This window comes from Scyliorhinus torazame, chromosome 12 (genome assembly GCF_047496885.1).
Source record: "Scyliorhinus torazame isolate Kashiwa2021f chromosome 12, sScyTor2.1, whole genome shotgun sequence".
Lineage (NCBI taxonomy): Eukaryota > Metazoa > Chordata > Chondrichthyes > Carcharhiniformes > Scyliorhinidae > Scyliorhinus > Scyliorhinus torazame.
In genome coordinates, this window is record NC_092718.1 from 207,126,189 (window position 1) to 207,191,706 (window position 65,518).

At 50.8% G+C, this 65,518-nt stretch overlaps 1 protein-coding gene across 1 annotated transcript; it reads left to right on the plus strand.

Moving 5' to 3' along the window:
• Window positions 1–33,398: 33,398 nt before the first annotated feature.
• nos2b (nitric oxide synthase 2b, inducible) lies at window positions 33,399–54,461 on the plus strand. Its single transcript, XM_072469786.1, has 26 exons — window positions 33,399–33,704; window positions 34,283–34,334; window positions 35,095–35,208; window positions 35,915–36,063; window positions 36,949–37,111; window positions 37,214–37,305; window positions 38,046–38,187; window positions 39,207–39,346; window positions 39,523–39,697; window positions 40,774–40,875; window positions 42,023–42,217; window positions 43,158–43,240; window positions 43,641–43,785; window positions 44,370–44,474; window positions 45,044–45,096; window positions 46,299–46,473; window positions 47,472–47,604; window positions 47,728–47,806; window positions 47,915–48,105; window positions 48,485–48,642; window positions 49,499–49,709; window positions 50,413–50,500; window positions 50,615–50,736; window positions 51,361–51,509; window positions 52,429–52,623; window positions 53,417–54,461. Exons 1-26 carry the CDS (start codon window positions 33,589–33,591, stop codon window positions 53,465–53,467), a joined length of 3,378 nt encoding a protein of 1,125 aa, XP_072325887.1. The 5' UTR covers window positions 33,399–33,588; the 3' UTR covers window positions 53,468–54,461.
• Window positions 54,462–65,518: the final 11,057 nt, after the last annotated feature.

The window sequence follows — 65,518 nt, forward strand, 5'->3', positions numbered from 1 at the left end:
TTTGGGGAAAATAAAAGGGGCCGTAGCCCGTATCCAAGTTGAACCAGGAGCCACGCCGCGCTATTTCCGGGCGCGCCCAGTGCCTTACGCCTTACTCGAGAAGGTAGAAGGGGAGCTCACTCGTTTGGAGAGTTTGGGTATTATCAGGCCCGTCCGTTTTGCTGACTGGGCAGCACCAATTGTACCAGTAATGAAGCCAGATGCCACAGTTCGCTTGTGTGGCGACTATAAACTTACAGTGAATACAGTTTCCCGACTTGACCGATATCCAATGCCTCGCATAGAGGATCTCTACGCGAAACTTGCAGGTGGACTCTCATTCACAAAATTAGATATGAGTCACGCCTACCTGCAGTTGGAGCTGGACCCTGCCTCCCGACCATATGTAACAATTAATACACACTGGGGCCTGTATGAATATACACGGTTGCCCTTTGGAGTATCCTCTGCCTGCGCAATTTTTCAACGTGTTATGGAGGGCATTCTGAGAGGTTTACCACGTGTGGCTGTCTACCTAGATGACATTTTGATTACAGGGACGTCGGAGCAAGAACATTGGAAAATCTGGAGGCTGTCCTTAGACGCCTTTCGGAGGCTGGAGTCCGTTTACGTCGCACAAAATGCGTATTTCAGGCAAAAGAAGTAGTCTACCTAGGTTATCGGGTGGACCGCGAAGGTCTGCACCCCGTCGCAGAGAAGGTGCGTGCAATTCAACATGCCCCCACCCCGACTGACACTTCGCATCTTCGTTCTTTTCTCGGTCTCGTAAACTATTACGGGAAGTTCCTCCCCAATCTGGCAACTACGCTGGCCCCGTTGCACCTGCTGCTAAAGAAAAATCACACCTGGGTTTGGGGTCAGCCGCAAGAAACCGCTTTCCGGCGGGTAAAGCAACAATTGTCGTCGTCTGGGTTACTAACCCGCTATGATCCTGGAAAGCCTTTGCTCATCACATGTGATGCATCCCCGTATGGTATTGGGGCCGTCCTGTCCCACAAGATGGAGAACGGGGCCGAGCGACCGATAGCGTTCGCCTCCCGCACATTGACTGCAGCGGAGAAAAAGTACGCGCAGATCGAGAAGGAGGGCCTGGCAGTGGTTTTTTGCGGTGAAACGCTTCCACCAGTACGTGTATGGCCGCCATTTCAATATCGTGACTGATCATAAGCCCCTGCTGGGACTTTTCAGAGAGGATAAGCCAATACCGCCCATTGCTTCCGCACGGATCCAGCGCTGGGCTTTGTTGCTCACTGCCTACGAGTATTCTCTGGAGCACAAACCAGGAACCCAGATAGCGAATGCCGACGCACTGAGCCGATTGCCTTTATCGACCGGCCCCATGTCGACCCCCATGACCGGTGAGGTGGTTGCAACCCTAAATTTTATGGACACCTTGCCTGTCACGGCATCACAGATCCGTGAGTGGACCCAGACGGAGCCAGTCCTGTCAAAGGTTCGGCACATAGTCCTGTATGGTGGGCAGCATAGACAGCTCCCAGGCGAGTTACGGGCATTTTCCTCCAAGCTGTCAGAGTTCAGCGTGGAAGACGGCATCCTCTTGTGGGGGACGCATGTGATTGTCCCGGAAAAAGGCCAGGAGCTGATATTATCAGACTTGCACAATGGGCATCCAGGCGTGACCAAAATGAAAATGTTGGCCCAGAGTTATGTCTGGTGGCCAGGCCTCGACACCGACATTGAGAAGGTGGCCCAAAACTGCTCCATTTGCCAGGAACATCAGAAGCTTCCGCCGGCCGCGCCCCTACATCACTGGGAATGGCCAGGGCGGCCTTGGGCACGCTTGCATGCAGATTTCGCAGGCCCTTTTCAGGGATCCATGTTCCTTCTACTAATTGACGCCCAGTCCAAATGGCTGGAGGTGCATAAGATGCAGGGGACAACGTCCTGCGCAACAATTGAAAAGATGCGTTTATCGTTTAGTACGCATGGCCTCCCCGAGGTGCTAGTCACGGATAATGGCACTCCATTCACGAGTGAGGAGTTTGCTAGGTTTACAAAGATGAATGGCATCCGCCATATCCGCACTGCCCCTTACCACCCGGCTTCAAATGGGTTGGCAGAGCGTGCAGTGCAGACATTCAAACGAGGCCTAAAGAAGCAGTCTTCCGGATCAATGGACACGAGACTGGCTCGTCTTTTGTTTACGTATAGGACCACCCCCCATGCAGTGACTGGGGTAGCTCCCGCAGAACTACTAATGGGCCGGAGACTTCGCACCCGCCTTAGTATGGTTTTCCCGGACCTTGGCGCAAAAGTACGCCGCACACAAGAACGGCAGGGACAGGGATTGTCTCGGCATCGTCCGATTCGGCAGTTTACGCCCGGTGACCCAGTATTCGTGCGGAATTTTGCTGGTGGTGCCCAATGGGTTCCTGGTGTAATCTTTCGCCAAACGGGCCCTATATCTTACCAAGTGCAAGCCCAGGGTCGTCTCCAGTGAAAACATGTAGACCACGTCCGGTCCAGAAGATCATCCCCTCAAAAGATTCCCCGCCCCCGTAGCTCATTTCAACAGCCGCAAAGACCAGAGACAAGGGAAGGTAGTCCTCAAAATCTTCCACTGGTGCCTCACTCGAAGCCTGCGCAGGTCGTTACGGGACCGAATGGAGATAGAGACGCTGACATGACGGAGGCAGCAGACTCTGACTCCGAGATGGAGACACAGGATGCATCAGAGGGGGAATCCTCGGGTCCACGGGCCGTGGATGTACAACCGCGCCGTTCATCATGGAAGCGCCGGTCTCCGTCTCGTTACACGCCGCCTGATCCAGCGCCGCGTGCAAATGGCGTCCGGCCTGCGGCCAAACGAGTCCGACGCCTTCCTTCGCCAGGATCTTCGGTGGATTCCTTGGACTTTGGGGGGGAGGGATGTTATAACCTGCCTACTTACGATTGGCTGGGGACTAATGACTATCCCACAATCCTGTGGGAGTATGAGCTTCCCCAATGAGGGGGGCGGAGAATTGCTGGATTCTTCGTGGCCCTTACAAAATCTTCCTTGTTTTAGTAAGACCTTGGACTCACACTGATTTAAAACAGAAGGTGGGGAATGCTGGAAGTCCACAGCAAACTAGCAGAGTCTCATCGAGTGGGAGCTTTCATTAAAATGTCCATGACATTCACACTTTCCCCGTGTCTGCGTGGGTCTCACCCCTGTGGTGAACCACTGTATTATGGTATGTAAGGTAGGACCTGCACTACAGGTTCGCTGGTAGCGCCTGCCGGCTGGCTCCGCTCACTAAGATCTGTATAAATATGCGTGACCTCCATTGCCCTGCCATTTCGTCAGCTGCAGCAGGAGGCCATGCATCTGACTGCAATAAAGCCACAGTTGTACCCAATCTGCGTCGTTGTGCAATTGATTGCGCATCAATGTATTGCAGTCAGATTTTTCCACAGAATGGATATCAGAATCAAACCAGATCGCACTCACCCGACGCCAGAAAAGACTTTACTCACTGGCTAGCCTGTTTTGAGGCCTACATCAACGCTGCGGACCCCGCACCAACGGAGGCTCAGAAGATAAACTTCCTGTACTCCAGACTGAGCTCCAGCGTGTTCCCGTTGATCCAAGACACCTCGAATTATGCGAAAGCAATGGCACTACTTAAAGAACACTATGCTCAAAAGACGAACACGCTCTTCGCCAGGCATGTACTCGCCACTCGCTCGCAACTACCCGGTGAGTCCATCGAAGACTTCTGGCAGCCCTAATACCACTCGTCCGGGACTGTGACTGTCAGGCCGTTACGGCCGCTGAACACGCGAATCTCCTCATGCGCGATGCTTTCGTGACGGGGATTGCGTCAGACCGCATCCGAGAACGATTGCTGGAAGGGGCCACGCTCGAACTAGCGGAGACGAAAATCTTGGCGCTCTCCATGACGGTCGCATCCCATAATGTACAGTCTTACCCCTCCCGCCGCGCTCCCCACCCTTCTATCCCTTCCTACCCCTCCTGGACCCCATCGATGACCTCCTCAGCTGGGGCCCTGCCTTCCTAATACGCCTGTGCTGCACGCCGATCCGCGCACCCAGGGGGTCCCCGCTGCTACTTCTGCGGTCAGCAGAAGCACCCCCGCCAACACTGCCCGACCCACACTGCCGTTTGTAAATCCTGCAGTAAGAAGGGCCACTTCGCGGCTGTGTGCCAGGCCCGCGCAGTCGCTGCGATCGCACCCGCTATCGCCCCCTCCCCCACGCCAAACGCACAATGGGACCCGCCATCTTCTCCTTCCGGGGCCATGTGCGACCAATGGGCGCCGCCATCTTGTCCCCCTTCGGCCACGTTCGCCCCAAGGGTGCCACCATCTTGTCTCAACCCCGGAATGTGCGCACCATGGGCGCCGCCATTTTTTTCCCCACAGGGCCTCCGTACATCCCGAGATCGGAACCGCACACGCTCGCCATCCGAAGCATTCGACGACTACCCACAGCTCACTTCGACGACGCTGGACCTGTCTCGCTCGCACAACCTGGTCACTGCGTCGATGACGGTGAAAATCAACGGCCAGGTGACCTCGTGCCTGTTGGACTCCGGGAGCAGCGAAAGCTTCGTACACCCAGACTTGGCTTGCAGCTCTAGGACCGGTCCTTCTCCGTAGTCACGTCCGACTCCATAAGGCGGACCCCTTGGTGGACAGGGTTCACCTGCTCCACGCCAACCCTCAATATGCCTACGTGGAGTTCCCCGACGACCGCCAAGATACTGTCTCTCTCAGGGACCTGGCACCGTCAGGTTCCACCCCAACACACTCCCCCACCCATGCACCCCCCCCACCCCACCGCGCCGCCAACATTGACCCACCAGACCAACCCCTCCCCCACTTCCCGCACAAGAGGACGAAGAGGATTTTGGCACGCTCCCGGAGTTCCCCGATGACTGGCCAGCATCAGCACCGTCACCACCGCCATCGGTGCCACCACCAGCACCGACTTCGCCGCCACCGTGACACCGCTCCCAACGAAGCACCAAAGCACCGGATCGGCTGAACCTTTGACGGACTCCGGACTCTCAACATGGATCTTTTCTTTTTTTTTCTTCCTTGTTTTCCCCATTCTTAACACTGTACATAATTGCACTATGTGTATATAGTTTCACATCACCCCCGCCGGACTCATTTTTAACAAGGGGTGAATGTGGTGAACCACTGTATTATGGGATGTAAGGTAGGACCTGCACTTCAGGTTCGCCGGTAGCCCCTGCTGGTTGGCTCCGCCCTCTAAGACCTGTATAAATATGCGTGACCTCCATTGCCCTGCCATTTCGCCAGCTGCAGCAGGAGGCCACGCATCTGACTGCAATAAAGCCACAGTTGTACCCAATCTGCGGCTTTGTGCAATTGATTGCGCATCAACCCCCACAACCCAAAGATGTGCAGGGTAGGTGGATTGGCCACGCTAAATTTCCCCTTGATTGTAAAACAAATTGGGCACTTTAAATTATTTTTTAAATGACCGCAACATTGGAATTACCAGAAAGGAAAAAAGACCCCTTCCATCTTGTGTTAATCACATGATCCAACAGCATTGTATTCAATTGTTGACAAATCATTTTTTTATCAATTAGTCAAGAACAGACCACACTGGGCTAAATCGCTGGCTTTTAAAGCAATCCAAGGCAGGCCAGCAGCATGGTTCAATTCCTGTACCAGCCTCCCCGAACAGGTGCCGGAATGTGGTGACTAGGCGCTTCTCACAGTAACTTCCTTGAAGCCTACTTGTGACAATAAGCGATTTTCATTTCATTTCATGACATGAGGGAAGCTCCAGCTCTTCGGGCGCCCAAAGTCTCCCTTTTTTTCCTCTCATACATACTTACCTACACTTGTAGTAATTGTTACAATGAGTCATATACAATACCCCAGAACATGGTAAGAAAGGTGCAGCACGGTGGCCTAGTGGTTAGCACAGCTGCCTCATGGCACTGAGGTCCCAGGTTCGATCCCGGCTCTGGGTCATTGTCTGTGTGGGGTTTGCACATTCTCCCCGTGTCTACGTGGGTTTCACCCTCTCAACCCAAAAATGTGCAGAGTAGGTGGATTGGCCACGCTAAACTGCCCCTTAATTGGAAAAAATAATTGGGTACTCTAAATCTATATTAAAAAAAACATGGTAAGAAAGATTATGGAATTTAAAATTGAATTAATCAATGCTACCATCGTCTCCCGAGGACATCTATTCCATAGATGGGGAACATGATAGGGCAGCACGGTAGCATTGTGGGTAGCACAATTGCTTCACAGCTCCAGGGTCCCAGGTTCGATTCCGGCTTGGGTCACTGTCTGTGCGGAGTCCGCGCATCCTCCCCGTGTGTGCGTGGGTTTCCTCCGGGTGCTCCGGTTTCCTCCCACAGTCCAAAGATGTGCAGGTTAGGTGGATTGGCCATGATAAATTGCCCTTAGTGTCCAAAATTGCCCTTAGTGTTGGGTGGGGTTACTGGGTTATGGGGATAGGGTGGAGGTGTTGACCTTGGGTAGGGTGCTCTTTCCAAGAGCCGGTGCAGACTCGATGGGCCGAATGGCCTCCTTCTGCACTGTAAATTCTATGAAATCTATGTGCTCGCTGGAATGTTGCCTTCTAGCCTCTCCAAGCACGGGCCATGACGTCTGGTTTTGTTGCTTTGGAGAATGTTAACTTGTTTGTCCTGGTCTGCACTGTCTGGCCCCTTTGGAGGCCTTGTCTTTTCCAGCATGTGAAGCCAAATCCAACTCATAACATCACTCTTCCTAAACCAAACCCTCCATCAGGTTGTCCGGTTGTTCTTTTCTGTGTGCTTTCAATAGCTAAAATATCCTTTTGTGTCCTGCAGCAACCTGGCCTGTACACTGTATTCTAATTGCAGTCACGCCAAGTGTTTGTAAAGTGGCAGGATTACCTCACTATTTTCACTCAGCTTTGACCCTTTAATAGATCCCAACATGTGAGGCCAAGAACTGTTGCAAAAGCTTCAATTTATTGGGCGGGATTCTCCGTCAGCGGGGCTCTCCGTCAGCGGGGCTCTCCGCCGGCGGGATTCTCGGTCAGCGGGGCTCTCCGTCAGCGGGGCTCTCCGTCAGCGGGGCTCTCCGTCAGCGGGGCTCTCCGTCAGCGGGGCTCTCCGTCAGCGGGGCTCTCCGCCGGCGGGATTCTCCGTCAGCGGGGCTCTCCGTCAGCGGGGCTCTCCGCCGGCGGGATTCTCCGTCAGCGGGGCTCTCCGTCAGCGGGGCTCTCCGCCGGCGGGATTCTCCGTCAGCGGGGCTCTCCGCCGGCAGGATTCTCCGTCAGCGGGGCTCTCCATCAGCGGGGCTCTCCGTCAGCGGGGCTCTCCGTCAGCGGGGCTCTCCGCCAGCGGGGCTCTCCGTCAGCGGGGCTCTCCGCCGGCGGGATTCTCCGTCAGCGGGGCTCTCCGCCGGCAGGATTCTCCGTCAGCGGGGCTCTCCGCCGGCAGGATTCTCCGTCAGCGGGGCTCTCCGTCAGCGGGGCTCTCCGCCGGCGGGATTCTCGGTCAGCGGGGCTCTCCGTCAGCGGGGCTCTCCGTCAGCGGGGCTCTCCGTCAGCGGGGCTCTCCGTCAGCGGGGCTCTCCGTCAGCGGGGCTCTCCGCCGGCGGGATTCTCCGTCAGCGGGGCTCTCCGTCAGCGGGGCTCTCCGCCGGCGGGATTCTCCGTCAGCGGGGCTCTCCGTCAGCGGGGCTCTCCGCCGGCGGGATTCTCCGTCAGCGGGGCTCTCCGCCGGCAGGATTCTCCGTCAGCGGGGCTCTCCATCAGCGGGGCTCTCCGTCAGCGGGGCTCTCCGTCAGCGCGGCTCTCCGCCAGCGGGGCTCTCCGTCAGCGGGGCTCTCCGCCGGCGGGATTCTCCGTCAGCGGGGCTCTCCGCCGGCAGGATTCTCCGTCAGCGGGGCTCTCCGCCGGCAGGATTCTCCGTCAGCGGGGCTCTCCATCAGCGGGGCTCTCCGTCAGCGGGGCTCTCCGTCAGCGGGGCTCTCCGCCGGCGGGATTCTCCGTCAGCGGGGCTCTCCGTCAGCGGGGCTCTCCGCCGGCGGGATTCTCCGTCAGCGGGGCTCTCCATCAGCGGGGCTCTCCGTCAGCGGGGCTCTCCGTCAGCGCGGCTCTCCGCCAGCGGGGCTCTCCGTCAACGGGGCTCTCCGCCGGCGGGATTCTCCGTCAGCGGGGCTCTCCGTCAGCGGGGCTCTCCGCCGGCAGGATTCTCCGTCAGCGGGGCTCTCCGCCGGCAGGATTCTCCGTCAGCGGGGCTCTCCGCCGGCGGGATTCTCCGTCAGCGGGGCTCTCCGTCAGCGGGGCTCTCTGTCAGCGGGGCTCTCCGCCGGCGGGATTCTCCGTCAGCGGGGCTCTCTGTCAGCGGGGCTCTCCGCCGGCGGGATTCTCCATCAGCGGGGCTCTCCGCCGGCGGGATTCTCCATCAGCGGGGCTCTCCGCCGGCGGGATTCTCTCAGCGGGGCTCTCCGCCGGCGGGATTCTCCGTCAGCGGGGCTCTCCGCCGGCGGGATTCTCCGTCAGCGGGGCTCTCCGTCAGCGGGGCTCTCCGCCGGCGGGATTCTCCGTCAGCGGGGCTCTCTGTCAGCGGGGCTCTCCGCCGTCAGGATTCTCCGTCAGCGGGGCTCTCCGTCAGCGGGGCTCTCCGCCGGCGGGATTCTCCGTCAGCGGGGCTCTCCGCCGGCGGGATTCTCCGTCAGCGGGGCTCTCTGTCAGCGGGGCTCTCCGCCGGCAGGATTCTCCGTCAGCGGGGCTCTCCGTCAGCGGGGCTCTCCGCCGGCGGGATTCTCCGTCAGCGGGGCTCTCCGCCGGCGGGATTCTCCGTCAGCGGGGCTCTCTGTCAGCGGGGCTCTCCGCCGGCGGGATTCTCCGTCAGCGGGGCTCTCCGTCAGCGGGGCTCTCCGCCGGCGGGATTCTCCGTCAGCGGGGCTCTCCGCCGGCGGGATTCTCCGTCAGCGGGGCTCTCCGCCGGCGGGATTCTCCGTCAGCGGGGCTCTCCGCCGGCGGGATTCTCCGTCAGCGGGGCTCTCCGTCAGTGGGGCTCTCCGCCGGCAGGATTCTCCGTCAGCGGGGCTCTCCGCCGGCGGGATTCTCCGTCAGCGGGGCTCTCCGTCAGCGGATTCTCCGTCAGCGGGGCTCTCCGCCGGCGGGATTCTCGGTCAGCGGGGCTCTCCGTCAGCGGGGCTCTCGGTCAGCGGGGCTCTCCGCCGGCGTGATTCTCCGTCAGCGGGGCTCTCCGCCGGCGGGATTCTCCGTCAGCGGGATTCTCCGTCAGCGGGATTCTCCGTCAGCGGGGCTCTCCGCCGGCGGGATTCTCCGTCAGCGGGATTCTCCGTCAGCGGATTCTCCGTCAGCGGGGCTCTCCGTCAGCGGATTCTCCGTCAGCGGGGCTCTCCGTCAGCGGATTCTCCGTCAGCGGGGCTCTCCGCCGGCGGGATTCTCGGTCAGCGGGGCTCTCCGTCAGCGGGGCTCTCGGTCAGCGGGGCTCTCCGCCGGCGTGATTCTCCGTCAGCGGGGCTCTCCGTCAGCGGGGCTCTCCGTCAGCGGGGCTCTCCGCCGGCAGGATTCTCCGTCAGCGGGGCTCTCCGTCAGCGGGGCTCTCCGTCAGCGGGGCTCTCCGTCAGCGGGGCTCTCCGCCGGCGGGATTCTCCGTCAGCGGGGCTCTCCGTCAGCGGGGCTCTCCGTCAGCGGGGCTCTCCGTCAGCGGGGCTCTCCGTCAGCGGGGCTCTCCGACGGCAGGATTCTCCGTCAGCGGGGCTCTCCGTCAGCGGGGCTCTCCGTCAGCGGGGCTCTCCGTCAGCGGGGCTCTCCGCCGGCGGGATTCTCGGTCAGCGGGGCTCTCCGTCAGCGGGGCTCTCCGTCAGCGCGGCTCTCCGCCAGCGGGGCTCTCCGTCAGCGGGGCTCTCCGCCGGCGGGATTCTCCGTCAGCGGGGCTCTCCGTCAGCGGGGCTCTCCGCCGGCAGGATTCTCCGTCAGCGGGGCTCTCCGCCGGCAGGATTCTCCGTCAGCGGGGCTCTCCGCCGGCGGGATTCTCCGTCAGCGGGATTCTCCGTCAGCGGGGCTCTCCGTCAGCGGGGCTCTCCGTCAGCGGGGCTCTCCGCCGGCGGGATTCTCCGTCAGCGGGGCTCTCCGTCAGCGGATTCTCCGTCAGCGGGGCTCTCCGCCGGCGGGATTCTCCGTCAGCGGGGCTCTCCGTCAGCGGGGCTCTCGGTCAGCGGGGCTCTCCGTCAGCGGGGCTCTCCGCCGGCGGGATTCTCCGTCAGCGGGGCTCTCTGTCAGCGGGGCTCTCCGTCAGCGGGGCTCTCCGTCAGCGGGGCTCTCCGTCAGCGGGGCTCTCCGCCGGCGGGATTCTCCGTCAGCGGGGCTCTCCGTCAGCGGGGCTCTCGGCCGGCAGGATTCTCCGTCAGCGGGGCTCTCCGTCAGCGGGGCTCTCCGTCAGCGGGGCTCTCCGCCGGCGGGATTCTCGGTCAGCGGGGCTCTCCGTCAGCGGGGCTCTCGGTCAGCGGGGCTCTCCGTCAGCGGGGCTCTCCGTCAGCGGGGCTCTCCATCAGCGGGGCTCTCCGTCAGCGGGGCTCTCCATCAGCGGGGCTCTCCGTCAGTGGGGCTCTCCATCAGCGGGGCTCTCCATCAGCGGGGCTCTCCGTCAGCGGGGCTCTCCATCAGCGGGGCTCTCCGTCAGCGGGGCTCTCCGTCAGCGGGGCTCTCCGTCAGCGGGGCTCTCCATCAGCGGGGCTCTCCGTCAGCGGGGCTCTCCGTCAGCGGGGCTCTCCGTCAGCGGGGCTCTCCGTCAGCGGGGCTCTCCGCCGGCGGGATTCTCCGTCAGCGGGGCTCTCCGTCAGCGGGATTCTCCGTCAGCGGGGCTCTCCGTCAGCGGGGCTCTCCGTCAGCGGGGCTCTCCATCAGCGGGGCTCTCCGTCAGCGGGGCTCTCCGTCAGCGGGGCTCTCCGCCGGCGGGATTCTCCGTCAGCGGGGCTCTCCGTCAGCGGGGCTCTCCGCCGGCGGGGCTCTCCGTCAGCGGGATTCTCCGTCAGCGGGGCTCTCCGTCAGCGGGGCTCTCCGTCATCGCGGCTCTCCGCCAGCGGGGCTCTCCATCAGCGGGGCTCTCCGCCGGCGGGATTCTCCGTCAGCGGGGCTCTCCGCCGGCGGGATTCTCCGTCAGCGGGGCTCTCCGCCGGCAGGATTCTCCGTCAGCGGGGCTCTCCGCCGGCGGGATTCTCGGTCAGCGGGGCTCTCCGTCAGCGGGGCTCTCGGTCAGCGGGGCTCTCCGTCAGCGGGATTCTCCGTCAGCGGGGCTCTCCGCCGGCGGGATTCTCCGTCAGCGGGGCTCTCCGCCGGCAGGATTCTCCGTCAGCGGGGCTCTCCGTCAGCGGGGCTCTCCGCCGGCGGGGCTCTCCGCCAGCGGGGCTCTCCATCAGCGGGGCTCTCCGCCGGCGGGATTCTCCGTCAGCGGGATTCTCCGTCAGCGGGGCTCTCCGTCAGCGGGGCTCTCCGTCAGCGGGGCTCTCCGTCAGCGGGGCTCTCCGTCAGCGGGGCTCTCCGCCGGCGGGGCTCTCCGTTAGCGGGGCTCTCCGCCGGCGGGGCTCTCCGTCAGCGGGATTCTCCGTCAGCGGGGCTCTCCGCCGGCAGGATTCTCCGTCAGCGGGGCTCTCCGCCGGCGGGATTCTCGGTCAACGGGGCTCTCCGTCAGCGGGGCTCTCGGTCAGCGGGGCTCTCCGTCAGCGGGGCTCTCCGCCGGCGGGATTCTCCGTCAGCGGGGCTCTCCGTCAGCGGGGCTCTCCGCCGGCGGGATTCTCCGTCAGCGGGGCTCTCCGTCAGCGGGGCTCTCCGCCGGCGGGATTCTCGGTCAGCGGGGCTCTCCGCCGGCGGGATTCTCGGTCAGCGGGGCTCTCCGTCAGCGGGGCTCTCCGCCGGCGGGATTCTCCGTCAGCGGGGCTCTCCATCAGCGGGGCTCTCCGTCAGCGGGGCTCTCCGTCAGCGGGATTCTCCGTCAGCGGGGCTCTCCGTCTGCGGGGCTCTCCGCCGGCGGGATTCTCCGTCAGCGGGGCTCTCCGTCAGCGGGATTCTCCGTCAGCGGGGCTCTCCGTCAGCGCGGCTCTCCGCCAGCGGGGCTCTCCGCCAGCGGGGCTCTCCGTCAGCGCGGCTCTCCGCCGGCAGGATTCTCCGTCAGCGGGGCTCTCCGTCAGCGGGGCTCTCCGACGGCAGGATTCTCCGTCAGCGGGGCTCTCCGCCAGCGGGATTCTCCGTCAGCGGGGCTCTCCGTCAGCGGGGCTCTCTGTCAGCGGGGCTCTCCGTCAGCGGGGCTCTCCGCCGGCGGGATTCTCCGTCAGCGGGGCTCTCCGTCAGCGGGGCTCTCCGTCAGCGGGGCTCTCCGCCGGCGGGATTCTCCGTCAGCGGGGCTCTCCGCCGGCGGGATTCTCGGTCAGCGGGGCTCTCCGTCAGCGGGGCTCTCTGTCAGCGGGGCTCTCCGCCGGCGGGAATCTCCGTCAGCGGGGCTCTCCGTCAGCGGGGCTCTCTGTCAGCGGGGCTCTCTGTCAGCGGGGCTCTCCGCCGGCGGGATTCTCCGTCAGCGGGGCTCTCTGTCAGCGGGGCTCTCCGTCAGCGGGGCTCTCCGCCGGCGGGATTCTCCGTCAGCGGGGCTCTCCGCCGGCGGGATTCTCCATCAGCGGGGCTCTCCGCCGGCGGGATTCGCCGTCAGCGGGGCTCTCCGCCGGCGGGATTCGCCGTCAGCGGGGCTCTCCGCCGGCGGGATTCTCTCAGCGGGGCTCTCCGCCGGCGGGATTCTCCATCAGCGGGGCTCTCCGTCAGCGGGGCTCTCCGTCAGTGGGGCTCTCCGCCGGCGGGATTCTCTCAGCGGGGCTCTCCGCCGGCGGGATTCTCTCAGCGGGGCTCTCCGCCGGCGGGATTCTCCGTCAGCGGGGCTCTCCGCCGGCGGGATTCTCTCAGCGGGGCTCTCCGCCGGCGGGATTCTCTCAGCGGGGCTCTCCGCCGGCGGGATTCTCCGTCAGCAGGGGCTCTCCGCCGGCGGGATTCTCCGTCAGCGGGGCTCTCCGCCGGCGGGATTCTCTCAGCGGGGCTCTCCGCCGGCGGGATTCTCTCAGCGGGGCTCTCCGCCGGCGGGATTCTCCGTCAGCAGGGCTCTCCGCCGGCAGGATTCTCCGTCAGCGGGGCTCTCCGCCGGCGGGATTCTCTCAGCGGGGCTCTCCGCCGGCGGGATTCTCCATCAGCGGGGCTCTCCGCCGGCGGGATTCTCCGTCAGCGGGGCTCTCCGTCAGCGGGGCTCTCCGCCGGCGGGATTCGCCGTCAGCGGGGCTCTCCGCCGGCGGGATTCTCCGTCAGCGGGGCTCTCCGCCGGCGGGATTCGCCGTCAGCGGGGCTCTCCGCCGGCGGGATTCTCCGTCAGCGGGGCTCTCCGTCAGCGGGGCTCTCCGTCAGCGGGGCTCTCGGTCAGCGGGGCTCCCCGTCAGCGGGGCTCTCCGCCGGCGGGATTCTCCGTCAGCGGGGCTCTCCGTCAGCGGGGCTCTCCGCCGGCGGGATTCTCCGTCAGCGGGGCTGTCCGTCAGCGGGGCTCTCCGCCGGCAGGATTCTCCGTCAGCGGGGCTCTCCGCCGGCGGGGCTCTCCGCCGGCGGGATTCTCCGTCAGCGGGGCTCTCCGTCAGCGGGGCTCTCCGCCGGCGGGGCTCTCCGCCGGCGGGATTCTCCGTCAGCGGGGCTGTCCGTCAGCGGGGCTCTCCGCCGGCAGGATTCTCCGTCAGCGGGGCTCTCCGCCGGCGGGGCTCTCCGCCGGCGGGATTCTCCGTCAGCGGGGCTCTCCGTCAGCGGGGCTCTCCGCCGGCGGGATTCTCCGTCAGCGGGGCTCTCCGTCAGCGGGGCTCTCCGCCGGCAGGATTCTCCGTCAGCGGGGCTCTCCATCAGCGGGGCTCTCCGTCAGCGGGGCTCTCCGTCAGCGCGGCTCTCCGCCAGCGGGGCTCTCCGTCAGCGGGGCTCTCCGCCGGCGGGATTCTCCGTCAGCGGGGCTCTCCGCCGGCGGGATTCTCCGTCAGCGGGGCTGTCCGTCAGCGGGGCTCTCCGCCGGCAGGATTCTCCGTCAGCGGGGCTCTCCGCCGGCGGGGCTCTCCGTCAGCGGGGCTCTCCGTCAGCGGGGCTCTCCGTCAGCGGGGCTCTCCGCCGGCGGGATTCTCCGTCAGCGGGGCTCTCCGCCGGCGGGATTCTCCGTCAGCGGGGCTCTCCGCCGGCGGGATTCTCCGTCAGCGGGGCTCTCCGCCGGCGGGATTCTCCGTCAGCGGGGCTCTCCGCCGGCGGGATTCTCCATCAGCGGGGCTCTCCGCCGGCGGGATTCTCCGTCAGCGGGGCTCTCCGCCGGCGGGATTCGCCGTCAGCGGGGCTCTCCGCCGGCGGGATTCGCCGTCAGCGGGGCTCTCCGCCTGCGGGATTCTCCGTCAGCGGGGCTCTCCGCCGGCGGGATTCTCTCAGCGGGGCTCTCCGCCGGCGGGATTCTCCGTCAGCGGGGCTGTCCGTCAGCGGGGCTCTCCGCCGGCAGGATTCTCCGTCAGCGGGGCTCTCCGCCGGCGGGGCTCTCCGTCAGCGGGGCTCTCCGTCAGCGGGGCTCTCCGTCAGCGGGGCTCTCCGCCGGCGGGATTCTCCGTCAGCGGGGCTCTCCGCCGGCGGGATTCTCCGTCAGCGGGGCTCTCCGCCGGCGGGATTCTCCGTCAGCGGGGCTCTCCGCCGGCGGGATTCTCCGTCAGCGGGGCTCTCCGCCGGCGGGATTCTCCATCAGCGGGGCTCTCCGCCGGCGGGATTCTCCATCAGCGGGGCTCTCCGCCGGCGGGATTCTCCGTCAGCGGGGCTCTCCGCCGGCGGGATTCGCCGTCAGCGGGGCTCTCCGCCGGCGGGATTCGCCGTCAGCGGGGCTCTCCGCCTGCGGGATTCTCCGTCAGCGGGGCTCTCCGCCGGCGGGATTCTCTCAGCGGGGCTCTCCGCCGGCGGGATTCTCCGTCAGCGGGGCTCTCCGCTGGCGGGGCTCTCCATCAGCGGGGCTCTCCGTCAGTGGGGCTCTCCGCCGGTGGGATTCTCCGTCAGCGGGGCTCTCCGCCGGCAGGATTCTCCGTCAGCGGGGCTCTCCGCCGGCGGGATTCTCTCAGCGGGGCTCTCCGCCGGCAGGATTCTCCGTCAGCAGGGCTCTCCGCCGGCAGGATTCTCCGTCAGCGGGGCTCTCCGCCGGCGGGATTCTCTCAGCGGGGCTCTCCGCCGGCGGGATTCTCCGTCAGCGGGGCTCTCCGCCGGCGGGATTCTCCGTCAGCGGGGCTCTCCGCCAGCGGGATTCTCCGTCAGCGGGGCTCTCGGCCGGCGAGATTCTCTCAGCGGGGCTCTCCGCCAGCGGGATTCTCCGTCAGCGGGGCTCACGGCCGGCGAGATTCTCTCAGCGGGGCTCTCCGTCAGTGGGGCTCTCCGCCGGCGGGATTCTCCGTCAGTGGGGCTCTCCGCCGGCGGGATTCTCCATCAGCGGGGCTCTCCGCCGGCGGGATTCTCCGTCAGCGGGGCTCTCCGTCAGCGGGGCTCTCCGCCGGCGGGATTCTTCGTTCTGCCGGTAGCGGGTTTACCGGTGGAGTGGGGTTGCGACAATGGGAAATCGCAATGGCAGGTGGCGGGAACGGATAATCCCGCTGCCGGCAAGGCCGCGCCACCCAGGAACGCACGGCTGGCGGACTGGACAATCCCGCCCATTGTATCTTATTTTGTTACAATAACTCTTCCTGGGGTTTTTGTTTCCATGGGAAGCGCTTTTGCCTTTTCTCTTTGATTCCCACCCTTCTTATGTTTCCGTCTTCATTTGCTCTTTGAGGCTCGGCTGTGTATGTCTAGCAGTTTCTGGTGTCAGGTCGGGGTTTCTAAGCTTTTCTTTATTTCCTGTGGCTTTGGGTCAAAATGAGGGGTTAAAATCAGCAAGGATCCAATCGCTGCTTAGCAGCTTTCAGCAGTAACTTTGAGTGAACACATTCTGCCCCCACAAACATGATGGGCCGAAGGGCCTCCTTTAGTGCTGTAAAACTCTATTTGTCCACATTTCTGTCTGGCCAGTCAACTAACCATCCAATGTTGGGTTGATTAAACAATTTGAATTTACCACCTTAAATTACCAGAGATGAGTCACTTGATCCCACCATCGTACTGGAGGAAATGCCGAAGGAGCTAAGTCAGTGTGGGTTCAGGGAACCCAGCTTGGCCTTTCCACATCAGAACACTTGAAACTAAAAGAAGCCAAGAAACTATTAGTCATATGTTCTTGGGGCTATCGAGTTATTACTACATAGAAGGAAGCCATTCAGCCTAAAGAGTGCATGCCTGGCTCTCTCTCGACCAATGCCTCTATTTATAAAGCCCAAGATTCCATTCGCATTGCTAACTATTCTCTCAATATCTTGCACCTTTCTGCAATGTTCTTTATCCTAGAACCAGGGAGGCAACACACTGTGAAAAAAATACCTCCCACTAGCTGATTGTACAAGGACTGGGGGGCGGGGCGGGCACAGATTTAAGAGTTTAGCCGAGAGTTGCAAAGGGAGGGTGGGGGAGAACTTCTTAAAGCAACGAGGTGATGGATCAAGGACCTCACAGGGCAGAAGTCCCACCTGCCCAGAGCTGCCAGCCAATCAGGGATCAGCAGCTGTACTGTACTCGGCACCACCATTGAGAACGTGATGCCAATCTTATCCCCTCCAAGGCCTCAGGTCGCAGAGGGACCCGAGCACAGGTGAATGATGGGGGTTGAGGAGGTGGGGGTGGGGGTGGGGGGGGGGCAGTGGTCCCACCTTCCCAATGTTGGGTCCATCAAGTGGCTTTGAACGAGGCTCCCCCACACCCCAACCCCTCCCCTGCACCCTGATCCCACAATCAAATTCATTGACGTTTGCATGTCATGCTCGCGCTTGGTGAGTCTCCCACTCGCCACTGGGCTATTAACAATGAGGGATTTGAGTCCCTTATTGGGAATTCATTTCCCACTTATAAGCTACAGGTGGTGGCAGAGTGGGGGAGCAGGCCATCCACGGGCCTGCCTACCCCCTGCCTGATTAAATGAGCCACCCCCCCCCCCCCCTCCCCCCCACCCACGACTCACCAGGGGGATGATGCACAATAATCTGCCCATGACTCATTCTTTTTTTTGGGGGGTTGTGGGGGGCGAAACCCAGGCAATCACGGGGAGAATGTGCAAACTCCACACGGACGGTGACCCAGGGCCAGGATCGAACCTGGGACCTCGGTGCCATGAGGCAGAAGTGCTAACCACTTGCGCCGCCGTGCTGCCCGGCCATGACTCATTCTTGTCCTCCTGTTCTCACCCTTGGCCTTCTTCAGCTCAGTTCCTCTCAGCAGCTTCTCGATTTTTCTCGCTTGTGACCTGGCCTCCCTTCCTTCCCTATCTTTTCTCTCTTTTCTTTTCGATCCTTGCTTTTTCTTGTGCGTTCTCTTTCTCTTTTTGTTTTCAAACGCCATCCTTGATTTTATGTTTTCAGTACAAAGTAGCGCTGGCTGCCCAATCAACACAGTCCCCTGTTCTTGACCTCGGATGGTATTACTGTTGATTTTTTCGACATTGAATCACGAGTAGGTGATGGCAACATTGGGGAGATTTTGAGGTAACATCACAGCTGAACCAACGTCTATGAGGCGACTTCCAGTCATTGCACCAGCAAACCAACATTGATTACGCCACCTGCTCCCTGTCACCCTGCTTTCTCACACCATTGGTCACATCTTCCAATGACATCAGCCCTTATTATTACAAACATTCATTAAAAAAAAGGAACAACAAAAATAGATTTTTTTTCAGTGTTTGGGTTATAGAAGTTGGCTATGCAGATAAAGTTTGCCCTGAGAGGATCGGCTCAAGGGTTCACCAGGCGGTGGCAGCCATTTCTCGACTACCTAGGGGAACGTTAGAGGGAAGACAGATGACCAGCAGCAACCCAGGGGGAAGGGGGGGGGGGTTTAGTTTAGTTTAGGTCAAAGATAAAGGGGTTTTGTTACTTGTGTATTGTTAAAAATTTCTGTATTGTTATTGTTGCGTTTGCTTTGTAAGAGGGGGAAAAATTGTTGTTTGGGAAAAAAAATTCAATAAAACATATTTTTTTTTTTAAATAAAAGTTGTCTACATGGTGATATTTGCTCGATATGTTAACTTTTATTGTTTTTTTTTCAATTGATGCTATCCAGAAACAGGAGTGGGCCATGTGGGCCTCTTCGAGCCTGCTGCATCATTCAATGCCTCTCAAAGAATCGACTATTGATTCAACTTCCCTGGGCGTCTGGTGGAGCCAGTTTCAATCCTGGATTTCAAAAGACAATTGGACCATTATCTGAAGAGAACAGAAATTGCGCGGCTCCGGGGATTGTGGGGGGGGGGGGGGGGGGGGGCGGGCGGGCGGGGGGGGGCGGGCGGGGGGGGGGGGTGGCAGACAGGGAATGAGGTGAACTGCTGTTGCAGGGAGGTAGTAATGGCCTCCTTCTGTGCTGTAACCATTCTATAGAACAGTACAGCACAGAACAGGCCCTTCGGCCCTCGATGTTGTGCCGAGCATTGTCCGAAACCAAGATCCAGCTATCCCACTCCCTGACATTCTGGTGTGCTCCATGTGCCTATCCAATAACCTCTTGGAAGTTCCTAAAGTGTCCGACTCCACTATCACAGCAGGCAGTCCATTCCACACCCTAACCACTCTCAAGAACCTACCTCGGACATCCCTTCTATATCTCCCACCCTGAACCTTATAGTTATGCCCCCTTGTAACAGCTACATCCACCCGAGGAAATAGTCTCTGAACGTCCACTCTATCTATCCCCCTCATCATCTTATAAACCTCTATTAAGTCGCCTCTCATCCTCCTCCACGCATTTATCGCCACATCAATAGGTCCGGTATAAAAACACAAATCGTCTTCTTGAACAAGAACTGGGTAATCCGACGTCAGAAACGCCTTGCGTGCTCACGTCCCCCCGCCTCACACACAGGAACATTTCCCTCTATGATTCCATGTCACTGGAAAGATCATGAAAGTATAGCCATATACCAATCCCAGCTCATCCATTCCAGATAGATTCTCTAATGCCCTGTGACAGCACCTAACAGGAAGGAAAGCTGACAGGCAATGTGTGCACAGCAAGATCCCATGAACAACAATAAGGTAAGGGCCAGGCAACTTTATTTTTTGATGTCACACTGAGGGATAAATATTAGCCCCTGCTCATCCTCGGAATTATTCCTTGGGACCTTTTACATCCACCTGAGGGCAGCACGGTGGCACGGCGGTTAGCACTGCCGCCTCACAGCGCCAGGGACACCGGGTTCAATTCCAGCCTCGGGTGACTGTCTGTGCGGAGTCTGCACGTTCTCCCCGTGTGTGCTTGGGTTTCCTCCGGGTGCTCCGGTTTCCTCCCACAGCCCAAAGATGTGCAGGTTAGGTGGATTGGCCATTCTAAAATTGCCCCTTCGTGTCCAAAGATGTGTAGGTTAGGTGGGGTAATGGGGTTACGAGGTGATGGGGATAGGGTGGGGGAGTGGGCCCAGGTAGAGTGCTCTTTCAGAGAGTCAGTGCAGACTCAATGGGCCGAATGGCCTCTTTCTGTGCTGTAAGGATACTATGGTTCTATGGCAGACAGGTAATAGTAAAAAGGTGATATGATTGGCTGAAAAGTTCGGCTCCCTCATGTAATGGGTCTCAACCTGGTTCCACACCCCGATTATTACATGAAACTACATACAATGTACAGCACAGAAACAGTCCCCTAGCATTCATGCTCCATACGAGATTCCACCCACGCTTATTTATCTAACCCTATTGGCGCAGTCTTCTATCCATTCTCATCGTTCGCTTATCTAGCTTTCTTGAAATCCATCTATGCCATTTGTCTCAAAGTTTTTTTTAAAATTTAGAGTACCCAGTTATTTTTTTCCAATGAAGGGGCAATTTAGCGTGGCCAATCCACCTAACCTGCCCAGCTTTTGGGTTGTGGGGGTGAAACCCACGCAGACAAGGGGAGAACGTGCAAACTCCACACAGACAGTGACCCAGGGCCGGGATAGGCATTTGTCTCAAAGTTGTCTAATGATAGCACATTCCACAATCTCACCATTATCTCCTGAATTCCCCTATTGGGTTTATTGGTAGCTAATTTATATTCGTGATACGGCATGGTTGTAAAGTTGCTCCCACCAAATCAAAGCCCTTCATAATTTTGGAAAGCTGTATCGGGTCATCGCTCAGTCTGCTATTTTCTAGGAAGGGGGCCCAGACTGTTCATTTTCACAAAGACAGCGAGCATAGATTATGTCATGTAAACTGACACCAAGGTGTAGAGAGACAATACACCTGTGCACTGCTTTGCAGTGTGTCTGGCCAATGTTATCAGACTGTGTGGGATTCCTTGCCAACACGCAGATCAAAGTTGAAGTTTTGTGGATCGCTGCCAAGACAGCAGACTAAAAATCTGTGGGCTGACGGTGTGGGCGAACAGATCTGTTGGCGCTAGCATCATAAGAGAAAAATGGCAAAATCTCCTGATGGCAGCCAATTCTTTCCTCCTCCCCTGCCCCCGCACTCCTTCCATTTCGATCACACTGACAGACGTGATAGTGGTCACACAGGGAGCTCTGTCAACACAGCTCGCAGCCTCTGTCAAAATAGGTCGGAGCCTGTTCACCTGCAAAATGTTTATCCTGGCAAAGTACTGGGCACCTGACGACACTACGAGCTAAAAAACATTTATCCGACTCATCCCTCTGATTCAGATCCTACTCCAGAAGATCTGAACTGAAATTCAAGGCCAGGGTTGAAGGAGTGTTGCTGCATTGTCAGGGGTTCCACCTTTTCAGGTGTTATGTTAAATCGGGGCCCCACTGCCATCTCAGTGCGATGTAAGAGACTCGAAGGACATTGCTATGTAGAAGAGTGGTAGCGGGTTTGGCGGTGGGAAGTAGAGTGGGGAGGAAAGGGAGGGCTGGAATGGTTGTCCTTCCTGGTGCCTCAGCCAACATTTCTCCCTCAACCAACATCATTTAAACAGGTTATCCGCCATAGAACCATCGAATTCCTACAGTGCAGAAGGAGGCCATTGAGTCTGCATCGACCGTCCGAAAGAGCACCCCACCTAGGCACACTCCCCCGCCCTGTCTGCATAAACTCACCTGACTGCACCTCTTTGGACACTAAGAGGCAATTTAGCACGGCCAATCGACCTAACCCACACACTTGGACTGTAGGAGGAAACTCGGAACACCCGGAGGAAACCCACGCAGACGCGGGGAGAACGTGCAAACTCCACACAGACACCCAATGCTAGAATTGAACCTGGGCCCCTGGCGCTGTGAGGCAGCAGTGCTAACTACCTGGCTACCCCTTCTGTCGATGTTTGAGGAATCGTGCCTACATTACATCAGTTACTATCCTTATTTGGTTGTAAAGTGCTTTGGGATGACCTGTGATTGTGAAATGCACTGTATAAATGCAAGTTCTCTCTTCTATTTGGTGTTGATTGCTGATGTCATCCAGTATGACCCAAATTATCACAACAAACCCTGTGAGTTTCCTGGGTATCATGTGATTTGCTGCTCGGGGATGGGGCATGCGGGGGCAGGAAGCACTGGAAAGCCAGATATCTGATTGGAGATGCGATGATAACAAATCCCTTTTCACATTGAGCAAAGAGCAATGGGACAAGCTGCCATCACGTTGCATCTTGCGCCCCCCAGTGGCCACACTGACTCCCCGTGGCCCATCAGTGAACTCCCGAGAGCTCAAGCTCAACACCCTAAAGGGTTTCAGAGTGAAATTGTGCAGCCAGAGGCAGCAATATTCCGTCAGCCTGCAAAAGTGCTTTGCCCTCTATTGTCAGTTCCAAATGACAAATGTCATGAAACAAGACAAACAGAACTACTGCAAACTCATTTCAATCTTAAAATTGGTTGGGGCTGACAAGAGTTGACCGAATTAACTCTTCTGAGTGAAACTTCCCCTGTTGGACTTTTCCTGAGTTAGAGGCTGTTGCTGAGCTGGATTGGAGTCCGATCACGTGCTCGGGTGATGATGCTATTGGAACTTGGTCTTCATGTCCAATAGTTAATTTCTTAAGAAGCTCATGAGCTTGGGACATTCTTTCAGTGTCATCTGATCCGAGGCAAATTAAACACCCTGGTCATGTTCAGAGAGCGGTAGCGAGTGGGAATCGCTGGGTGTTTTCCGCTAGCCGACATGGCCAGGTCGTCACCAGTATCTAACGTTAATTAGGGCACTTAATGATGTCGCACGGGCTTCACGCCGCAAATGACTGTCCCGCCGGCTGATTCACCGGGACCGCGCCCGGCAGCTCCCCGCTAACGAGGGGGAGCAGCACATAAACCGATCTCGCAGAGCAAACCCCACACAGCAGTCAGCTCTGGTGCTATAAGAAGCTCAATGACCTCCACTGGGCCGCAAGGGTGAGTTGGCATCGAGCCCCTGGCACCGATCCCGCCTGCTACTCCCCCCCCCCCCCACCCCCCCCCGGTGACCCTGCACCTGGCTCCGTACCCCCCCAGCACAAGACTTTGACATGCCCCAGCACACCCTTGCACCCACCAGTACACCCCACCCATGCCTAACAGTGGTGCACCCGTCTGTTCCCCGCCACGCAGTGCGGCCAACATTGTTCGGGTGGTGACCGCAGTGGAAAATCTGGAGCATGACCCAGTGCCATGAGTGGTGGTGTCCAAGGTATGGCTCAGTCAGTGACAGCCATAGCTGAGCACCTCAACAGCATGTCTGTGTCGCTGGGGGGGTCCCAGTCTCAGGTGGCCCTTTCCCAGGCGCTGCAGTCTCGGGTGGGAGTCACTATAATTCTCCCGAATCCACCACCGCTGACAACAGCGCGTCTCGGCACATGTCACCGCCAAGTCAGACGGGGTCCTCCAGCCCCAAACCCTCCAGAGGACTCCCGCCAGGGACATCAAAGGCCACGGGATGCGGTAAGCAGCAGGCTGCCTGCACCCCTGATGTTCATCCTGGGGGCACACCTAGACGTGGCGGTGGAGCATGGAGGGATAAGCAGATAAAGGATCACTGGGAGGGTATGGGGGGGGGGGGGGGGGGGGGGGGGGGGGGGTGGGCAGCACCATTGGGAGCTAGGGACAGGTGGGGAGTCACTATTGAACACCATTAAAGAATGTTACACCCGACACATGTGAAGCCTTTGTCCTGTTATTACGCACTACGGCCCGGCTGCAACACCCCTTCCGCACCCCCCACCCCCCTCCCCACTCCCCAGGTAGCCCTTTGTGAGCGCAGGTCAGAGTGAAGACATGTACAAGAACTCTATAGCCCAATAATCTGATATCCCAAACTCCACACGGATGCACAGTGGTTAGCACTGTTGCTTCAGAGCTCCAGGGTCCCAGGTTCGATTCCGGCTTGGGTCACTGTCTGTGTGGAGTCTGCACGTTCTCCCAGTGTCTGCATGGGTTTCCTCCGGGTGCTCCGGTTTCCTCCCACAAGTCTCGAAAGACGTGCTGTTAGGTAATTTGGACATTCTGAATTCTCCCTTTGTGTATCCGAACAGCCGCCGGAATGTGGTGACTAGGGGTTTTTCACAGTAACTTCATTGCAGTGTTAATGTAAGCCTACTTGTGACAATAAAGATTATTGTTACAACTGTCACTTAAAAAGAAGTCATCATTTTCCAATTCAGTCTGAATCTCATGTCGTGCCCACATTTTTATTCTCATCATGGTTTCAATTAATTTTAGTTACTCGGTAATACAAAACATCAATAATGAAGCTACAGATTTGCCTCTGCTCCTGGTCCTCAATTCTGTCTCATTTGTATTCGACAAAGGAAGAACTTGAATTTACAAAGGGCAGCTCACTTGGTCGGCACATCCCAAAGCATTTCATGTTAGTTATGTAGGCAAACACTGACGACCAATTTGCGCATAGAAAGATTCCACGGACCGCGAATGAGACAAGTAACCAGTTTACCTGTTCTACTGCAGGGAGGAATGTTTGCTAGGATCAGTGCTGGAACCTTTGCTGTTCGTAGTAGATATAAATGATTTGGAGGAAAGTGTAACTGGTCTGATTAGTAAGTTTGCAGACGACACAAAGGTTCGTGGAATTGCGGATAGCGATGAGGACTATCAGAGGATACAGCAGGATTTAGATTGTTTGGAAACTTGGGCGGAGAGATGGCAGATGGAGTTTAATCCGGACAAATGTGAGGTAATGCATTTTGGACGGTCTAATGCAGGTAGGGAATATACAGTGAATGGTAGAACCCTCAAGAGTATTGACAGTCAGAGAGATCCAGGTGTACAGGTCCACAGGTCACTGAAAGGGGCCACACAGGTGGAGAAGGTAGTCAAGAAGGCATACGGCATGCTTGCCTTCATTGGCCGGGGCATTGAGTATAAAAATTGGCAAGTCATGTTGCAGCTGTATAGAACCTTAGTTAGGCCACACTTGGAGTATAATGTTCAATTCTGGTCGCCACACTACTAGAAGGATGTGGAGGCTTTAGAGAAGATGCAGAAGAGATTTACCAGGATGTTGCCTGGTATGGAGGGCATTAGCTATGAGGAGAGGTTGAATAAACTTGGTTTGTTCTCACTGGAACGACGGATGTTGAGGGGCAACCTGATAGAGGTCTACAAAATTATGAGGAGCATAGACAGAGTGGATAGTCAGAGGCTTTTTCCCAGGGTAGAGGCGTCAATTACTAGGGGTCATAGGTTTAAGGTGCGAGGGGCAAGGTTTAGAGGAGATGTACGAGGCAAGTTTTTTATACAGAGGGTAGTGGGTGCCTGGAACTCGCTGCCGGAGGAGGTGGTGGAAGCAGGGACGATAGTGACGTTTAAGGGGCATCTTGACAAATACATGAATAGGATGGGAATAGAGGGATACGGACCCCGGAGGTGCAGAAGATTTTAGTTTAGACGGGCAGCATGGTCGGCACAGGCTTGGAGGGCCGAAGGGAGACCTCCCTGTCCTTTCTTGATGAGGGCAATCTTCAAGCTCCAGCTGAGCAAGCTGACAGGAGCTCACATCATCATCTCGCCTGAAGAATTAAACTCACAAGGGTCTTGAACAGAGCGAAATAACCCCCCCCCCCCCCCCCCCAACACCATCCCTAAATCTGAAGTGAGTGTGCAGGTCTCCAGTAAGTGATGTGAACTCTCAATTGGAGAAGGGTGCTGGAAGATGGAATGTTATTTATCAAAATATCATCCACAGGCTAATTAACCTAACAGATAACCAGGAATCCTGCAGCGTTCCTCATGCTTAACTCGACCACAGCCTATTCCTCAGTCTTTCTGATAAGTGGATGAATTGCTCTAATTCAATTTCACCCCTCCGACCTTTCCCAGGACATGACTTTTAATTAAATTCCTCCAAAGTACTGTGATTTGCTATGAATTACCCAGCGTGGGTGTGGTCGTCTAGTGGTTAAGGTACAAAATTAGCGTTGGTATAAATATTGCATATGTATGGAGATCACAAGTTCAAATCCCTCCCTGGTAAATTTGAAAGTGGATTTAATAAATCTAGAACATGGGAAAATAATTGATGCTCTGTTGTTATAAAGCCATCCTTGTTCATTAATGTCTTTCTTTATAATATTGCCTTGCCAGTGCTGCGTATGTTCCAAAAAACAATTTTAAAAATATGCGGCCCACTGGAAAGAAACTTGGAAAACAATTGCTTTGTTATATCAGCCCATAAACTGGGTAATGTTACTTTGAACATCATAACATTCTTTATTCCCCTTTTGAAACGGTGCCTACTTCCGACTGCCCGCTGCATAATACCGTTATTGATTACAACAGGGCCACTTCGTTCCAGAAATCGTTACATCCAAACATGTACAAAAGAGCTGAATTCCGGAGATGAGAGTGAATTCCCCTCACATCAATGAAGCATTTGACCAAGTGTGGCATCAAGGAGCCCCAGTAAAGCTGAAGTCACTGGAGGGTAGTGTCCAACAGGTTTATTTGGAAGCATAAGTTTCCGGAGCGTAGCTCCTTCATCAGGTGAACTCATCAGGACTTGTGGGAGGAAACCGGAGCATCCGGAGGAAACCCACGCAGACCGTGCAGACTCCGCACAGACAGTGACCCAAGCCGGGCACTGAACCTGGGACCCTGGAGCTGTGAAGCAACAGTGCTAACCACTGTGCTGTCATGCCAGCTACACCATTCCCATCACCGTTCCTTCACTGCCATGGGATCAAATTCCTTGAGGTCCTTTCCTAACAGCACTGTGGGTGTACCTACACCACACGGACTGCAGCGATACAAGGCGGCAGCTCACCGCCACCTTCTCAAAGGCAATTATGGATAGGCAACAAATGCTGGCCCAGCCAACGACACCCACATCCCGTGAACAAATGAGTTTGAAAAGTTGACTGCTTTTCATCTGAAGCTGAATTCTCCATGACGGCTGAGTATGTTGATCAGCTGTGCTGTTGTTGTGTCGCAAAAGACCAGGCAGATTCCTGGCTCAATCTACAGTCTAAGCTAACCTAAATGATCTTGAGCGGGGGCAGGGTTACAGTGTGCCCCATTCCTCCTGAATCCACAGTTGGGAACTCAGAAAGTGGGTAGGATTCTCAAAGTAGCAATCCCTAATGGAAATGGACCCTAATGTGAATGCCAATTGAGAATAGGATCAGATTCAACTGGCAGCCCGTGAGTCTGCAAAGGAAGAAGACTTGCCTTTCTCTGACACCACTCGCAGCTTCAGGGAATCCTAAAGTGACATGAAGCCCATAAAGTGTTCTTCTGGACTGCAGTAATGTAGGAAATGCAGCCACCAATTTGTACACAGCAAGCTCCCACAAACGTCGCGGAAATGACTAGAAACCCCCATTTAGTGATGTTGATTGAGGGAAAAATATTGCCAAGGGCACGAGGAATAGCTGCTCTTATTCAATAGCACAATGAGATCTTTTACATCCATCCGGGAGGCCAGATGGGCTCTGGTTTTACATCTAATCATAAAAGATAAGAACGATCAGAAAGACAAATTCCAATAGTACAACGTTTACTACAGATGTTGGGTTAAATGCTGAAGTTACTGGATTGAAACCCAAACTCACAACGTTCTGACACAAGGGAGCTCACTAACAAGCCACAACAGGCATCAATGAAAGACTAGACAGCACTTAGCGGAGGGAAGGAAATTGTAAAATCTAAAACAAGCACAGTAAGTAAAAGTTCTAGCTGATATTTTAAAGGGCGATTCAGCAACCCCTCGCACCCAGTGGGAAAGCCCGGCTTACAAAAAGCTGTGGGTCAGAACTGGAGCGCAGGTCTGATGTTTCTGAGTGGGATTCCTTAGGCATGGGACTCTGGGACATTGAAACAGAACACGAGGAGGCCATTCTGCCCCTCAAATTTGTTCTGGCATTCAATACAATCTGTGCTTAATTCCATGTACCTGTCAGGGTTCTAGATCCCTTAACATCGGTGTCTAACAAATATCTATCAATGGCAATTTTGACATTTCAATTCACCCCCCCCCCCCCTCCCAACTTTAAGGGAGAAAAAGTTCCAGATTTCTGCTCCCCTTTATGTGCAGGATAGCTTCCTGATCATCCTGCCTCCGATTTCAAGCTTGTGTCTGAACTCTCCCTCGCCAGAGGAAGGGGTTTCACTCTATCTACTCCATTGTCAACACAAAACAATGCAACCTTTTCCTATTTCTATCCATTGGGTTACTGATATGTTCCATGATTTCGGTTTATCATTGGGAAATGGGCAACACCGGCAAGATAATATCTATAGAGGTCAGAAAGGGCTCTGTGAGCATAGGTCTCTAGAATGACCTCATCACCCATTAAAATGCACATTTGGGTTGGGTCCAGCTGGCCATCACTCCCCCACTCAGTATATTTAGGAGATTTGTAAATCCCTTCATATACACAGAAGCAGATGGTTCTCATCCTTGAACTATAATGTGCTGTAAACGGGCTCCGTGTTGAGGACCAGGTGTACCAGGAGTAACGGGCGGCACGGTAACACAGTGGTTAGCACTGTTGCTTCACAGCGCCAGGGTCCCAAGTTTGATTCCCGGCTTGGGTCACTCTGTACGGAGTCTCTCCACGTGTCTGCATGGGTTTCCACCGGGAGCTCCGTTTTCCCCCTGAATTCTCCCACAGGGATGATTCGCCAGGGAGAGGATGAAGGGGCCAGTTTAAACAATCCTTTCAAAGGCCAGTTCAGTTACTATTGGGTCAATGCACACACACACACCCACCTCCCAGCAACCCCCCCCCCACACACACACACACACCCACCTCCCAGCACGCCACCCCCCCACACCTCCCCCCCACACACACACCCACCTCCCAGCAACCCCCCCCCACACACACACACACACACCCACCTCCCAGCAACCCCCCCCACACACACACACACCCACCTCCCAGCACGCCACCCCCCCCACACCTCCCCCCCCACACACACACCCACCTCCCAGCAACCCCCCCCCCACACACACACACACACACCTCCCCCACACACACACACACCCACCTCCCAGCACGCCACCCCCCCACACCTCCCCCCACACACACCCCCACCTCCCAGCAACCCCCCATGCACACACACACACCTCTCCCCCCCACACACACACACCTCCCAGAACCCTCCCCCCCACACACACACACCTCCCAGCACCCCCCCACCCCTCCCCACACACCTCCCAGCACACACACCGCCCAGAACCCCCCCCACACCTCCCAGCACCCCCCCACCCCTCCCCCCCACACACCCACACCTCCCAGCACCCCCTCCTCCACACACACCCACCACCCAGCACCACCCCCGACACACCCCCCCCCCCACACACACACACACAAACTCCCAGCACCCCCCACCCCTCCCCCCCACACACACACTCACCTCCCAGCACCCCCCGACCCCCCCCCACACACACAACCTCCCCCCCACACACACCTCCCAGTACCCCCCACCCCTCCCCCCCACACACACACTCACCTCCCAGCACCCCCCGACCCCCCCCCACACACACAACCTCCCCCCCACACACACCTCCCAGTACCCCCCACCCCTCCCCCCCACACACCTCCCCCCCACACACACACACACACCCTCTCCGCCCACACACACACACTCCCCTCCCAACACCCCCTCTCCGCCCACACACACACACTCCCCTCCCAACACCCCCTCTCCCCCCCCACACACACACTCCGCTCCCAACACCCCCCGCCCCCTCCACACACACATAATCTCCCCCCCCACACACACACACACCTCCCAGCACCCCCCCCACACACACACACCTCCCAGCACCCCCCCCCCACACACACACACACACCCTCTCGCCTCCCACGCACCTCCCAGCACCCCGCCCCACCCCCCCCACACACACACACCCTCTCGCCTCCCACACACCTCCCAGCACCCCGCCCCACACCCCCCCCCACACACCCCCCCCACACACCCCCCACACACCCCCCACACACCCCCGACACACCCCCCGCCACACACACACACACACCTCCCAGCACCCCCACCTCCCAGCACCCCCCCCCCACACACACACCTCCCAACCCTCCCCCACACACACCTCCCAGCACCCCCCCACACACACACCTCCCAACCCCCCCCCACACACACACACCTCCCACCACCCCCCCCCACACACACACACCTCCCAGCACCCCCCCCACACACACACCTCCCAACACCCCCCCCCACACACACACACTCCCACAAACACACCTCCCAGCACCCCCCCCCACACACACACCTCCCAACCCCCCCCCCACACACACACACCTCCCAGCACCCCTCCCACACACACATACACACCTCCCAACACCCCCCCCCACACACACACACACACCTCCCAACACCCCCCCCCACCACCCCACCCCCACACACACACACCTCCCAGCACCCCCCCCACACACACACCTCCCAACCCCCCCCCCACACACACCTCCCAGCACCCCCCCCACACACACACCTCCCAACCCCCCCCCCACACACACACACCTCCCAACCCCCCCCCACACACACACCTCCCAACCCCCCCCAACACACACCTCCCAGCACCCCCCCCCCCACACACACACCTCCCAACCCCCCCCCCACACACACCTCCCAACCCCCCCCCCCCACACACACCTCCCAACCCCCCCCCCACACACACACACACACCTCCCAACATCCCCCCCCCCCCCCCCGCCCCACACACACACAGTCTTTCAGGTAAGTAGCGGCCGGAGTTTCAGGAGCTCTTCCCCTGCTCCTCCGAATAGTTCATCTTTTTCCAGGCTCCCAGCTGAAGGAAGCTCTCCCCCCCCGGGAGTCAACATCGGTTTCTGTGCTCAAACCACTGGAGCTGGACTGGAACCCACAACATTGTTGCTCAATGTGATGGACAGGTCGGTGTGGGGAAGGTGTAATGGACAGGGTGGCGTGGGGAAGGTGTAATGGACAGGGCGGCGTGGGGAAGGTGTAATGGACAGGGCAGCTTGGGGAAGGTGTAATGGACAGGGCGGCGTGGGGAAGGTGTAATGGACAGGGCAGCTTGGGGAAGGTGTAATGGACAGGGCGGCTGTGAAGCAATTGTGCTATCCACAATGCTACTGTGCTGGCCCGTGTGGGAAAGGTGTAATGGACAGGGCGGCGTGGGGAAGGTGTAATGGACAGGGCGGCGTGGGGAAGGTGTAATGGACAGGGCGGCGTGGGGAAGGTGTAATGGACAGGGCAGCATGGGGAAGGTGTAATGGACAGGGCAGCGTGGGGAAAGTGTAATGGACAGGGCAGCTTGGGGAAGGTGTAATGGACAGGGCAGCTTGGGGAAGGTGTAATGGACAGGGCGGCGTGGGGAAGGTGTAATGGACAGGGCAGCGTGGGGAAAGTGTAATGGACAGGGCAGCTTGGGGAAGGTGTAATGGACAGGGCAGCTTGGGGAAGGTGTAATGGACAGGGCAGCATGGGGAAGGTGTAATGGACAGGGCGGCGTGGGGAAGGTGTAATGGACAGGGCGTTGTGTTCATATAATTTACAGTGCAGAAGGAGGCCATTCGGCCCATCGAGTATGCACCAGCTCTTGGAAAGAGCACCCTACCCAAGGTCCACACCTCCACCCTATCCCCATAACCCAGTAACCCCACCCAACACTAAGGGCAATTTTGGACACTATGGGCAATTTAGCATGGCCAATCGACCTAACCTGCACATCTTTGGACTGTGGGAGGAAACCGGAGCACCTGGAGGAAACCCACGCACACACGGGGAGGACGTGCAGACTCCGCACAGACAGTGACCCAAGCCGGGAATCGAACCTGGGACCCTGGAGCTGTGAAGCAATTGTGCTATCCACAATGCTACCGTGCTGGCCCGTGTGGGAAAGGTGTAATGGACAGGGCGGCGTGGGGAAGGTGTAATGGACAGGGTGGCGTGGGGAAGGTGTAATGGACAGGGCAGCGTGGGGAAAGTGTAATGTACAGGGTGGCTTGGGGAAGGTGTAATGGACAGGGTGGCGTGGGGAAGGTGTAATGGACAGGGTGGTGTGGGGAAAGTGTAATGGACAGGGTGGCTTGGGGAAGGTGTAATGCTCAGGGCAGCGTGGGGAAAGTGTAATGGACAGGGTGGCTTGGGGAAGGTGTAATGCTCAGGGCGGCTTGAGGAAGGTGTAATGGACAGGGCGGCTTGAGGAAGGTGTAATGGACAGGGCGGTGTGGGGAAGGTGTAATAGACAGGGCGGCTTGGGGAAGGTGTAATGGACAGGGCGGCTTGGGGAAGGTGTAATGGAGAGGGTGGCTTGGGGAAGGTGTAATGAACAGAGCGGCTTGGGGAAGGTGTAATGGAGAGGGCGGCTTGGGGAAGGTGTAATGGACAGGGCGGCTTGGGGAAGGTGTAATGGAGAGGGCGACTTGGGGAAGGTGTAATGGAGAGGGCGGCTTGGGGAAGGTGTAATGGACAGGGCGGCTTGGGGAAGGTGTAATGCTCAGGGCGGCTTGAGGAAGGTGTAATGGACAGGGCGGCTTGGGGAAGGTGTAATGGACAGGGCGGCTTGGGGAAGGTGTAATGGAGAGGGCGGCTTGGGGAAGGTGTAATGGAGAGGGCGGCTTGGGGAAGGTGTAATGGACAGGGCGGCTTGGGGAAGGTGTAATGGAGAGGGCGGCTTGGGGAAGGTGTAATGGACAGGGCGGCTTGGGGAAGGTGTAATGGACAGGGCGGCTTGGGGAAGGTGTAATGGACAGGGCGGCTTGGGGAAGGTGTAATGGACAGGGCGGCTTGGGGAAGGTGTAATGGACAGGGCGGCTTGGGGAAGGTGTAATGGACAGGGCGGCTTGGGGAAGGTGTAATGGAGAGGGCGGCTTGGGGAAGGTGTAATGGAGAGGGTGGCTTGGGGAAGGTGTAATGAACAGAGCGGCTTGGGGAAGGTGTAATGGAGAGGGCGGCTTGGGGAAGGTGTAATGGACAGGGCAGCTTGGGGAAGGTGTAATGGACAGGGCGGCTTGGAGAAGGTGTAATGGAGAGGGCGGCTTGGGGAAGGTGTAATGGAGAGGGCGGCTTGGGGAAGGTGTAATGGACAGGGCAGCATGGGGAAGGTGTAATGGACAGGGCAGCTTGGGGAAGGTGTAATGGACAGGGCGGCTTGGAGAAGGTGTAATGGAGAGGGCGGCTTGGGGAAGGTGTAATGGAGAGGGCGGCTTGGGGAAGGTGTAATGGACAGGGCAGCATGGGGAAGGTGTAATGGACAGGGCAGCTTGGGGAAGGTGTAATGGACAGGGCAGCTTGGGGAAGGTGTAATGGAGAGGGCGGCTTGGGGAAGGTGTAATGGACAGGGCGGTGTGGGGAAGGTGTAATGGACAGGGCGGCTTGGAGAAGGTGTAATGGAGAGGGCGGCTTGGGGAAGGTGTAATGGAGAGGGCGGCTTGGGGAAGGTGTAATGGACAGGGCAGCATGGGGAAGGTGTAATGGACAGGGCAGCTTGGGGAAGGTGTAATGGACAGGGCAGCTTGGGGAAGGTGTAATGGAGAGGGCGGCTTGGGGGAAGGTGTAATGGACAGGGCGGTGTGGGGAAGGGAGGGTGGTGATAAAGCTACCTGTAAACGCCCGGGTAAATGAAACTGTCTGCTTTAAATTCCAAGCCAATGATTGAAACGCAGGTTGGGCAGGGGAAGGCACCAGCGGAGTCTGACTTCAAGTCGGAATGTTTTGCTGACGGTGGTGTTACAGCCAGGACAGATGTTGCAATCGGTGACGTTCTCGCCGAGGATCCAGCAAGGAAGATGGAAATTAAAATGGGGCTTTCCTGGATTTCAATATTTAGATTTTGCGTAAAGGGTGTAATTCTGGACCGCCTGCCGCGCATAAATAAGGCGGTCCGACCGGCGATCCGGACAGTGGAGAAGTCGAGCCCAGTCGCCCAACACCTGCCTCGAACTTAAAACAAAAGTTTTATAAACTTTATAAACCGAGTCACAGCCGGTGCAGTTCTCTCTCTTGTTGTCAACTGTTGCAGATTTCGTTCGGCGATCGCTGGGAAAATAAAGACGAGGAGGAGAGATTGAAGCAGGACAACAATGTTTTGTCCTTGGAATTTCCTTCTGAAACCCCGCTACAGGGGCAAGTACGAAACCGGATCGAGCCCAGCCGCCGATCTGAACAACAATGAAAAGGACATTGGCAACGGGAAGAGGTACAGAGACATCGGGTCACTTTCAAGGAGATAGAATCGACTAAATAGGGTCAATTTCAAGGAGATAGAATCAATTAAATGGGGTCACTTTCAAGGGGATAGAATCGATTAGATGGGACCAATTTCAAGGGGATAGAATCGATTAGATGGGGTCAATTTCAAGGGAATTTTAATTCAATTGTGCGTTACTCTGCCCCCCCCCCCCCCCCCAAACACAAGTTGAAACAACCCTGAAACTGATCCGGCGTCAGTTTCTGAAACGATGTGTGCCTGGCGGGAACCGAAAATCAAACTTAAGCACTTAGAACCGGAGCCGTTAAATATTTCCGCTTGATCAATTGCAGTGGGGTTTTTTTTTTTGAATACCTTATTTAATAATTACAAAAACAAAGTTAAAACCTTCGATAAAAGGGGACATTTAACGAATTATTCTCTCTTAAAGCGTCTTAAAACACTTTGACTCTTTTTTAAGTTTCGATGGATTGTTTGCGATTTTGATGATCACCAAAGGGGTGGTCGCAATTGGGACGAAACCTAAATTCGGGATAATGATTTCCAATCTCTCTCTTTCTCTGCAGCCTCGTCAATGGGCACATTCCGAATTGTAAGACCATCAATGCTGGCTCTGAGGTGAGTGACAGACCGGTCCATTTATTTCTCCATTGGAATAGGAAATTCGTTGACAATTAGCCCCCAGTTCGGGCTAACTTCGGAAGCACTTGATTTGCAATCAAACTTTTTAAAAATCTCTCCATCGGATAATTGAGATAATGCTGAATGACGGAAATTGAAATCAGCAATGTTGGGTAGAGATAAATTTGAAAATAGAATAAATTTGCAGGTGCATTTCTGTAATACGAGATCATTGGGTAGGGGGAGATTCCTAGCAAGTGATGCCAGGAGTTAATAGGCTGGGTGGGGCGGTGCTAGTATGGAGTGTCTACAATGTTCCCACACACAACCCGCGATTCAGAATGATCATTTCGAGGGATCAATTTCAAGACCACTTTAATTCAATTGTGGGTCACATTGAGACGCCCCAGCCCCCCCCCCCCCCCCCCCCCCACCACCACCACAAGTTGAGACCACCCTGAAACTGATTCAAACCAGAGAAATCGTCCCCTTTTTAAAAGCTCTGCTATGACTTTTAAAAGTCTATTTTCATTACAAAGATGAATTGGGAACGTTGCTGCCGTAGATTTGCACATTTCTGTTGCTTCTATCAGACTAAGTTTTTTTTTTTTACACAAATGGTTTAGAAACATAGGGGGGGACCCCCCATTTGCACAACAGCGGTTCTGTTCGTTTCTATTAAAAATCAGATTTGTGTTGAACTGGTTATTTCTACAAACTGAATGTTTGTTTTTTATTTATCGTTTGCCAACAACAGCCCCTCCCCGCCAAGGGAGCTATGCGTTGTCCTTACGCCCCGAAGTTTGTCAAACTGACCAATGTGGAAAACGGGGCCATTTTGCAGGACACTCTCCATCAGAAAGCGGTCAAGGTAAGATTGTTCAACCCTTTTTTTCCCCCCTATCGTGCGCCAGGCACCGCGCACAGAACCAGGAGGCGCACTGCAACTCCCTCTGTCCAGACAAATCCTCAGCGCCTTATGACAATTCAAGGTTCAGGCGCGGTTGGAGAGGCCGGGAGCGGACATCCCCACCGCCTGGGCGGTAACCGGGCGGGGCCCGCACTCCATTTTCACTGATTTCAATTGAATAAAAATGGAGTTTTTAAAAAAAACAGATCCATTCCACCTGAAAATGAAACCTCCATCCCGTTATTCAGAAGAGCAATGTGGAACATACCGTGCAGAAGGAGGCCATTCGGCCCATTGAGTCTGCACCTACCCACTTAAGCCCTCACTCCCACCCTATCCCCGTAACCCAATAACTCCAAACCTGTTTGGTCACTAAGAGCAATTTATCATGTCCAATCCACCTAACCTGCACATCTTTGGACTGTGGGGGGAAACCGGAGCATCCGGAGGAAACCCACGCAGACACGGGGAGAACGTGCAGACTCCGCGCGGACAGTGACCCAGCGGGGAATCGAACCTGGGACCCTGGCGCTGTGAAGCCACAGTGCTATCCACTTGTGTTACCGTGCTGCCCTACGATCTAATAAGATCTCAATATTTCTAAAAGAGTTTTTGTTTTATTAACATGATGGATTGACATTAATCTCTCTCTCTTTCTCTGATTTAGAATATGCCCTGTCAGTCCGCAGCCTGCCGAGGTGCTCTCATGACCCCCAAAGCAATGACCAGAGAAACTCGGGATGAACCAATCCCGCCAGACGAAGTCCTTGTTCAGGCTATAGATTTCATCAAGCAATATTACGAATCCTTCAAAAGGTACGGCGAATGTTGTGCTGAATACCTGGGGTCACCATCTTTTGAGGCCCAAGGGATCACCCCTCCTGCTTTCGGCCCCAACTCCTGCTTGCTGGATTTACCAGGTGGAAGTCCTGAAGGGGTGGGAGTGGGAGTTCTTGTGTGGACAATGAATGACCGGCAAATTAGACTCCGTTCCCCTGCATTGTAGATCCCCTGCGCTGCGGGCTACAGCCTGACCAATTAGCCGTTGGCAACTCCCATGATATACATGGAGATTTTAAATGAGATTGACAGGAGGTGCAGGGCTAGAGGTTCACCAGACTTGTTCCCGGGAATGGTGGGACTGTCCTATGAAGGGAGATTTGGGAAACTGGGCCTGTAGTCTCCAGAGTTTGGAAGGATGAGTTAATCTCACTGAAACCTACAAAATACGGATAGGGGTAGACAGGGTAGATGTGGGTAAAATATCCTGGCTTGGGAGTTGTAGAACCAAGAGACCCAATTTCAAAATAAGGGGGAAGCCACTTAGAACCAAGATTAGGTGAAATTTCTTTACACAGAGGGTTGAGAGTCTTTTGAATTCTCTACCCCAGAGGGCAGTGGAAGATCAGTCATTGAGTGTGTTTAAAGCAGAGATTGATAGATTTCTGATTAACAATAATGAAAGGGTTATGGGGATAGTGTGGGTAAAAGGCATCAAAGTGACTGATCAGCTCTGATCGAATTGGCAGAGCAGACTCGATGGGCTGAATGGCCTATTCTTGTTCCTGTGTAGGATGTTTTTATAAGTTTGCTGTTGATCGTTAATGGGATTAAATTGTTAGCTGTAAATAAATGACCTAGGAGTTAGGATTGGAACAAGAATCTGGACTAATCATATTGATCTCCTCTTCCCAATCCCAGCCCCAGAACCCAGGAGCATCTGGCCCGAATCGAGCAGGTTACCAAAAGCATCACAGACACAGGCACGTACGATCTGACCTACGAGGAGCTGGTATTCGCAACCAAGCAAGCCTGGCGTAATGCCCCTCGCTGCATTGGCCGCATTCAGTGGTCCAACCTCCATGTAGGTACTCTTCTCACCGCCACCCCAAGGCTTTCAACTGTATTTTCTTTTCCCTTTTGGAATGATGCCCAGCTCCTTGTAACTACGTCTGTGTCTCTGTAGGTGTTTGATGCTCGGAAATGCACCACCGCAAAGGAGATGTTCGAGCACATGTGCACCCACTTGAAGTACGCAACCAACGATGGGAATTTAAGGTGGGCGTGGGCAATTTATTTACATTACATTAAAGATTGCTTAGAACACTTAATGTTGGCCATGAAATGACACGCTGTAAATATTAACAAATGATTTGAAGGGCAGAACTTTTCACACATCTGCGTGCAAGTTTTGTGCTTGCTCTCTTAATGAAGACAATAAACAAAATGTTACGAATTGGTTAATTAATTAATGCAAAAGAATTAAATGAAGTGTTCAGCACCAATAAGTGCCAAGTTTAGTTCAAGATTTTGATACATTTCTTTGCACAATAGAATGTGAAGAACGGCAAGTTAATATAATAATTTGCCGACAAGTGTAAATTGAATTTAAATATCTTTATCTATTTGCAAAGCTAGAACTTTATTGTGGTATATATTAGCACAAGGAATCGTTGCTTTCATCAATCAGTCGCCTTTTATTGTTGACTGATATGTAACATAAATAACTGTGGATTTCAAATTGGTTTTTAAAAATTATATGGTTGATCATAGTAAGATTTTGCAATGTGTAAAAAAAAAAAAAAAAAAAAAAACAATTGAAGCTAACGTTACAGGTATCACCGTTAATCACAAGAAAGACTTGCATTTTTATAGCACCTTTAACAAACACACAACATCCCAAAATGCTTGAACATAACGAAGGGTTGTTAGAATGCAAGTCGTTGTAATATAGGAAAGGTGATTTTTTTTTTAATTCTTCTTCTGTAACTTACTCGCTGGTCAATCTTGCTCTGCAGATCCACCATCACTGTCTTCCCTCAAAGGTCTGATGGGAAACATGACTTCAGAATATGGAATAGCCAGATGGTCCGCTATGCAGGGTATCAGTTGCCCGATGGTTCCATCATTGGAGATCCAGCTGGAGTTTCATTCACACAGGTAAACCTTGAAGCTCAGTGCAGTTGCTAGCAATTAGATGAAGTTTTTGTTATATCACTGCAACAGAGTGCTAAGGCAGTAAGAAAGAAGGCCATGCCGCTTAAAGTCACCTCTCAAGGGAACTTAAAGTTATCATCAACCCTTAGAAATCTGCTCCGATTAACTCCTATCTGGAACAGCAAATGTTTTTCTCACAACACTCTGGGCATAACAATCAGTAAGAGCTAACTCAATTCATAAGACTGAAAAGTCAAACCAAGCATCCACTTTGGTGGGAGAGGAACACAAATTAAAAATAAGGATTTTAGAACTAAGTAAGGCAGGGCATTTGATAGTGGAATACATTTCCAGAGAGGCCATTAGAATAGACATACAAGAGAAATGGGCGGCATAGTGGTTAGCACTGCTGCCTCGTAGTGCTGGGGACCCGGGTTCAATTCCCACCTTGTCTGTGTGGAGTTTGCACATTCTCCCTGTGTCTGCGTGGGTTTCCTCCCACAGTCCATACATGTGCAGTTTAGGTTGATTGGCCATGCTAGATTGCTCCTTAGTGTCCAAAGGTAAGGTGGGGTTATGAGGATAGGGCAGGGGAGTGGGCCTAGGTAGGGTGCACGTTGAGAGGGTTGTGCAGACTTGCTGGGCCAAAAGGCCTCCTTCTGCACTGTAGGGGTTCTATGATTGAGATACTTTTCCAGTGAGAGTTCTGAGTGCAGCAGATGTTTTGAAAGGTCGGATGTTCTAGGAAAAAAAACCGGCTTGTTTAGATTGTTTATTTCTAACATGCAAATATTGTTATGGTTCTCTCAAGGAACTAAGCACTCTCCAGATCCCCCAGACAGCTACTTTAAAGAAGGGAATCTGATAAATAACTGGAAATATTATAGGGCAAGGGGAAGCATGTGGGACTAACTGGTTCTTTCAAAGGTCTTGCACAGGCATAATGGCCCAAATGAGCTCCTTCTGTGCTGCATGAGTCTGGGAAGATGTTGCATTAAGAGTTATATTTGCCTTATTTTCAGGTGTGCGTTGACCTTGGCTGGACTCCCCGCTATGGACGCTATGATGTTCTTCCACTAGTCATTCAGGCCAATGGTCTGGATCCAGAAATATTTGAATTACCACTAGAGCTGGTTCTTGAAGTAGAAGTTGAGCATCCAAAGTAAGTTCAAACTTCAAACGCCCAATCACTGATGTGTAACATGGTCTCAAATGCAGTATTCCAACCTATGGTCGTATGTCCATCTGCCTACGGATCAGTCGACCTCTGCAAACATTGCTTCTATATGCTGCAATGCAATGATTTTGTATAACTAATAGATCTGCTTGTACCTGCAGGCTTGACTGGTTTAAAGAATTGGGTCTCAGGTGGTATGCTCTACCTGCTGTTGCCAACATGCTGCTGGAAGTTGGAGGCCTGGAGTTTCCTGGATGCCCCTTCAATGGCTGGTACATGAGCTCTGAGATTGGTGTTCGAGATTTCTGTGATGTTCAGCGATACAACGTACTAGAGGTACAGCCAATTTGCACTGATGCATTTTCTTATAAGTCAGTCTAAAGGGTTACTTTTTTTCTGGTTAAATCTCTGTAAGCTGCATTAAGAACAGTTGAGGACTCTGGGTCTGTACTCATTGGAGTTTAGAAGGATGAGGGGGGGATCTTATTGAAACTTTAAAAAAAATAAAATTTAGTGTATCCAATTAAGGGGCAATTTTAGCGTGTTCAATCCACCTAACCAGCACATCTTTGGGTTATGGGGGCGAAACCCATGCAAACACGGAAAGAATGTGCAAACTCCACCAGTGACCCAGAGCCGGGATCGAACCTGGTACCTCGGCGCCGTGAGGCCGCAGTGCTAACCACTGCGCCACCGTGCTGCCCTTCTTATTGAAACGTACAAGATACTGCGAGGCCTGGATAGAGTGGATGTGGAGAGGATGTTTCCACTTGTAGGAAAATCTAGAACCAGAGGACACCATCTCAGACCAAAGGGATGATCCTTCAAAACAGATGAGGAGGAATTTCTTCAGCCAGAGGGTGGTGATCTGTGGAACTCTTTGCCGCAGAAGGCTGTGGAGGCCAAATCACTGAGTGTCTTTAAGACAGAGACAGATAGGTTCTTGATTTAATAAGGGGATCAGGGGTTATGGGGAGAAGGCAGGAGAATGGGGATGAGAAAAATATCAGCCATGATTGAATGCCGGAACAGACGCAATGGGCCGAATGGCCTAATTCCGCTCCTATGCCTGTGGTCTTATTAATGTGTGTGATAAAGAAACCTGGAGTGAAACAGATAAGAAGCAACTTACCATTGTTGTGTACTCTTTCCCCCCCACCCCCCACCCCATGCCCCCGTTATTGGCCCCTCTAAAATCAAAGTCATACATTGTACTGAACACTACAGACTGCAAACTCAGACCCCCTAATAATTGTCCACACGTAAAGACAGAATGGAGGAGTTGTTAAAAGAAATGAACAAATGTGGGTTTTTTTTCCATCAATGCCAAAAGTAGAAAGGCTTGCGGAATGTGTCTTCAATTTCTAAGTTTGGTTGAATTTAATTCCGTGTCCATTCTTTTGACAACACAGGAAGTGGGAAAGAAAATGGGATTAGAAACAAACAATCTGGCATCTCTATGGAAAGACCAAGTGGTGGTGGAGATCAATATTGCCGTCCTCTACAGCTTCCAGGTGAGGGAAACTACGTGATGCTGAATGTCAAGACATTCTCCTTTTAAAAACAAAATACATTAGTGGGGTCACTTTGGACTTGAGCGACTGTATTAGATTCCGAAAACTCCAAAAAGAACACCTGCCTGGTCAATAAATGATTCGATACCCTATTAGAAGATTTATGAGAGGATTTTCATCACTTATTATCGAAGCCAATCGTTTGAAGAGAATCGAAGCAATTGACCAAGAACAAACTTGTAATGAAATTTCCCTTCCTGAAACTAAAGCAAAACTAACTCAATAGTAGAATTCGATCACTTCATTAGGGCACATTTCAGTATTTTCTCCTGATTGGAGGTGCAGACTCAAAGCTTTGGAATTATAAATTGGCATTCCTTGTTGGCCCTTCTGTTAGAAGATACCAGAAGAGCCCATGAAAATTGTGAAAACTGACCACATAATGTCGCTTAATAGCATCAATGTTATGAGTGGAGGAAGAGCTCATCATCCCCTTATCTTTATTAGAGTCACAAGTAGGCTTACATTAACACTGCAATGAAGTTACTGTGAAAATCCCCTAGTCCGCCACACTCCGGCGCCTGTTCGGATACAGGGAGGGAGAATTCAGAATATCCAATTCACCTAATAGCACGTCTTTCAGGACTTGTGGGAGGAAACCGGAGCACCCGGAGGAAACCCACGCAGACACTGGGAGAACGTGCAGACTCCGCAGACAGTCACCCAAGCTGAGAATTGAACCTGGGACCCTGGCGCTGTGAAGCAACAGTGCTAACCACTGTGCTACCGTGCCACCCATAAGCATCAGCTTTTCCCAGAAAAGCATCTGAATTCCCACCCTCTCCCTCAACTTGTAATCCCCCAACACACAGGACATTTAACATTTGTCCTCGGAGGTGACGTTTTATCGCACAAAAGTAGATATTTAAAGTTCAATTTCCACAAAGCACAATTGACCAATAACACAAAGTGGCTCTTCACTGTTCTGGGAATTAGTGTACAAAATAAATCATGTTGCCTTAAAGATAGATTTGGGATAATTACACCAACACGCTCTGTAGAGATGTTCACATGATTTTCCATCAATTCATATTAAGTTCCCACAGGCTGGAACTTTGAGTGACGTGATGTAATTATCTTGTTGCAGAAAAGGAATGTGACGATTATGGACCACCACACGGCTGCAGAATCCTTCATGAAGCACATGGAGAATGAGTTCCGGCTGAGAGGAGGCTGCCCTGGGGACTGGGTCTGGCTTGTTCCGCCAATCTCTGGCAGCATCACACGAGTGTTCCATCAGGAGATATTGAACTACATCCTCAGCCCCTTCTTTTATTACCAGGTAATTAGCTCCTTGTAATAAAATCAAAGCTTGCGAACCCAATTGTTAAGTTTTGGTAAATGGCTTTGTCAAATAGAGCCAAGAAGATCATCCATTTCGCAAGTTCCTGATCTGAGATAGCTGATCTTAGGACATAGACTTCCTGCAATGCAGAAGGAGGACCTTTTGATCATCGAATCTAACTAGGCTGACACCACTGCCCTATCCCTGTAACCCCACCTAATCTACACATCTTTGGACACTAAGGGGCAATTTAGCATGGCCAATCTACCTAACCTGCACATCTTTGGACTGTGGGAGGAAACCGGAGCACACGGAGGAAACCCACGCACACACGGGGGGAAAAAGTGCAGATTCTGCACAGACTGTGACCAAAGCTGGGAATTGAACCTGGGACCCTGGCGCTGTGAGGCATCAGTGCTAACCACTGCCACCGTGGTGTCAGTTATTTGTGATGTCAATCAGAGTGCTATATAGTAGGCCTTGATACCTCCAGGGTAAGGAGGAAAGTAATAAGCCCTGATTTCCACTTTCAGTCACCATTCCGATAGAAATTTGATGTCTTTGCACATTGGTTCAGGATTGGAGCCCTGTTGTGTATTAATCCAATGTTATCACACAACCGCTAAGAATGAACCCAACCTCTAACCCACATACTGCAAATACTCTGGTGTTGTGCATATTTAAGGCTAAGATTATCATCGTTTTGGGCACAAAAAGTGATTGAGGGAAAGAGGGATGCAAAACTGCAATTGAGGTACAAACTGGGCTGTGATCCTATTGGCTGTTGGAGCGGGTTCCAGGGACGACTCCTGCTCCATGTCCACGAACTGCAACTTGTCCTGAAACTGGAAGGTAAAGTTTGTTCAGCGTTGAGGCAATATCGCATAATCTAACCTCCCATTGATGTTAATCTCCTATCAATGTTCTATAATCCTAGGTCGATGCTTGGAAAACACACGTCTGGCACGATGAAAGCAGAAGACCGAAGAAGAATGAGATCACATTCAAACATTTAGCACTGTAAGTGGAAAAGTGGCAAAAACATTCATTCTTCTTAAAATGGATTTTTTTCTTTTTCCAAGCTTTCCTTTACTCACCTAGTGCTCCAAGTGAATGCTGCTGCGGTATTTTACACTAACTCGCTTATTCCGAGAACCTCAATTTGCCGCTTTAGGCTCTTCTCTCTTCTCCTTTGGCCTATCCTTCGTCCTACAGTCTAAAACCCAATGTTGCTCTGATACTAGCTCTTGATTTGTTTTTTGTTTTTTTGCGTTCTATTCGTTTCAGTTTTGGTGTTGTCTTCACAGACCTTTTTAAATAAAAAAAACAAAAATGTACCAGCTTGTACCTGAGCTAAATCAGCTCATTTCGGGACATGAAGTGATTGTTAAATATTGAATACCGTTGCTGTCTCTTCCAGGGCTGCTTTATTCAGCTCTGTCCTGATGCGGAAGACAATGGCCAAGAGAACAAAGGCAACAATTCTGTACGCCACAGAAACCGGGAAGTCCGAAACCTTCGCCAAAAAGCTGCGCACATTGTTCAACGGTGCCTTCAATGCCAAGGTAAATAAAGAGAAGAAAGACAGGCTCCGGTTTATGTGACATCTTTCACGATGTCCAGGTGCCCCAGCGCACTTTACAGCCAGAGTTATTTTTTAAAGCGAGGTCACTTTTGTAATCCAGGAACAGCTGCGGTCAATGTAGGCACGTTGTATCCCTGTAGAAACATGACACCTCACCTCTGCTCCCAACACGCCTTGTTACTATATCAAAGTCACTCTGGGCAATCTTCAAACATGCCCATAATTCACCAATGATTGGCAAGGCCCATAAAGATGCCTGATGTGGGAAGCGGAAGCACTCTTCTGAGATGGTAATCAGGCAGAATTGGGGGAACTTGACCCTCTCTGTGCTGCACCTGACCTGCAAGGGGTCAATGTTGCTGTTGGGGCAATATTCCATTCCCTACAGCTCACCTGGTTGTGGCACTATTACTTTTAACCACATTGCTCTTACTTGTTTGTATATATGCTCTTTTGACGCATTCACAATAAAGGACTTTGAAGGATTGATTCAGCTTTTAAAGTCATTCTTTTCATCCATCAAGACCCTAATAGTTTATTGGATGTGATGTTCTTCACTAATAGGTGGTCTGCATGGATGATTATGACCTGAATAACCTGAGCAAAGAATCACTGGTCTTAGTGGTGACGAGTACCTTTGGAAATGGAGATTCACCCGGAAATGGAGAGGTAAGCAGTGTGTTATTGGAGGAATGGCCCAACCTCGAAGCAATTCCCAACACAAAAGAAACCGATTTAGTTAGATCAAGTCAAATTATTTCATCTCATCTGGGCTTTGACTAAATGGCATGCAGTCAAAACCAAAGTCAGAGTCTGGTGGTTTGGGGGCACCAACATTTACAGAGGAGGGCGATCTTGTGAGTCAGGAGGACAAACCTTACTCGTGAGAAAACTCAACCATCGGGAGAACTGAGCGGAAAGGTGTGCCCCAGGTTGAATGGATGGGTCAGAGACTGTGCAATAGGGCTTGTTTCAAGAATGGGCCATTTTCTTTCTGAATGGAATTAAGAACAGAGTGAGGAAGAGGCAGGATAGATCAGTATAAAGTCTTTAATTACCCAAAAGGTACAACAGGACACGAGTCTGGGATAGGACTTCATATCAAATTGGAAGTGAACAATTGTTTTTTTTTTTTTTTAAAAACTCCTGGGGGAATGTTGTAAATTCTCTCAAAAAAACTTTGGTAAATGGCACACTATCTATTTTTCTAATTAAAATATGTATTTTTTCTGTTACAGGTGTTTAAGAAATCTTTGTTTACCAAGAAGCCATTGAAACCATATCAATTCAGGTAAGCATAGTGACGTATGTTCAATCTTACAGCTCTATTTACTACATGTATCAGCACCCACTGTTAAATCAGAAGATTTCACGGACAACCGAGGCTAATGCAGCACAGGATTGAAGCTTCTCCTGTGTTCCGGCCAACATTTATTCCTCAACCAACATTTGTTCACGTATTCCGTCGCTGTTCGTGGGATCTTGCTGCGTGCAAATTGGCTGCTGCGTTTTCCCACGTAACAACCGTGACTGCCCATCGTTGGATAGTGAAACGCTTACAGTTGCCCCGAGACCCTTTGAGAGGCGCTATATAAATGCGCATTCAGTCTTTCAAGAAAAGAGTATGCCATCAATTAAGAGAATATCAGGCATTCTTTTTGTTGGTTTATAGAACATACAGTGCAGAAGGAGGCCATTCAGCCCATCGAGTCTGCACCAACCCACTTAAACCCTCACTTCCACCCTATCCCCATAACCCAATAACCACTCCTAATCTTTTTGCTCACTAAGGGCAATTTATCATGGTCAATCCACCTAACCTGCACGTCTTTGGACTGTGGGAGGAAACCGGAGCACCCGGAGGAAACCCACGCAGACACTGGGAGAACGTGCAGACTCCGCACAGACAGTGACCCAGCAGGGAATCGAACCCGGGGACTCTGGCGCTGTGAAGCCACAGTGCTATCCACTTGTGCTACCGTGCTGCCCCGTAATTAAAGATTAAGGCCAAAACAGACGTTCCACCACAATTTGAAATCCACACAGAATTACATTCCTGTCCATCTGCTCCTATTTATGTTGTAGTGCGTTGTTAAGTTCAGGATGGGTGGCCATGGCATTAGCCGTTACTGGCTCATTAGTGTACCTGCGATCTGCCCTAATTTTGAGATGTAAGGGTCTGTCCCTTATTTCCTCAAACGGCAAGTTTATCTGCCATGTTATCGGCGAAAATCCATCCGAATGGATAAAAAGGAAAAGAGCAGGCAAAATGGTCTTAACTGCTGTAGCATAGTCAGGTCGCAGCATGCAAGTGTACGTAATGGATATATTTATTGTATATAAATATACAGACAAATTAACTGAGAGCATACCATGAGGAAATGGTGAAGCATGTCTACAACTTATAAAATGGGCAACTTTACATTTACAAACAGAACCTGGTTCTTTGAAACTAAAAGTTGATTTGGCTTCTTCTGCAAATTTGATTTCCAGGTATGCCATCTTTGGACTTGGCTCCCGCATGTACCCACAGTTCTGTGCTTTCGCCCATTCGATCGATAAGAAGCTGAAACAGCTTGGGGCAACTCGAATGTCCGAAACAGGAGAAGGAGATGAGCTTGGTGGACAGGATGAATCCTTTGTAGACTGGGCCATCGCCACATTCAAGGTGGGTTGCCGTTTGGGTTTGGCAAAGTGATCACTTATTGTCAAGGAAGCTGAAGATGTGGAAAAGCTAACTTGATGAGGTTGTGTGGGGGAGTTGCTTCCTGCTAATTGGTGCATAATGTATCAAGTTTACCTGCTTCCTTATTGGCAGTGAATGTCGAGAGAGGGGGTGGGAAGGGAAGTGCTAAAAGAGGTCTTCGGAGAAAATAGCTGAAACATTTCACTACATTTTTAGACTCTTTGGAGCCTCTTCAATTGAAAATTCAGATCAGATAACTACCGTTCAGTCTTCACTCTGTTATTTGCCCTTTTCCTTCTTTGAAATCTCCCATGTGTTACCAACAGCTGAGAATAAAGAACAACCGGTCATTCCCTATGCCTGGAACCATCACCTTGGAAGAGGCCAAGTGTGGACTGGGATGATTCTCAATGGGATTTGTTATGATATCCAAATTTGAGAATGTCAGCACCACTGACAAAACTTGCCATTTATTGTCTATCCCGAGTAGCTCTGAGGGGGTGGTGGGCCACCTTCTTGGTAGCAGTTTCATACAAGAGAGTGGACTTCTTGCCATAAAAGGCATTGGAGAATCAGGTTTTCTGAAGCGATCTGACAATTTCACAGCCACGTTTACAGATTTTTGTAAACCGAATATAAAGTTGTCCAACCACCTTGCTGGGATTTGAACTCCCGTTCTCTCGAGTACAAGTCCAGTAACATCACCACTACATCGAGCTTGGTTTTCTTTCCTTTGCTTTCTGAGGAAGCCCGTGGCCTCCTGTTCGGCGTCACTGGAAACAGATATCAGAAAATAATGGGATAGCTATTTCTACCGACTTCGTGACATGGTGCCTTTGGTGATCAATTATGCATTTTGCACACCGGCTGTGATGTCAGTTGTGTCCATGTAAACATCTTACACCCGTGAAGACCACCAGTCAAAAGTAATGCAACTTGTACAGCATTTATGGTTCCCTTCTCTCTGTCTCTTTTAACAGACGGCCTGCAAAGACTTCAATGTGCGAGGGGAGGTGGAGCTCGGTCAATTCAAGTCAACGACCAAAAGTAACGTGTGGGATCCCAGCAGATACAGATTTGCCACAGAGACCAGGCCCTTGGATTTGTGTGCAGGTATCCATTCACTTACAGACTTTCAGCTGCAATAATTACCCATCATTTGTATCGATCTTTTGTCAATTACAACATTACCATTCTACAGCCAGATTAGAATAATTAATCTTCTAATTTCCTCAGCTCTCTCCAAGATGCAAGGAAAGAAAATTCTGCCAATGAAGTTCAAATTGAAGAAGAATCTGCAGAGCTCAAAATCCAGGTACACGCGGCCCACTATTTTGTTTTTAAAAGAAGAGTTAAGTTTTCATTTAAAATTCTTTCCACGTTCTTCACTATCGTCTACTTACCTGGGTCTCTCTGATCACAGTCGCTCCACCGTCCTGATCGAGCTGTCCTGTAAGGACTCCAAGGAACTCCAATACCTGCCGGGGGAGCATATTGGAGTTTTCCCTCAGAATCAGGGGGTCCTCGTCAATGCCCTGATCAAGAGGCTCAAAGAAACACCAAGTGCTCATCATTGTATCCAAGTGGAGGTTAACAATGGCAATAGTGTGAAGGGTAAGTCATACTTTTCAAGGGTTTGCATTCTCTTGCTAGCTCTCTTGGGATACTGATAAACCAATACAATTAAAAGACCCTGATGTAAGCCCCTCTGCTAGACTTTACACAGTGTGATCTTCACCTTCAGTCACATGGCTGGGTTAAATTTTGACACTCTTTTACACAAATAATTCAGTTCTCTAATTCTATCTCCGGGCCTCCTAAAGTGGCTCAGATGAGGACCAGTAGCTCCCATCCCCAGATCTACACGGCCGTTTGGCTTTTGGATCCTGTGCCCCTTCAATTCTCCTGAAATAAGAGGGGGGGGCGATTTCAAATCTGTTTCTGTCCTGGGTGTTTTGGACGAATTGACAGGACCGTTCTTTGCTGCCCACAGACTGGAAAATGGATGAGCGAATACCAGCCTGCAGCCTCTCGCAAGCCTTTACCCATTTCCTGGACATCACCACCCCACCCGGTCAACAGCTCCTGAAGAAGTTTGCCCAGTTGGCGACGGATGAGGCAGAGAAGAACCGACTGCTGGAACTAGGCCAGGTGAGCGTCAACGCTGTTGTCATCGGCCTCCTATACAGGGGTCAGTTTAACCGTGGGCACAGGAGAACAGATAATAGATCAGCCACTCTGTCTCATGTCCCACCTCGCAAGCAGTTGAAATTGCTTTTGAAGTGTGGTCATTACCAGGAGACACAATAGCTCATTTGAGCGCAGCAAGGTTTCACACAGGGCAATTTAAAAAATGGCCAAGTGTGTGCCCCATGTAGGTCAGACCAAGGTGTGTCAGGACCCCTCCTCCGAGGGACACTAGTGAGCTAGTTGGGGTTTTTTTTTATAACAATCCAGCAATCCCAGTCTTTGGGAGCATTTTTTTAACATAAGCCACACATTGAGAAACTGACGGAATTAGATACAATGCTGGCGTTATGCCCTCGCTCTCCATTGTGGGTGAGGGGTGGTGGGGAGGAGGAGGTTATGAAACCAGCTAAAATTCCGATGGGATTCATGCCCGGCAAACCCAGTTAAAACTAACCACAATTGATTCTGATACACAAATTGGCAGATTTGTTGAATTCAGTTTCACATTGTCCTGGCGAGATATGAAACATGCACAATTAGGATGGGATTGGGAGAGAATAAATGAGAGAGTGCAGGGACAGGTGAGTGAATTGATCAAACGTTGGTGAAGGAACAGACTAGTTGGGCCTACAGAGCCCAAATGATATACAATTCCCTGGAACACCTATTTTGCTTGTGGGTGTAGTCTACAGAGTCTGAATTTTGTGAAGGCAACAGTTAAAGATTCATTATATACAGGCAATGCAGATAGATTTTGTGTATCAGACTATGCTTTAAACCATTTAATATTTAATCCTGCGTTGTTGTTCCTCCCCAGAATTCTCAGGAGTACGAGAAGTGGAAATCCTTCCACAACCCCACCGTCCTGGAGATACTAGAGGAATTTCCATCCATTCAATGTCCGGCTTTGTTCCTCCTCACCCAGCTAATGCTGCTGAAGCCCAGATATTACTCCATCAGTTCGTCTTTGGATATGAACCCGGGAGAAATCCACCTGACCGTTGCAGTGGTGAACTACAAGACGGAAGGTGAAGACAGTCAGATTTCATGTGGGTGGTCTGCTTGTCTTAAATGGGCCTGGGTCACTGGGCCAGTGGTTGGGGGGGGCGGTGAGGATTGGGTTGTTCAAACCCTACTGAAGTTTCCAACCAGGAGACCTAAGGGGAGGGAGGCCCAAATTTGATTCAGGGGACCCTAATAGAGCAGTTTCCACTTCCATTAGGAACATGGATAAATAATCTGGCATTTGAACTCTGCACATGAAAAAGCTCTTTCGCTTATTCCAAATGAATTGGAGCTACTTTCATGTTCATGAGAAATTAAACTAGTGCATTGGTCATCAGGAGACGCAACATAATCTATGGCGCACAAAGGTTTCAGGGAATCTCATTGCGGTATCCGCATCCCGACTTACTTTGGATAGGTTATAGGTGAACATTACCGAAATGTGCAAACAGGAACTTGTAGCTCAATCACTCACGAGACGAGACGAGATGAGAAGGAGTCGAACGATGGCTTTATTACGCAGACTTGTTCCCCAGCAACACAGTTACAGAATGCAGCTGCTGGGAGAACCCGGGCTCTTATACTCCACCTTACTGGGTGGAGCCAGCAGGCGGCTGATCCAATCGGGACCCAGTGTCTATCCACCAATAGCCTCTCGGCATCACAGGGTACCTTAATATCTCTAATACTTACCACCACAGAACTGAGATTTTTCTTTGTATTTAGATGGCCAAGGCCCCATGCATCATGGCGTTTGCAGTACCTGGTTCGACACCATGGAAACCGGTGAACTGGTTCCGTGTTACGTGCGCAGGTAGGTTACTGGATCCCATGCTTTGAAATTATGCTTTGCACGTTCATAAACTGCTAGATGTGCTAGCAGCAAAATGGCTCAAAATTAATCAATGCTTTCACACCTCCATTCCAGCACTGCAGGATTTCATCTTCCAAAGAACCAATCGAAACCCTGCATATTGGTCGGCCCAGGAACAGGAATTGCCCCGTATAGAAGCTTCTGGCAACAGCGACAGCATGACTTTGAGAAACGAGGTATGTTCAAACGCCTGGTACGCCTTCCTCCAATTCCTGCACCAGTCGACATGTAATCAAGTGCAGCTGATGTCTGCCTCCCGTACCCAGTCACAATTACCAACTGCATGAATGCAGAAAGCACACAGCTCACAGTGATCGCCATTGCCTCACTTACGCCAGGCCGTGAGTATTGTCTAGTCAACCGATGATGATGTGTCTTGGTCCTGTCTTAATTTTAAAAATTGCAAAAACATTAGAAGGAAATAGCAACGAAAGGGAAGGAAAAGGAGAATTGAGAGAAAATTACTTTGGCACAGGGTAGTCAATGCTGTGCCAATTCCCAGACTTCTGCAAACTGTTTCAGTATGTGGCTGTGACTCCAAGAGTTCTGGGAGGCAGCCAACACCATTCCCTGGACATTAAGGAATTATTGCTCAAAATCTTAACAACCATCCCAAACAGCTCATTCAAACAGTAACAATGATCATAGCCAACATTCTCATCTCTTCCCCCACCCCCACCCAATCCTCTCCGTGATCGATCAGGTGTTTAAACTGATGCCTCACATTCTGAAATGCTGTCGTCAATATGCTTGAGGCTGGATTTCCATTCAATTTGACTTTTTTTTTCCATGACTTTTAGGAATCAAAGCTGGTCCCATGACTTTGGTGTTTGGATGTCGGAACTCTGAACTGGATCACATTTACAAAGAAGAAACCCTTGCACTTAAAGATAGAGGCATCCTGAAGGGAGTTTACACCGCCTACTCCAGAGAACCTGGCAAACAAAAGGTGATTTAAACCACTTGCCAGTCAAGAATGCAAATATGTTTTTAATTATGTTTAAACCACCATGAACTTCCCAGCAGGCAATGGTGCAGCACTGAGGCGTGCTGACTTGCTGGGATCCAATTAGCTAACCCACTTGGCTGACAAAATGGGGGGCTTCTAATACCATGCCCCAGGATGATCAGTACCTTTGCGAGTGGGAAAGGTCTTCTTACAATAGTTTAACATTGTCATTATAAAATAAAGAGCAGGAGATATCTCCGTTTCCCAGCCAACATTTCTCCTTCAAGCAGAACCATCACAAACCAATTAATTAGTTATCAATCTGATAACTGGCTGACTCCTACCCAGTCGGTCTCCTTCCCTCTCCCATTTTTATTCCACATGTTCCTCCCTTTGTTTTTTTTGAGGGGCGGAAAAAAAAATTGCTGACCATTTTTTGGCTCGCTTTGCACTTCTGGTGGAACTAAAGAGCTTACATGTCCAAGAGGAGCCCAGGTATGACTGCAGGAACCTTAATCAACAAATGCCTGTGCAATGTCCAAAGTGACTACCACTTGCTTACAAAACAACAATGCCCTCATGTCAAAAGTAATTCAGTGAAGGACATCGTGAAATCTTTGGAATGCTCTATCCCAATGGGTTGTAAAAGCTCAATCATTGAATATAACCAAGTCTGAGATTGATGGATTTTTTGGGGGCATTGAAATAATCAAACTACAGGAAGAGAAAGTAGGAGGTCAACCAATGATCTTATTAATTGACGGAGCTGGTTTGAGAAACTATGTAGCATACTCCTGCTTCTATTTCTTATGCTCGGAGTAGGAATACGCAAGGCCCTATGTAAATGCAAGGTCCTATTTTCACTTTAATGCTATGTTGATGTATTCTTACATTCCTGTGTCTGCTTCCATCCCACCAGACTTATGTACAAGATATTCTTCAGGAAAAGCTGGCGTCTGAAGTCTACAAGGTGTTGCATGAAGGGAATGGGCATATATACATCTGTGGTGAAATCAAGATGGCGCAAGATGTCACTGAAACCCTAAAAGGCATCATTGCTAAGCAGGGTGGCATGAATATCGAGGATGCTGAAGAGTTCCTCACAACACTGAAGGTAGGTCTGGGGCAAGGAATCTCTCCTTAAAGATCATACGCATTCCCCACCACATATTCTATACCAATACATACAGTAAGAGTCCAAGAAATCTTTAGTTTTGGTTAGTCTCGTGACTGACAGGTACAGAAACCCATCAGCAACTCTGCAAATTGAATGACTTGAGAGTAGCACACAGGTAGAATGTATCTTTGCCTGGTCGGCATGGTGGCACAGTGTTTAGCACTGCTGCCTCACGGCGCTGTCGACCCAGGTACGATCCCGGCCCCGGATCACTGTCTGTGTGGAGTTTTCACATTCTCCCCGCATCTGGGTGGGTTTCACCCCCCACAACCCAAAGATGTGCAGGTCAGGTGGATTGGCCACGCTAAATTGCCCCTTAATTGGAAAAAAGTAATTGGGTACTCTAAATTTATTTTTTAAAAGAATTTGTCTTTGCCCGATTGAGGGACACATGCCCCACTTACCAAGGTGCAGGAAGCTTAGCGACTGATGGACAAGAAAGCTTAGAGACTCCCAAGTTATAGGATCTGGAATTAATAAATGGAAATAAGATTTCTCATGGATTACATTGTACTTATTACAAGATTAAATGGGTGCACAGGAGCCATTCCAAAGATGAAATGGGATTCAGATAGTTGTAAAGCACTTTTACAGTATAATCACTCGCTCTCATTAGTGTTCCCTATTAATATTTTTTTTAAGATCACACTTCTCCACAATAATATCATAATTCATTGTCCTATATAGTCATTTCATTTGTATTGATTCCAATCTCTCCTTTATTTAACAGAACCAGAAGCGATATCATGAAGACATCTTTGGGGCAACATTTCAGAAATAACAGCTGTTCCTCGTTGCAGGATCAAATGGTGCCAAAGAGACAATTGTGCCAACAGACATTAAGAGTGAAGGAAAAATTGCATTAACAAGGATAAAGACTTGTGCTGCTCTCATCATATATCTGCTGGCCAACATATGGACGAAAATGGACCAAATATTCTTTGTAACATATAGCATTCAATTTCATATTCGCTTTTATAAACACAAGTGGAAATCCAAAGAGCTTAAGAACAAGACTTTCTCTTTATATTTTTGTGAAGTTTATAGAAATCGTTTTTTTTTTTTCTTTTTAAGTATGCAGTTATTAATTTTGGGACACGCTCCCTAAATCTATATTCTCGCAGAAGATTAATTATGACTTAATTGTGTCAGAAATTGGTTTGTGCAGGGAAAGTTGGAGAGTGTCAATCAATAATGTCGGCCATTTTGAGCATCAATATCAATACTAAGCAACCGCTCAGCTTTGATGGAATCGCCGCAACTGGGGCTTGGTTTGTTTTTACTCTTCGCGTGAGAAATATCTGCATTTCTAGACAGAAATAAATTATTTCCTGACGCTTAAAATGTGAGATTACATTTCATCCTCAAGTACATTTAGAATGCAAACTATTGATTTTGTTACAGAAATATATTGATGCGTCTTCGTATTGATATTCTGATACTTGTACCTTAAATAATATCACAGCAATTTGGGCAGCGCTTGTGAAGGCCACATTGCTTCCAGTGAGGCTCAAAAATTAATATTAAGCTAGTGGAAAGCAAGCTAGTCTGATACTTGTTTACAACGGCCAGAACATTTCTAGAAGTGGCTGATAAAGTTGAAGTCAACTATGCACTTTAGTAAAAGAATACAGACTGGTTAAGAGTGCAATATCCCAGTATCGACTGACAGATTGAGACTGGTAAAGATTTAGTGTGTGAATGGCAACTGGTTGCTATCTGTGTAACTAGCATATGATAAATTATGAATTTTAATAAAGTTATATGAATTTCAACTGTTTATTTGTGTTTCTGTCAACACTTTGTTTAACCAGTCCAGTGTTCCTCACCTGCATCTACAAGCACTGTCATCAGGTTTAAGGGGTACTTTTCCTGACACTTTGGTGATAAAGAAACAAGTCACCAGTATCAAAAAGAATGGAGATAATTAGGCTGAATCAGCCAGGTCTCAGTGGGTGGCACACTTGCCTCTTAAGTCAGAAAGTTTTGGATTCAAGTTCCACCACAGTGACTTCAGCATCTAATTCAGACTGATCTGCCCAGTACAGTAGAATTCCTCAAGTGCATTGTACCCTGAAGGTGGCTACGCAGGTCGATAGAGTGGTCAAGAAGGCATACGGCATGCTTTCCTTCATCAGAAGGGGTATTGAGTACAAGAGTTGGCAGGTCATGTTAACAGTTGTATAAGACTTTGGTTCGGCCACATTTGGAATACTGCATACAGTTCTGGTCGCCACATTACCAAAAGGATGTGTATGTTTTGGAGAGGGTGCAGAGGAGGTTCACCAGGATGTTGCCTGGTATGGAGGGCGGCAGCTATGAGAGGTTGAGTAGATTAGGATTATTTTTATTAGAAAGTCGGAGGTTATGGGGGGTCCTCATTGAGGTCTACAAAATCATGAGGTACAGACCGGGTGGATAGCGAGAAGCCTTTTCCCCAGAGTGGGGGACTCAATTACTAGGAGTCACGAGTTCAAGGTGAGAGGGGAAAAGTTTAAGGGAGATATGTGTGGAAAGTTCTTTACGCAGAGGGTGTTGGGTGCCTGGGATGCATTGCCGGAAGAGGCGGGCACGATAGCGTCATTTAAGATGTATCTAGACAGATACATGAATGGGCAGGGAGCAGAGGGACAGCGATCCTTAGAAAATAGGCGACCATTTTAGGTAGAGGATCTGGATCGGCGCAGGCTTGGGGGGCCAAAGGGCCTGTTCCTGTGCTGTAATTTTTCTTCTTTGTTCTTTGAGACCATTCAGCCCATCGGGGCTACACCAACCTTCTGAAAGAGCACTGCATTGTTATGGGCCAGGGTTTAGAGACCCCAACGTGTACCATAGAGTTTACCTGACCCTAACTTTGAATAGATTGTGGTTATGGGGAGCACACTGCCCTACTCTGCAGGTGTGATGCAACAGAAATCCACAGTACTTTTAAATTAAAACACTTGTTTATTAATGAAATCAGTTAACACTTTATAAACCCACAGTAAACATCTTAACAACTATCAACACCAATAAATCCCCCAAAGAATGCAGTACTAAGTCACTGTTAATCTTTCCTTGCAACATCCATAAGACAAAAAGAACCCTCTTTACAGAAAGGCATCAGGTTTAACTTCACTACTGTCATGAGTACTTTTAAGACATGGATGTTTAAGCAATGTACCTTTAAGAAAACAATGTCAGAGAGTGGGTGGGGCTGAGGGTCAGGTCAGCCATTTTGCAGTTTAGTTTTGCAGGTTTTTAGTTTCAGTTTTGAAAAGAGCTGGGTGTGTGTCTGTTTTGCAGTGAATTGGATATCTGCCATGAAATACTATCTCTGGTTCATTTGGATGATTTAAACTTCAAATAGTGAAGCCTTTAACCTGATGTGATTTTGTTTAAAGGTGTTAAGTCTCTTGGAAGTTTGAAGGAACATTTTAAGGAATTATTTACTGTTGCCCTAATATTTTCTGAGTTATCTTTGAAGTAAGGGGTGTTAAGAGATCCAATGTTTATTTAAGATGTTAAGTTGAGTTCATGGAATAAACAGTGTTTTGTGTTTAAAAACGCACGTGTCCATAATTGTAATCCCACACCTAGGAAAAAAGCAGTGTGCTCGGAAAAGCAACAAATACATTAAAGGGTGAGGTTGGTTGAACTCCATGATACATTTTGGGGTTCTGGAAACACTTCACCCATAACAATTGGGGGCTCATCCGGGATAAAAGTCTATTGATTGGATTGGCTTTTGTGAACTTAAAGACAGTGAAGGATTGTTACTTTTCCGGTGTGGTATTTTAGTTTAAGTGGGGAGAGTGTTGTGAACAATGGCTCTTTCAGAGGCTCAGAAGTATTTGGGGGTGGAGAAGGTCACACGTAGTACTTTACGGACAGAAACGAAAAGCAGACTGTTAGATTTGGCAAGAACATTGCAGTTAACATTACCTGACAAAATGCGAAAAGATGAGGTAATTATGGCGGTGGTTAAGCATTTAAAGTTGCCTGAGATAGAGTTTGACTCATTGGAAATGGCAAAAATTCAGTTGCAAATTAAACAAATCGAACATGAGAAAGAATTAAAGCGACTTGCATACGAGAGTGAGAGAGAGGGGGGAAAAGAGAGAGAGAGAGAGAGAGAGGAAAAAGAAAGAGAGAGAGAGAGAGGGGAAAAAGAAAAGGAGAGCGAAGAAAGCAGAAAAGAAAGAATAGCCCTAGCAGAACAAAAAGAAAAAGAAGGGGAGATACAGATCAGGGAAAAAGATAGAGAGGGAGTTTGAACTTCAGAAAATGGCCATGAAACATGACAATCAGTTAAAATTGGCAGACGTAAAGGGAAACGTACAGGTGGATGATAGTGATGAGGATAGTGAGAAAGAGCGTCATAGTCGAAGGCTTGGTGGGAATCTATTTAAATATGTCCAAGCGTTGCCAAGGTTTGACGAGAAGGAAGTGGAAGCCTTTTTCATTTCATTTGAGAAGGTAGCTAAACAAATGAAATGGCCACAGGACATGTGGGTGTTACTGATTCAAACAAAGATGGTAGGTATGGCTAGTGAAGTGTTTGCATCACTACCGGAGGAGGTATCTGGAACGTATGAGGTGAAGAAATTCATCTTAAGTGCGTATGAGCTAGTGCCTGAAGCTTACAGACAAAGGTTTAGAGATTTAAGGAAAGAATTTTGTCAAACATACATGGAGTTTGAAAGGCTCAAACAGAGTAATTTTGATAGGTGGATAAGGGCTTTGAAAATGGACCAAACGTATGAAGCTCTCAGAGAAATTATACTTTTGGAGGAGTTTAAAAATTCAATTCCTGATGTAGTGAGAACTCATGTGGAAGAAGAGGGTTAAAACTGTGAGATTAGCAGCAGAAATGGCAGATGATTATGAATTAGTTCATAAATCAAAGATTGGTTTCCGACATCAGTTTCAGCCGGTGAGGGATAGAAACTGGGGACATGAGAAATACTCAAGTGGTAAAGGTAAAGGTGATCAGATGGGAGACAATAAAGAGAGTGTACCTCAGATTAAACTAGAAATCCAAGAGGGTGGAAAAGAAATGAAAAGTTTCAGATGTTTTCACTGTAATAAATTAGGCCATGTAAAGTCATAGTGTTGGTGGTTGAAGAAAAGCACTGGGATGCTGATGTGGTAAAACAGGATAAGACAGTGGGGTTTGTTAAAGTGGTAAAGGAAAGCCCAAGGAAAGCGAAGGAGGTGCAAACGATTGTACAGCCTGTTCAAGAAGTAATTGTTAAGAAGGTGCCAGATGTCTTTAAGGAATTTACTTGTGTGGGTAAAGTTTACTTATGTGTATCAGAAGGAGCAGATAAAGAAGTCACAATTTTAAGAGATACAGGGGCTAGTCAATCTTTAATGGTAAGAGGTGAGGAATTATGTAGTTTGGGAAGAATGTTGCCAGGAAAGGTGGTGATATGTGAAATTCAGGGTGAGAAGAGTAGTGTTCAATTATATAAGGTAAGGTTGGAAAGTCCAGTGAAGAGTGGTGAAGTGGTAGTAGGAGTAATAGATAAACTATCTTGTCCAGGAATACAGTTTATCTTGGGTAATGATATAGCTGGATCGCAGGTGGGAGTGATGCCTACTGTGGTTGATAAGCCAGTGGAAAATCAGTCAACTGAAGTGTTGAAGGACGAATATCCTGGGACTTTTCCGGATTGTGTAGTAACAAGGTCGCAAAGTCACAGGTAAGACAAGAGGAGAAATCAAAGAGTGGAGATGAAGTTGAAGTGCAATTATCAGAAACGATTTTTGATCAGATGGTTGAAAAAGAACAAGAACAGGTGGAGGATGAGGTGGATATTTTTAGTTCAGAAAAACTGGTAGAGTTACAACAGAAAGATGTAGAAATAAAACGGATATATCAGAAAGCATATACGGAAGAGGAATCTGAGAGTATAACCGGAGTGTTAGTACCGTAAAAAGTATGTCTTGATGAGAAAATGGAGACCTGTACATATGCAGGCGGATGAAAAGTGGGCAGAAGTTCATCAAGTAGTATTGCCGGTAGGGTATAGAAAGGAGGTGTTGCGAGTTGCACATGAGGTACCAGTGGGAGGTCATTTGGAAATAAGGAAAACTCAAGCTAAAATCCAGAAACATTTTTATTGGCCTGGACTACATAAAGATGTAGTTAAATTTTGTCAATCATGTCACACATGTCAAGTGATAGGGATACCTCAAGCAGTGGTAAAACCAACGCCCTTAATACCCATTCCAGCATTTGAGGAACCTTTTACAAGGGTCCTAATCGATTGTGTAGGACCGCTTCCAAAAACAAAAAGTGGGAATCAATATCTTTTGACTGTAATGGATGTGTCTACTAGGTTTCCAGAGGCCATTCCAGTATGTAATATTACAGCTAAAAGGATTGTGGAGGAGTTACTTGAATTCTTTACTAGATATGGACTACCCACAGAAATTCAATCGGATCAAGGATCAAATTTTACTTCAAAGTTATTCAAAGAAGTTGTGGATAGCTTAGGAATAAAACAATTTAAATCAACTGCGTACCATCCAGAATCGCAGGGAGCGTTAGAAAGGTGGCATCAGACATTAAAGACAATGTTGAGGGCATATTGTCAAGATTATCCAGAGGATTGGGATAAAGGAATCCCATTCGTATTGTTTGCAATTAGGGATGCACCTAATGAGTCTACCAAATTTAGTCCTTTTGAACTAATTTTTGGTCATGAGGTAAGAGGACCACTTAAATTGATTAAGGAAAAATTGGTGGGTGAGAAATTGGAAATTACACTATTGGATTACGTGTCAAATTTTAGGGAACGATTAAATAGAGCAGGTGAATTGACTAGACAACATTTGAAAGTTGCACAAAATGTGATGAAACGGGTAGCGGGCAAGAAATCCAAAGTTCGTAGTTTTGCCAGTGGGGATAAAGTTTTAGTGTTGTTACCAGTGGTAGGGGAGCTTTTGTGGACCGTATCAGATTGAAAGGAAATTAAGTGAGGTGAATTATGTGGTAAAAACACCAGATAGAAGGAAGACTCGCCGAGTGTGTCATGTGAATAAGCTTAAAAGGTACTTTGAATGGGAAGAAGAGAAAAAGGAGGTTTTAATGATTCTCACTCAAAGTGACGAACCAAATCCAGATGACTGTGAATTTGACATACCTCAAATTAAATTGGAAAATGAGGATGTTCTTAAAAATTGGGATGAATTGTTAAGATACCTTCCAGAGGAAAAACAAACTGACCTGAAAGAGTTATTGATATCACATGGGCAAGTTTGTAGAGATAAATTGGGAAGTACTAAAATGGCTATACATGATTTAGATGTGGGAAATGCTGTTCCTATCAAACAACATCCATATAGACTTAATCCTTTAAAATTGGCACAGGTTAACAGAGCGATTGAGAGTATGCTTAAAAATGGCATAATTGAAGTGGGTTGCAGCCATTGGAGCTCACCCATAGTGATGGTACCTAAACCAGACGGTACCCAACGGTTGTGTGTGGACTATAGAAAGGTGAATTCAGTTACAAGAACGGACTCTTATCCTATCCCACCATTGAAGGATTGCATGGAGAAAGTGGGACAATCTGCTTTTATTTCCAACTTCCAGACACGGAAAGAACATTTGAAACATCGTATGGAGTTCTTCGATTGACTTCAAGTGGCGGGTTTGGTGATGAACCTAGCCGAAAGTGAATTTGGAGAAGCCCGAATCACTTTCCTTGCGGAGTTTCCAATACCCTCAAGACGAAGGGAAATCATGCGATTTCTTAGCATGAGTGGATTTGAGCGAACATTTGTGCAAAGGTTTTGTGGCGTGATTACTCCACTGATGGACTTGCTAAAGAAACGTCAAAAATTTCAATGGACAGCGGACTTTCAACAGGCATTTGACTGCCTGAAAGCTGTGATCACCAATGCTCCTGTATTGGAGAATTGCAAGGGACTCTGTGGTCAGATTGAACTAAAGTATCTGATTCTAAAGAGAAATGCCGAGGAGTAGAGGAATGGATGGATCGCGCAGAGACTTTGTTCAAAGAGACTGTCAATCGAGAAGGATTTCGGTTGGAGGAAGAAAAACGAAGAAAAATGGACTACGTTATTATACCTGTTTGAGTGTGTTGTTTTCTTTAAATGAAATGTATATTTATTGTGTGCATTTCTTAGTGGATAGTGCAAAAGTGGAAAATGAAACCATCTTGAAGTTGATGGGTTTTTTTTTCTTGAGGGGAGGTGTCATGTGAGAGAACTTTTAAGACATGGATGTTTAAGCAATGTACCTTTAAGAAAACAGTGATGTCAGAGAGTGGGTGGGGCTGAGGTCAGGTCAGCCATTTTGCAGTTTCGTTTTCCAGGTTTTTAGTTTGGCAGTTTGAAAAGAGCTGGGTGTGTGTCTGTGTTTTGCAGTGAACTGGATATCTGCCATGAAATACTATCTCTGGATCATTTGGGTGATTTAAACTTCCAATAGTGAAGCCTTTAACCTGATGTGATTTTGTTTAAAGGTGTTAAGTCTCTTGGAAGTTTGAAGGAACATTTTAAGGAATTATTTACTGTTGCCCTAATATTTTCTGAGTTATCTTTGAAGTAAGGGGTGTTAAGAGATCCAATGTTTATTTAAGATGTTAAGTTGAGTTCATGGAATAAACAGTGTTTTGTGTTTAAAAACCCACGTGTCCATAATTGTAACCCCACACCTAGGAAAAAAGCCGTGTGCTCGGAAAAGCAACAAATCCGTTAAAGGGTGAGGTTGGTTGAACTCCATGATACATTTTGGGGTTCTGAAAACACCTCGCCAATAACAATACTGAGAACAGTTACCACTTTGAAATCACCAAATGAACATTCATAAGCTTGCAGAGATTCAGACACTTCTTGCTGTGATTTCAGCTTCTCCAAATCTAAAACAAAACTAAACACACCCTGTAACAAACAGCCTAAAGTGAAAGTAAAAGCAGGCAGACAGCCCAGCTCCACCCACACTCTGACATCACTGGTAAACACCCATTTCTTAAAGGTACATCCACTACAGATATTTTTCTAAACACCCATTTCTTGAAGGTACTCTCACATGACAGTATCTAGGCCCACTCCCCCGCCCTATCCCCATAGCCCCATGTGTTGATCATGACACTAAGGGGAAATTTTGTATGGCCAATCTACCAAACCTGCACATCTTTTAACTGTGGGAGGAAACTGGAGCACTCGGAGGAAACCCACGCAGACACGGGGAGGACGTGCAGACTCCGCACAGAAAGTCACCCCAAGGCCGGAATTGAACCCGGGTCCCTGGCGCTGTGAGGCAACAGTGCTAACCGCTGTGCCATCCTGAGGGAGTGCTATAGTGTTGGAGGTGCCATCTTTCAGGTGAGACTTTAAGACGTATATCCTCATCAGGTTGATGTGAAAGATCCCATAGCATTATTCTGAAGACGGGCTTGGTGAATTCGCACATCTCAATCAAAATGACCAAAAGGGATTACTTGGTCAATATCTTTAATGCTTTGTGGGATTTTGCCGTGCACAAATTGGCTGTTATACTTCCTACAATACAACAGTGACTATGCTTTACAAGTACTTAATTAGCTATAAAGAGCTTTGGGATATTTCGAGGTTGTGTGAAGTGCTGTATAAATGCATTTTCTCTGTTACAATGCTCTATCACCACAGAATTCATCCGTTTGAAAAACATTTTTTTAAATAAATTTAGAGAAACCAATTATTTCTTTCCAATTATGGGGCAATTTAGCGTGGCCTAACCTGCACATCTTTGGGTTGTTGGGGTGAAACCCACACAGACACGGGGAGAATGTGCAAACTCCACACAGTGACCCGGGGCGGGATCAGACTCGGGTCCTCAGCTCCGTAAGGCAGCAGTGCTAACCATTGCGCCACCATGCTGCCAACAGGCATTATCCATGCAGCATTTTAGAGTTTGTACCCACACGATGAGCCACAATTATTTGCCACTCTTGTGTCCCGATGTCAGCATCAGATGCTGTTTGGGTGTGGCGCAGGTTCGATGAAGGGGAAAGCTCCCTCTTTTTTGTGCCGATAAGATGTTGAAACACAGCAGCACAGTGGCGCAGTGAGTAAGCACTGCTGCCTCACGGTACCGAGGTCCCAGGTTCGATCCCGGTTCTGGGTCACTGTCCGTGTGGAGTTTGCACATTCTCCCCGTGTTTGCATGGGTTTCGGCCCCACAACCCAAAAGATGTGCAGGGTAGGTGGATTGGCCACGCTAAATTGCCACTTAATTGGAGAAATGAATTGGCTACTCTAAATTTATATTTTTAAAAAGATGTTAAAACCCAACCTCAGCACAGCACACTCTAAAACAACACGGAGTCTTTCCATCTCCCAACAGAGCAATCAGATCAAGGCAACCTATTAGAATCAGAGAGATCTTAATCTTAATTAACATCACACAAAAGCAGACTATCTGGTCATTAACTGTTTGAGGGAGCTGACTGTGGGCAGATTTGCTGCTGTTTCCTGTGCAACAGTGAACACACTTCAAGCTATACTCTAAGACATGTGGTGCTCATGACAAGTGCTCTACAAATATAAGTCTTTTTTTCAGGGGGTTCAGCGATGGTACCGCCCTTAAATGTCGAGGCGATGGTTAGATTCTCTCTCTCGTTGGGAGATGGCCATTGCCTGGCACTTGTGAGGCATGAACATTACTTGGCACTTGGGGAGGAGTGGCATAGTGGCATTGTCACTGGACTACTAATCCAGATACCCAGGTGGCGAGTGGGTACCAGGGTCAAATCCCACCATGAGAGATGGTGAAATTTGAATTCAATGTTAAAAATAAGTCTGGAATTAAGAGTCTAATGTAAACCATGAAACCATTATCGATTGTCATAAAAACCCATCTGCGGCGGCAAGTGGCACAGTGGTTAGCACTGGGACTGCGGCACTGAGGACCTGGGTTCAAATCCCAGCCCTGGGTCACCGTCCGTGTGGAGTTTGCACCTGCAGGTTAGGTGGATTGGCCATGCTAAATTGCCCTAAGTGTCCAAAAAGGTTAGGAGAGGTTATTGGGTTACGGGGATAGGGTGGAAGTGAGGGCTTAAGTGGGTCGGTGCAGACTCGATGGGCCGAATGGCCTCCTTCTGCACTGTATGTTCTATGATCTATGTCTGTGTGGATTTCACCCCCACAACCCAAAGATGTGCTGATTAGGTGGTTGGCCACGCTAAATTGGCCCTTAATTGGAGAAAGAAAAATAATTGGCTCCTCTAAATTTATTTAAAAATACAAAATTTAAAAAAACATCTGGTTCACTGATGTCCTTCAGGGAGGAACATCTGCTATCCTCTGATATGCCCTCTCAAATGGCCTAGCAAGGTACCAGCATCAAACCCAGCCCTGTCGACCCTGTAAAGTCCTCCTTACTATCATCTGGGGGCTTATGCCAAAATTGGGAGAGCTCTCTCAAACTGGTTCCATGTCCAAATGCAACAAGATCTGGACAACATCCATCCAGACATGAGCTCACATGTGGGAAGTAACATTCGCACCACACAAGTGCCAGGCAATGATCATCTCCAACAGGAGGGCCTCGAACAATTGACTCTTGACATTCAATGGCACAATGGCATTAACATCGCCAAATCCCACACAATCTGGATTTTGTTTATTGTCATGTGTACCAAGGTACAGTGAAAAGTATTTTTCTGCGTGCAGCACAACAGATCATTAAGTACAAATGAAAAGAAAAGAAAATACATAATAGGGCAACACAAGGTACTCACTGTAACTACATAAACACTGGCACCAGGTGAAGCATACAGGGGTGTAGTGTTAATGAGGTCAGTCTATAAGAGGGTCGTTTCAGAGTCAGTCTACATCCTGGGAGTTAACATTGACCAGAAACTGAACTGGATTAGCCATATTAATATTGTGACTACAAGAGGTCAGAGGCTAGGAATCTTGGAAGAGTAACTCACCTCCTGACTCCACAAAGTCTGTCCACCATAATACAAGGCACAAGTCAGGAGTGTGATGGAATACTCCCCACTTGCCTGGATGAGTGCAGCTCCAACAACACTGAAGAAGCTCAACACCATTCAAGACAAAGCAGCCCGCTTGATTGGCACCCCAGCCACATTCACCCCCTGCACCGCCGACGAACAGCGGCAGCCGTGTGTACCATCTACAAGATGCATTTCAGGCACTCAGTAAGGTTCCTTCAGGCTGCACCTTCAAAACTCATAACCACTACCATCTAGAAGGACAAGGGCAGCAGATGCCTGGGAACATTACCATCTGCAAGTTCCCCCTCAAGCCACTCACCATTCTGACTTCACTGTCGCTGGGTCAGAATCCTGGAACTCCCTCCCTAACAGCACAGTGGGTGTACCAACAGCACAAGGAGATTCAAGGAGGCAGCTCGCCACCACCTTCTCAAGGACAATTAGGGGTGGGCAATGAACAATAGCCTCGCCTGCAACATCCACATCCCATGATTTTTTTTTTTTTTAAGTTGTAAGGTTTAAATGATGTGCCTTTATCATTATCCTTAATCCATCCTTCACTCCACGAGTCTTCTCAATTTCATCTTCGAGAATGATCCTTGCCCAATCATTTTCTTAAGGAAGTGGTTCTTATTTCCCTTGCTTTTATTTCATTTAGACTCTACTTCAGAGAAGTATCAGCTGGTGAAGGGGAAGAGGGGAAGATTGCAGGTGGGAAGGGATCAGGTGGCTGTTAGTCTGGATCCATGAATGAGAGAGACATGAACACCAAGACAAAGATCATAAGGAACGGAGTTAAATGAAGAGGGTCGCCAGTAAGATACAAAGGCAGTGATGTTGTGGTAATGTCACTGGACAAGTAATGCAGAGAC

What these genes read in the sequence shown, in the direction of transcription:
- nos2b (XM_072469786.1), top strand. Translation starts at nt 33,589, where the DNA reads ATGTTTTGTCCTTGGAATTTCCTTCTGAAACCCCGCTACAGGGGCAAG. An exon ending in TTGAAACCATATCAATTCAG is followed by an intron (nt 45,097 to 46,298) that starts GTAAGCATAGTG and finishes TTTGATTTCCAG; the next exon opens with GTATGCCATCTTTGGACTTG. An exon ending in AGTTCCTCACAACACTGAAG is followed by an intron (nt 52,624 to 53,416) that starts GTAGGTCTGGGG and finishes TTTATTTAACAG; the next exon opens with AACCAGAAGCGATATCATGA.